At 37.6% G+C, this 72,089-nt stretch overlaps 1 long non-coding RNA gene across 1 annotated transcript; it reads right to left on the reverse strand.

Moving 5' to 3' along the window:
* Positions 1–15,202: 15,202 nt before the first annotated feature.
* Positions 15,203–57,017, reverse strand: LOC111521413. Its single transcript, XR_002724941.2, has 3 exons — positions 56,843–57,017; positions 15,736–15,895; positions 15,203–15,412 (listed from the first exon to the last, which is right to left on the reverse strand). It is a non-coding gene; the product is annotated as an uncharacterized LOC111521413 (long non-coding RNA).
* Positions 57,018–72,089: the final 15,072 nt, after the last annotated feature.

Genomic DNA, 72,089 nt, shown 5'->3' on the forward strand with positions numbered 1-72,089 from the left:
TAATAAACATTTTGGCCCATTGTCTGTAGATTGCCAGCTTCTGTTCTAGAGGATGAGATCTTAGCCACTGTGTTCCTACTTACTTGCACATATCAAAAAGTGAAAAACGCAAAGTGTGTCTAATACTAATGGTGTCACCTAGTAAGGAAAACTCCTTCGAAGATATTACTTATTAGAACTAAATTATTTTGGTTTGGAAGTTAAGTTTATCAGTTGAATTCTTAAAGTTCTCCTGAGTGTTCTCATTTTTTTCACCCTGAATTGTGAGCATAACCCTCTTCAGGCTGAGCCCATATAGTAAAAGTAAGGCCAATTCATAATTACTAGATTGGCTTCACTAAAGTGCAAACAATGGAGTAAATCAGAGGGAGAAAACATAATGTTAGGTTCTAAGTCATCCTGTTTTACTGTCTACATTTATAAATTAACCTGGTTCATCTTCAGAACAGCATTTTGCTCTGTTTTGTGTGGATAGATTCTAATTCACAGCACCAGCATCCGGCATGGTTTCTTCATTATGGAAAATAAATTCCCAATAAGCCTCCCAGCAGCATGATGAAATTTTAAAATAGCATTGGCATTGTGGCCACATCATTTTAATTGTCCTCCTTGCCAGCCTAGTTTATCTTCATGACAACCACCTCATTCATTATCACCTATTACCAGTCCAGAAGGCTCTCAGTACACCATCTCCAAGGCAGTTCCAAACAATAAAGCCAGTTACACATCTAGAAATGTCATGTTGACACATAATTTGACCAGGGCTCCCAAGCTGTTGCATAGGCACCAAGAACTTTCATTCGTCAGTGACTGACTCCAAGATTCTACTTGAGAAGGGGAAGGCTAGGGTCTGGAGAGCTTGTGGAACAAGAAGGGAAGTAGTCAACATTGCTGTGGAGACAAGTTTCTCAACCTTATAAAACTCTACACTGTCTCCACACCAGCTGATGTTAGAACGGCATTGACTAACATTATCAAGAAGGATGGAGAGATTATCCTGAGAAAATGAAGAAATATAAGAGATTTCAAATAAAAAGGTTTTAGATTATTGCATGGTGATAGGTTAGTCAGACAACCTGAACAGATCTTTGCCATAATAAATATTGTGGTTGCAAATTCTAGATTCACTTTGTATTATAACCCTTAATCACAGTCATAATCATGCATGTTTTTTCACATATGATCATTTTTGGCCTTTAATGTGTAACTCACTCAAGCAGAATAGATATTACTCTCTTTCTTCACAGCTGGGGGAAGCAAGGCACAGACAGGCTTCACTGATCACCTCAAGTGATCAGGAGAGCAGGTTAGTGCTGTGACTGGAGTGTTGCTCCAAACTCCTAGCTATTACTCCTTCTGCTATGGTATACCGTATATAATTCCTAGGAATGGCGAAATACTGCTGAAGCAACCAGCTATTTATACAGGGGAAGGAAACAAAATACAAATTTTTTAACGCATTAATAAAAACAAATTTTTAAAAGTCTGCCGAAGGCCTTGATTTAGGAGACATGGATTCAAATCACCAAGTTCATAGATTACTAGAAACATAAACCCGAGCTTGTCAGTTAAAATCTTGAAGTCTTACTTTCCTCTTTTGTGAAATGCGAATAATAATATGCTACAAAGTTCTTGTGAGAATAGAATGAGACAAAGCCATCAGGAAGCATCTAGTACCTGGCTTAGCACTTGATTAACACCAGTTCTTTTCCTCCTTGAAGTTGTGCATTATCTGAAGCCAGATATACATGGGTAAAAACATTAGAGATATTTTCAATTGTCTGTGCAATCTCTAAAGAACTTTAATTTGAAAAAACTTTTGCAGATGTCACTATAATTTAAACTTTCTCTTTTATTTACTTATTTACTGAGACCTGTTGTCCAGGCTGAAGTGCAGTGCTATGATCATAGCTCACTACAGCACTTTTTTATTTTTAATATTTCCTCTTACCCCTAGTGATTTGAAATTAGCAAATAAACAATAACAACAACAGCAAAAACTCCCAACCCCAGGATTATTTAGAAGTGGGAGATCATTAAAAGCTGATTTGTCCATACCCATGTCCTGAGTGGTATTGCCTAGCTTTTTTCTAGGGTTTTTATGGTTTTAGGTTTTACATTTAAGTCTTTAATCCATCTTGAGTTAATTTTTGTATAAAGTGTAAGGAAGGGATTCAGTTTCTGTTTTCTGCATATGGCTAAAAAGTTTTCCCAGCATGGTCAAAGTCTTCATGACTAAAACCCTAAAAGCAATTGCAACAAAAACCAAAATTGACAAATGGGATCTAATTAAACTGAAGAGCTTTGGCACAGCAAGACAAACTATCATCAGAGTGAACAGGTAACCTACAGAATGAGAGAAAATTTTTGCAATCTATCCATCAGACCAAGGTCTAATATCCAGAATCTACAAGGAACTTAAACAAATTTACAAGAAGAAAAAAAAAAAAATCAGAAAGTGGGTGAGGGATATGAACAGACATTTCTCAAAAGAAGACATTTATGTGGCCAAATAAACATATGCAAAAAAAGCTTATCATCACTGGTCATTAGAGAAATGTAAATAAAAACCACAATGAGATACCATCTCATGTCAGTTAGAATGGCAATCATTAAAAAGTCAGGAAACAACAGATGCTGGTGAGGATGTGGAGAAATAGGAGCTCTTTTATACTTTTGGTGGGAGTGTACATTAGCGCATCCATTGTGGAAGAATGTGGCAATTCCTCAAGGATCTAGAACCAGAAATACTGTTTGACCCAGCAATCTTATTATTGGGTATATACACAAAAGATTATAAGTCATTCTACTATAAAGATGGATGCACATGTATGTTTATTGCAGCACTATTTTCAATAGCAAAGATGGAACAAACCTAAATGCCCATTAGTGATAGGTTGGATAAAGAAAACGTGGCAGATGTACACCATGGAATACTATGCAGTCATAAAAAAGAATGAGTTCATGTCCTTTGCAGGGACATGGATGAAGCTGGAAACCATCATTGTCAGCAAACTGACACAGGAACAGAAGACCAAACACTGCATGTTCTCACTCATAAGTGGGAGTTGAACAATAGGAACACATGGACACAGGGAGGGGAACATTACATACAGGGGCGTGTCAGGGAGTCGGGGGAAAGGAGAGGGAGAGCATTAGGACAAATACCTAATGCATGTAGGCCTTAAAATCTAGATGATGGGTTGATAGGTGCAGCAAACCACCGTTGCACATGTACGCTTATGTTAACAAACAGGCATGTTCTGCACATGTATCCCAGAACTTAAAGTAAAAAATTAGTAATAAAAATAAAAGAAATCTAGGTGGGTGGATCGTAGAGTCAAGAAATCGAGACCATCCTGGTCAACATGGTGAAACCCCGTCTCTACTAAAAATACAAAAATTAGCTGGTGGTGGCATGTGCCTGTAGTTCCAGCTGCTTGGGAGGCTGAGGCAGGAGAATCGCTTGAACCTGGGAGGCGGAGGTTGCAGTGAGCGAGATCACGCCACTGCACTCTAGCCTGGTGACAGAGCAAGACTCAGTCAAAAAAAAAAAAAAAAAAGCTGATTTGCAAATTTTTAAGTTACATTTTTTAACTGTGGTAATATATGCATAACATAAAATTTACCGTCTTGTTACTAAGTTTACAGTTCCACGGCATTAAGTACATTCATTTTGATGTGCCACAATCACCACTATTTGTCTCCATTTCATCATTCGAAACTGAAATTATGTGCCCATTAAACAATTATTCCTCATTCCCCCCTCCCCCAGTCCCTGACAATCACCATTCTGTTTTTTGTCTCTATGAATTTGACGGTTCTGGGTACTTCATATGAATTACTTTGCATATTTAACTCTCCACTCTCGGAGGGATCTGGAAACTTCTATTTTTGCTGCAGTATTGTGTAAATTCAGTCTAATGTTATTTGATTAACTTTAATCTCAGAGGAGACTCCAACACTTAAAGTTACATCTTTATTTAATCAAAAACTAATCTTGCAATAGAAAGTGACATTTGAACTGAAAAGATTTACAAAGTAGTTAAAAATTATCCATGAGCAAACACCTCATCAATAATAATTATTCCCAGGACAGAATATGTACATACATGAGCACATTAGCTGGGTGTGTAAAAGAAAAAAGTTAATGCTGCATTAATCATCCAAATGAAGTAATACTATATCACTTTTATGTCATCCAACAGCTTGTATTTGAACTTGTTAAAACCAGACTATAAAGTTTAAATTATTAAACAGAATTACTTTGCCATTTTACACTTAAATCTCTTCTTTACATTTTGCTGTAAACAAACACATTTTAAATGTTTGTTTATTTAGCATGCATCAAAGTTTCTAGAGGCCTTTTAAAACTGCTCTCAAAATTAAAACCGGTAATAATTACTAAACGATGCTTTACATGGCCAATAAATTCCACCTTAGAAACTCATCTATCTGCATTTCAAGTAATACTGGGTTGACATACATTATCTAAATTTTAAGCAACCTGGTGAAGAGAGGTTACTTTCACTTTACAGAGGAGGACATGAAGATCCAGACATGTTGAATGACTTGCCCAAGTCATACATGTCCAGTTTGGGACTCAAATTCAAGTCTGACTCAAAGTCCTGGACCTGCTACTCTCAAGGCTCCTGCGCTGCACAATTCCAGGGTCATCACTTTCTCTACACACCTGCCCCCTTTCTCTTTTCCATGTCATCATTTCTTTATGGCACCACTTCTTTCAGGTTACAGTATAGTGGTTTACCAATGTGTCTAGCATATTCTACCAGTCTTTCATCTCTCTGGAGTCTGAGGTATTCTCAGTTATGTCAGTGTTTTCCACAGGACCTCACATGTCACTCACATAGCGCTTTTGGAAGTGAGGCAGGGATGTTGCAGTTGCAGAGTGTGTCACGTGAGGCCAAAATGTTAAGCAAAAAATGGTGCCAAAATGTTAAGCAAAAAATGGGAAAATTTTAGTCAATTATCTGGATGCTTTTCTCATAAACTTCTATTTCGCAGTAGACGCATGGATGCATCTTTCATGTTTGAACAGTAAGATTAATGATGTGTGGCAGCATCTTTACTGTTATCAAAGTTGTCTTCATTGCTATGTAGACTAGGATGTCTTCATGATGTCCAATTAAATTATTTAAGGATACCTATTGAACACTTTCAGGGAGATGACTTGAAGTTGACTTGGGACAATTCCATTGTCTTCTTAGTAATGGAGTTGATGCCCCTTTATGGACCCATCCTGATGTAATTGCTGATTTCTATAATTTAGCAATAAGAGATAGCCTATGAAACAGGTTATCAATAGTGTGCCCAAGTGGCAAAGTCATTATGAATTTAAGTTATAAATTAATTAAATCCTGGACATTTCAAGGTACTTAGGTGTAAAAATTGTTTTATATTTAGGACTCTCTTGAATATATATATATCTCATATATATATGAAACTCTGAGAGTCTACATATTCTTAGAAGCCAAGAGCAAACTAAACCTACTGAAGAGCTCCTCCATATATATATATATATTCAAGAGAGTCCTAAATATAAATATATATATTTCATATATATGATATATATATCATATGTAATATGATATAACTGAATACTATATATACATAGCATATATAACTGAATACTATATATAGTATATATATACTATATATGTACTAACTGAATATTATATCTAGTATTCAGTTATATCATACAACTGAAGTTTCAGATTCATCTTTCCTGCAGAATGCAAAGCAATGTGAGGGCATCAGCATAATGTGTTGCATAGATGGCTCATCTGCCAAGTATTTCTCGTTTTGGCACCTCAAGAACAGAAAATTCACTGGAGATTAATTGAAAATCTATATGTCTTGCATCTACTATATATTATTTGAGCCTATATGTTCATTTAATTAAAATCTCATAAAACCTAAGATTATTCTCTCTCTATGAAAAGAGACTATGAAAAACATACTATCTGCTGAATTCTATGTCACTATAATTGTATCTCTTCTGCCAATAATAATGCTTTATATTCTTTGGGTTTTAGACAAGCATTAATGTGAACTTTCTCCCCAGATATTTTTGCAGCACCATATAACACAATTAACAAGCTAAATTTTATAGCAGTCTTAAAGAAAAGAAGGTAGGAACTGCTGGCCACAAGGGAAAGTGATGTTTCTGGATGAGATCAGATGGAAGACCAGGAGTCAATGTAATGTCTGTGCCTCCAATATCTGCACATCTCAGTACCAGCTCCAATTAGTATTAACCTGGTGAGAGTACAACCTCCTAAAATTCTAAATGACCTTTGGAGAAGAGAAAGTTGTTAGCAATTCTCTAATCTGCAGAAATGGAATTCTAATTGCTTGAAACCAATTGGGACTGAGGAACTGAGCATTTCTCTGGAGGTCTTTGATCGAAACTGGATAACTGAGAAGCTACATTCGTTTGGTTCTTTGTATATAACCCTACAAGATGGGTACCTCGAATGAGCACTGCCCATTAAAATGTCCTGGTTGTGGTGTGCTGAACATGAGGTCTGCAGGTGAGGAGGAGCTCTTGAGTAGGTTCAGTTCACTCTTGGCTTCTGAGAATATGTAGACTCTCAGAGTTTCATCATACATTTTATTCCTGGTTTCATTTACTTTTCTTCTCTTCTCCTCTTTGTACCTCTGTCAAACTTTCATTCTATATGGTCCCTTGAGGTACAGAGTAACATACAGGAGGGAAATGTGCTTATCATGACAAAGGTCAGGTTGAGTATAGAAGGGTAAAAGGGAACTATTTTGTTTTAGTTTTGTACTCCAGCCTGAGTCATGCAAATGTCTAACAGAGCCTTCTGAACACAGGCTTCTGAACACGCTTCCTTCAGGCAGAAAACTCTCCCAGATAATAGAGGCAGAGCATGAGCATCTGAAAGGAATAAGCCATATGAAGAAATGTCCACTTGACAATCTTAGGACTGTCTCAAGAAGGAGAACATATATCAATGCTTACTAAGTATTAGGTACTATATTAAGCCCCTCACGGGCATTACATCATGCATGTCTCACACCAGCGTTCTCAAAGGAGGTGTTATTTTTATCCTCATTATACAGATGAAGAAACATAATTAGAAAGGTTAAGCTATGCAGCCATGTTTCTCTGAATTTGCTGCCTAAGTTCTTAACCCCTCTGCTATACCAGCTGGTTGTGGGCCCCTTTGACTTTGGTTTTTGTGACCTGGCACTCATCCCCAGCTTCTCCCACTTAGTGATCTCCCAACACTACTGAAATTCTAGCACAATGTTTTATTCACCATGCTCTGCCTACTGCTCAGATCCAGCTTCATGGCAACCAGCTCCTTCAGGGCTGCAGTGGATCTCTGGGGGCTTGCAGACCAAGCAGCTCTTCCCCTTCACTTTCCAATGAAAGTGAAGGGAATCTCTTCTTCTCCAATGAGTATAGGCTAGTGGGATGATTAATCAAGCAGCTCTTTTTTTCCTTTAGCTGAAAAGTAGGAAAAAGACCCAACTAGGCACACTAGCCCTCTCTCCTTGGAATTAGCACATAAAGTAGAAAACCTAACACCCAAAAATGATGGAGTCCCAATGACAGTGATTTATCCCTACCATGTAGATTTCAAGAGATCTTTGGGTTTTGCCTGTTTCAAAGACTGGTTCTTCAGTTTTCCACTCAGTGCTGTGAGTTACCCCATATCATACTTGTATAATTTTTTAAAGGTAGTTGACTCAATATTCATTGTTTAAAGGAAAAGAACCTCAAATGAAATAGGTTCAGCAGTAAAAACCCTGGAAACTTCAGTCATACTATTAGAGTACTTTTTAAGTTTCAACAAGGTAAGCCAAGCCATTCATGTGCATCTTCTTCTCCTGCAGTGTTCATATTGAGACTGAGCAAGGTAAGCTAGAAAAATGCTTTTTCACTAATCAGTTCTCTCTGGAGAATGGGCAAACTGAAGGTCAAACACAAAGGAAAGGCATTCAAGAGGCCAAGATATAAGATATGAGAAAAATCACAATGGAGAGAAAATGAAGTTCTAGAGAAAGAATCAAAGATGAGAAATCCATATTGAGATGCATGTGTCTTCCATAAAACAGCTTCTCTGGTACAGTCATCACTGATATGTATGCCCTGTTCAGTGACATTACTAATGCTGTGCTGTGTGACACTTATAATCTTGTGCAAGTTGACTGGCCTAATCCATCAGAAATGACACATCAAAAATGGACCCGCCAGCTTGAGTAATTGAAAAAGAAGCAGCTCTTTAAAATTTCATTTTTAAATGAGTTTTGAGAATGTTAATAAACTTGATTACCAACATTGAAATAAAATTTCTTTTTAAACTATTGCTCTTTTCTGTCTGCATTGAAAGCCTGGTACTCAGCAAACCAAACATTCAGAGTCAGTAATAAAGTCCCAGACAGACTGGTTGCTTCTGTGTTCGGTCTCATTGAATTCATATGCCTTAGATCACACTCTTCCAAGAAATTATCTTAATTTCATATTTTGAAATTTTGATATTTAACACATTCATCTAGCTCTTTTCTTCTCCCAACCACTCCCTTTTTGGAGAAGAGAGTTACCAGGATAGACATGAAGCTGTTCTTCCCAAACATTTTTTCCTTCTTTTAAGTCCATTGTGCAACACCTGTAACAGTTACACTCCTTTCAATGTCCTCCTTGACTTTTTGCTAAAATGCAGTTGACTGTTGTCTATCCTCTGTTTGAGCTGCAAAGTCAACAGGGGTATAATGGTTTGCCTGCATTTTGTCTCCTCAAGCCTAGCTCAACTGAGATCGCTGCAGGTATAGTTTTGTACAACTCTGGGACCATTCTAGGGTAAGGCAGACAGTACATGGAAGTAGAAGGAAGCTGGCTTTAATTTTGGCTGCATAGCCACTGATGGGAGCTCTGGACATGTGCAAGCATATCGTGCCATGGTGTTTTCTTGACCCAGCCACGTGAGCTCATCATGACTAGCTGCTCCTCTGCCTCAGTGCTGTATATATTTTTAAGTTGGATATCTAAGTTTCTGCTGTAACCACAAAGCTGTCCTCACAGCCTCAGCCCACTTGGCTGAGATCTAGCCTTCTGTCTAGTCTCCCTTTTCAGGGATGACTTTTTAAAATCCCTAGTCACCAGATTTGGAACAGGACTGGCTTTTCTCTGAATAGCTCAGTCTACTCACAGTCTTTGCACCCTCTGGTGCCTGATTTCAAGGCTCATGCATTGTCTGCACCTATCAGGTTGTTCCCTGCCAACTGAACTGGACCTTTTAATGCTGATAGCAGACCCCTCAGATTGACCAGAACTGGATGCTGACCCTCAGAGGGCAGTTCCATGTTCTAGTCCAATATATTAGATCCAGACTCATCAATGTGCAGTTTCTCCCCACATTTTCCCACAACACAAATATTTTAAACAATTTTAGCACACCTGTATTAGTCCATTTTCATGTTGCTGATAAAGACATTCCCAAGACTGGGAAGAAAAAGAGGTTTGATTGAACTTACAGTTCCACGTGGTTGGGGAGGCCTCAGAATCATAGCTGGAAGTGAAAGACACTGCTTTCATGGGAGTGGCAAGAGAAAATGAGAGAGAAACAAAAATAGAAACCCCTTATAAACCCATCAGATCTTTTGAGACTTACTCACTATCACAAGAATGGCACGGGAAAGACTGGCCCCCATGATTCAGTTACCTCCCCTAGGTCCCTCCCACAACACCTGGGAATTCTGGGGATACAATTCAAGTTGAGATTTGGGTGGGGACACAGCCAAACCATACCATTCCGCTCCGGCCCCTCCAAATCTCATATTGTCACATTTCAAAACCAAGCATGCCTTCCCAACAGTCCCCCAAGTCTTAACTCATTTCAGCATTAATCCCAAAAGTCCATAGTTCAAAGTCTCATCTGAGAAAAGGCAAGTCCCTTCCACCTATGAGCCTGTAAAATCAAAATCAAGCTCGTTATTTCCTAGATACAATGGGGGTGCAGGTATTGGGTAAATACATCTGTTCCCAATGGGAGAAATTGGCCAAAACAAAAGAGCTACAGGGCCCACACCAGTCCAAAACCCAGTGGGGCAGTCAAATTTTAAACTCCAAAATTATCTCCTTTGACTCCAGGTCTCACATCCAGGTCACACTGATGCACGAGGTGGGTTCCCATGGTCTTCGGCAGCTCCGTCCCTGTGGCTTTGCAGGGTACAGCTTCCCTCCTGGCTGCTTTCACAGGTTGGCATTGTCTGTGGCTTTTCCAGGTACACACTGTGAGCTGACAGTGGATCTACCATTCTGGGGTCTGGAGGATGGTGGCCCTCTTCTCACAGCTCCACTAGGCAGTGCCCCAATAGGGATTCTGTGTGGGGGCTCTGACCCCACATTTCCCTTCTGCACTGCCCTAGCAGATGTTCTCCATGAGGGCCCCGCTCCTGCAGCAAAGTTTTGCCTGGGCATCCAGGCATTTCCATACATCTTCTGAAATCTAAGTGGAGGTTCCCAAACCTCAATTCTTGACTTCTGTGCTCTCTCAGGCTCAACATCCCATGGAAACTGCCAAGGTTTGGGGTGTCCACCCTCTAAAGTCACAGCCTGAGCTGTACGTTGGCCCCTTTCAGCCATAGCTGGAGCTGCTGGGACACAGGGCATCAAGTCCCTAGGCTGCACACAGCACAGAGACTCAGGGCCCAGCCCATGAAACCACTTTTTCCTCCTGGGTCTTTGGACCTTTGATGGGAGGGGCTGCTGTGAAGGTCTCTGACATGACCTGGAGACATTTTTCCCACGGTTTTGGAAATTAACATTAGGCTCCTTGCTACTTATGCAAATTTCTGCAACTGGCTTGAATTTCTCCCCAGAAAATGAATTTTCCTTTTCTATCACACAGGCTGCAAATTTTCCAAACTTTTATGTTCTGCTTCCCTTATAAAACTGAATGCTGTTAACAGCGCCCAAGTCACCTCTTGAATGCTTTGTTGCTTAGACATTTTTTTCCACCAGATACCCTAAATCATCTCTTTCAAGTTCAAAGTTCCACAAATCTCTAGGGCAGGCACAAAATGCTACCAATCTCTTTGCTAAACACAAGAGTCACCTTTGCTCCAGTTCCCAACATGTTCCTCATCTCCATCTGAGACCACCTCAGCATGGACCTTATTGTTCATATCACTATCAGCATTTTTGTCAAAGCCATTCAACAAGTCTCTAGGAAGTTCCAAACTTTCCCACATTTTCCTGTCTTCTTCTGAGACCTCCAAACTGTTCCAACCACCGCCTGTTACCCAGTTCCAAAGTCACTTCCACATTTTCAGATATTTTTTCAGCAATGCCCCACTCCACTGGTACCAATTTACTGCATTGGTCCGTTTTCATGCTGCTGATAGAGACATACCACGGACTGGTAAGAAAAAGAGGTTTAGTTGGATTTACAGGTCCACATGGTTGGGGAGGCCTCAGAATCATGATTGGCAGTGGCAAGAGAAAATGAAGGAGAAACAAAAGCAGGAACCCCTTATAAACCCATCAGATCTAGTGAGACTTATTCACTAACATGAGAATAGCATGGGAAAGACCAGCCCCCATGATTCAATTACTTCCCCCTGGATCCATCCCACAACACGTGGAAATTTTGGGAGATACATTTCAAGTTGAGATTTGGGTGGGGACACAGTCAAACCCTATCAATACCGTATAGCCAAGTCCCACCCTGAGTTATGTTGGGCTCTTGTGCATCAGATCATGGAGAGAGAATCATGCATTTCAGAAAAAAGGTGTGGCAGAAAAGTTGTTCAGAGTATCTGTACAGAAAATTACAAATTACAATGATCAAAAGCACCCTAAAAACAGAAAAGCACAAATCTTAAAAAATAAGCGTTATAAATTACATTTTACAGGTGAGAAAAATGAGGCTCTCTGGAGTTACACAGCTGTTACTCAAATATACTTATGTGTTGAGGATTTGAACAAAGGGTCTCTGATTCCAAATCTCCAAATTCTTGTGCACTATGTTGTCTCTTTGTGAAGTGGTATTGGTATAGGAGTTAAGAAGCAATCACTTAGGCAGATAGCAAGAGTATGGGAGTTCTCAGTGAGGTTTTCTTTTTAATGAAAAGCAGCCCCAAATAATTTTCTAACAAAGAACAGCCTGTAGAGTCGACCTGCAGACATACATAAGCAAGCCAGGAGCTTGCACGAATGAATGCCACCAGGAACTAGAGACTAGACATCTTCAAGATGGTGGCTCCATCTTCCTTTCTGTGTCAGCCACTTGTACAGTAAGGAGCAGACAAGATGGTGCAGGCCAAAGAGAGAGTTCATTTGCATAGAGAGAGTTGACCAACCTTCCCCACACACTATGTAAACGTCACACTTGATCAATCGGTGGACCCTATGTAAATCAGACACCACCATCTCAAGCTGGACTATAAAATCCGGCGCATCCATGGCCAGCCAGTCTTTGCACTCCGACGACCCCTCTATAGACAGAGAGTTGTTTTTCTTTCTCTTTTCTTCTGCCTATTAAACCTCTGCTCCTAAATTCCTCGCGTGTGTCTGTGTTCTAAGTTTTCCTAGTGCCAGACTATGAACCCCAGTTATATACTCCAGACAGCGTAGCCGCTTCAGCATCTTAGGCTGCAGCATTCTGTGTTACTTCCATCTTTCAGACATGCCACATGATCCAGAATTATCCTGCTACCAGTCTCAACATTTTCATTCAAATAACCATCACTTTATAAAATAAGGAAGAAACATTAGTGCTCCTGCAGTTAAACCCTCTCATTTTACTGATGAAAACAACAACAACAACAAACTGAATCTCTAAGAGGTAGAGTGATTTGTCCATGAAAATGATCTAATTCATAGCAGTATCAGAACTGGAGCCTATTTCCTGATTTCTAGTTCAGGGCTTTTTCTATTGGTCCCAATATTTCTCTGTCCAATTATAAGGATTACTTAGGAAAATTTTGTCACATAAGTTAATGTGATATATAAACCAAAAGCGAACTGCTGATGATTTCTGTTTGACAGATACTCACAGGAATATCTGCAGTTGAGACAAGATTTAGGAAAGACTGACAGGAACCACTGGACTCAGAACTTTATCTTTTTCTCATCCTTCATTCCACTTAAACAATAGTAAAAAATTTTTTTGAATGCATAAATCCATGAGGGCAAATAAAACAAAAGAGGAAACAATAGTGGACTTGAGATTTTAATAAGAGTTTAGAAGATGGAAAGCAGACAGCTGGAAGAACTGCAAAAATTTAGTACTTTGAGAATGGGATCCCCACGACAAGCACACTCTTTCATCAGAAAGCATCATATGATTCCGGAATAGAGGCACCAGGGACCATAGAGCAATAGAGTAAGGGGTGAACTGAATCGAGACATTCGGTTAAAAGGCTCTAGGGGTAGTCAGGCCCCCACCTCCCCACCTCTAATCTATGAAACCAGGTGAATGCCATCTCCCCAGCAGGGGATTGATGGGCTTATTTATACTCTGGGGAAATTTGACTAGAGATCTTTTTAACTCAGAGAACAGGCGGATGTAAGGACCCAGGCTGAAAACAGAGGAATTAGTTAAAAGTCTGAATGTTGAAAAGTGAAATCCCAAGCTCACTTCCCTTGACAGCCTTCCAGAATATCTGTGAAAAGCTTCCACCTCACCAATTCTCTCAGGCAGAGGCAGATTGTTTTCTGGAAAAGCTGGGGAGTTTCAGGGACAAGACTTACAGATACTAACATGTTGGGGTCCCTCAAGGAAGAATCAGCTTTCCATCAGACCTCTCAATGAAGTCTGCTGTTTGGCAAGTCCCATTTCTGCACCCAGAGTTTTAAATCTGTATTTAAATGCTTCACTTTTAAATAAGAACAGTCAAGTGGGAACAGGTTTTACTGGAAGTATGCCACATGGCAGACAGAAGAAAACAAATAGAAAAACAAATAACCTGACTCGCAAAATATATATGGAAGACTAAGGACAGATATCTCTATGAAAAGCTTCAACAAGCAAATATGCAAAGATAAAGCATTGTGTTTTGGAGCTCAGCCTCGTGGGAGAGTCAAGTACATGATATGGATTGGCAATCTGTAGAACACACATGTGAAAATGGCCTGCAAATGAAGGAATGTTCAATTTTAATAGTGATTGGGAAATGTTATTGAAGACACTAAAAATGCTTCTTAAGGCTGAGATGGGAGGATTGTTGGAGTGCAGGAGTTCAAGATTGCAGTGAGCACTTAAACCCCTGCCACTGCCCTCCATCCAGGGCAACAGAGTGAGACCCCATCTCTTACATCAAAAACAAAATAAACTTCTTAACTGATGCATTTAAAAAAGATTTAGACTGGCAAAAATGTAATGAGATTGATAATCTCCAGTATTGACAGGGGTGTGAGGAATTGCGATCCAAAATACACAAGGATATAAATATAAGGGTGCTCATGGATAATTAGCTTATTGTCATGGGGAAAATTTGGCAAAAAACTTAATATTCATTGATAGGGGAAATAAGGTAAATTAATTTTGTATAACATTATATAGCTGTTAAAAGAATAAAAACGATATGTATGATTCATGGAGGAATGTCCACAATACATTACTGAATTAAAAAATTATGTCAAAAAACTCTATGTATAGCATTATGACTTTTTTTTTCAAAAGCAAAAGCACTATTAAACAGTTTATATTTAAACACACACACACACATTGCACACAGAGAGAAAAATGACTGCAGAATTAAGCAACAGATTATTGATAGTAGGATGGGAATGGTGCTCATGGGGAAGGCATTTGCTTTTCATTTTGTCCTCAAGCATTTTTTAACTTATTTTTTTACAAGCATGTATTAATCATTTACTTTTAAACAATTCTTTTAAGTTTAATCCATATGAACAACTATCAAATAGTGTTAGTGTAGAGGTTAGAACAGTGCCTAGCTCAAAATAGCAATCAATAGTTACTATCTGAACAAATGATTTCTAAAAATCATTACTGTTTGTGAATAATTCAAACTTCTGCTCAAAAAGCCACTGTTTTTGAACCTTTTACTAAGACATTTTCTTATGAAAATTGCAAGCTTAATCTGGTTTTCTTGTGGCTTGTAAAAGCAATTTAATTCAGAGTTTGGTCATACACACTTATCTGTGTTAACAGTATCTTTAAAACCAAGAGACTAATAGGAGTGTGATAGCAAAAAAGCTTTAATTACTGCAGAACCAGTGGCAGGAGAAGGAAACTGTCAGTTTTCACACCTCAGTGAAGGCTGTGAAAGGGTCTTGCAGGTTCAGATGTACGTGGTCAAGTGATAAATGGCAGGCTCTGGTTTCAATTGTGGTCTGAGCTCAGCATGGGGGCAGGAAACAAACAGTGCCTTTAGCACTTGTCTGACACCATCCCTGGCAGGAAACAACCCCAGAAGGAGCTATGCACAGTCAATGATTTTCCTTTTCATCCCTGTCTATCCTACAGCAGCTGGAATAGCTGCTCTAGGAGGTTGTAATTGATAGCTTTGATTTACCGAAGAAAAATAACTCTGGGCAGTTATCTAGTCCAGGGACAAGCCCTTCTGAATGTGAAAACGGTGCCCTCTCAGTAACAAGAGACTGTTACATAGATCTTTAAATTGTCATTTCTGCTGTGAACCAACCTCGACCAAGTATGGGCTTCCCTCTGTGTATTCCTGTCCCTGACTTAGTCCCAGAACACTTTGGAAACTTACCAGGTCTGCATATCAGCTTAATATTGCCCACCACATGCACTCTCTTTCTTTGCCACCCTTATGGACTGTGATTCCATTTGTGTTGTATGATTTCGCAATTGTGATTTGTTGTTTTGTATTGTTTTCAAGTTGTGTCAGGCATGCACATGTAGTTTCCCACCTTAGAGACAATTTGTCAGAGGAAAGAAAGAAACTATTAATGACAAGCAAAATATTTCCTTTCCAAAACTCTTTTCACTGAATAACTCTGCCACTTCTCAGGAGTGTGAGTTTTGTTTTCGTTTGTGTTTGTGAAGTAGAGAAAATATATTTGAAGGCATAGGCAAAGGAACTTGCTACAACCTTCAACTTTTTGAAAATCATGTAATGTACATTAAATTTGTTAACATTTTGCATTCTTTCCTATTATCTGTGTCTTTGTTTGAATAAAAAATTAATAATTAAAATTATTTAATGTAGAACTAAATAACTCCTCCAGGAAGAGGGAGATTTCTCTTTTGTGGCTTCTGATTTTATGCCCAGGCAGTATTGAGATGGCCAGGTGGGAGGGGGTCCTCAGAGAAACTCCAGGCAGCCTGTCCACTGAGGTGGAGCCTTGGGAAGTTTATGATGTTTGTAGCAGGGAGAAGTCTGGCTCTTTCTCCTCCTGTGTGGAAACTGGGATTCTAACAATGGGCATGAAGTGCTCTAGAAGGGACTCTGACCTAGCAAGAGTCCCTGTTTCCCCCCTTTTCTTCCTCTTCACCCAATAAAACCCTGTCTCACTCACCATTCAAATTGTCTGCGAGCCTGAATTTTCATGGCCGTGGGACAAAGATCCCCATTTTTAGTTGAATTAAGGAAAAGTCCTGCAGTAGTGTGGTGTAGGATGTGCACAATCCTGGAGATCTGGAGAAGCCAACAACATCCCTAATAGGAAAGCATTAACATGTTCATTTTAGTGACAAACAGAACCCCAGGAGTATTTCTCAAGTTCATGGACTAACACCTAACTCCAGATACAGTCATTTCCATAAGACCATGCTATAGAAATTCTCTTCTATTAATTTTATTTCTTCTCTTTCATCTCACTTAGCTTTACACTAAATAGTGTTTTTTAACATTAAGTATAACATGCATTTAAAAATTATTAAATGATAAGTTCTCTGATAACTTGTTTAATTTTTAGGAGCAGAAATAGGGTTGGGGTAAAGCAAAGGCTTCATCAAAATACCTATACAAAATTTTAAGAAGTGTGTAGTTACAGACACCATAGAGGCTGCATTCCTTCTCATTGACATTTTTGGCAGAGTGACTGAGTGGCAAATCACCAGATCCAAGTTCTAACTTGTGATGCCACCAAATAATTTCCTGTGCATGGGGGAGTCATAAACTCTCTTATACCTTTCTATCACGCATATTATCGATGAAATGAGGGCTGAAATCGGTGATCTTTGAGATCTCCACACTGTTGTTTTACTCCAGTGGAAGATTCAACTGAGGATGGAGAAAATTCGCACCCCCTAGTCTGGCCTTTTCATAATGTTGCTTGGGCTGATTCAAGGGACAGTGCACTTTTTTTCAGCTAATGTTTTTACTTCACAGTAACACCATGATATATGTTCCATATTTTATTTTCTTCTTTCAGTTTGTCTTGATGTCTACTGCTCTACTATAACTGTTTAAATAGAGAACAAGATTAGTTCATCTTTCATGAAGCTTCCAAATGCTGGCAGGCCTATGTCCAGTCTTTGGCTCCAGCTTCCTTTGACTGTCAGCTGCTCTGGCCATGCAGCAATCTTCATTCCCAGCTGCAGCAAGAGATGCAGTAGAGTGCTGGCCTGGCTCAGATGCAACCTACAGTGTTATTTTTATAACCTGAAAGTTCTAGGCAAAGAAAGCAACTCTTCTTCCATCAGCTACTAGCTACCCCCTACTGTCCAAGAACCTATGGTTCTTCAATGACTCAGAAGGCAGCAAAGTCTAATCTCTTGACCTTGCTATTCAGCTTCCTTCACTGTAGGGAAGGTGATTACAAAGGATCAACCATTTAATTAGCTTCTGGGGCCTACAGTTTGCAGTTTTACCTTTCTCTTTCTCCTCATTGAATATTTTATTTAGTACTCTTTGGAAGAGCAAACACCGAGCCACTGCCAGCATTTCCTGGTGAATGATACGGAATTGGCTTTCAAGACTTGCTTATTTATTTTACAAGAAGGAAGTAAAAACTAATTGAAGTTTATCTGTTTTTACAAATGCAGAAAATTTCTAGGAAGCATTATTAAGCTATCCAATTCTATGTATTTTAGATTTGGGTGCAAACTATTGAATTGTAATAATTAATTAGGCTCAGGAACAGTGATCTTTGGTCACGCTTTCTAAATCCTTTAGCTAAACTCTGTTAATCAATATTCACTTAAAAGTGTGGTGTGCGCCTCAACCCCATCCTTTCCCTTTCCCTAGCAATGTCCAATTATTTCAGGTGGAGGCAACTTTGTTTTTCTAAATATCTTTAATACAAGTTTACTTATAAATTCATCAAATACTTATTTTGATGGCAAGATATTTTAACATGTTATCAAAAAAGATCAATCATATATAAATAAGAATATGAAAAGATGTTTAACATGACTAGTCTTTAGGGAAATGCAAACTAAAACCATAATAAGGTACTACTGTATACCTATTAGAATAACTTTAAAAAATGACAATCTCAAGTACACGAAAGGATGCAGAGTAACTTAAACTCTAATACATTGCTTTTGGAAAACAGTTTCCAGTATGTTATTAACTTAATCATTTCTTATAATATGACCCAGTGCCAAATACAGTTAGGTGTTTGCCCAAATGAAATAAAAATTATGTTGGCACAAACATATGGATGATTTATTTTCCATCAAACGAGAAACAAGTCTGATATCTTTCAACTGGGGCCTCGATAAATGCTGGCATATTTGTACCACGGAATACTACTAAGGAAAAAACAGAAATGTACCACAGTACTGATACAACCACAATAAGGATGAACTTCAAACATACTATGATAAATGAAAGAAGTCAGACTCGAAAGGTTACATACTGTGTGTATGAGGTTACCAGGGGCTGGAGTTGTGAGACTGACTACTAAAGGGCAACATGAAGAAATTTAGGGAGTGATGGAATTGTTCTATATCTTGATTGTGGTAGTGATTACATTATGATACACAATGTTCAAAATTCACATACAAGGTGAAATTTATTGTATGTAAATGACTCCTTAACAATAAAAACAAAAATAATTGAATAACTGCTATGTGCTGTTGTTCCAGAAGTGAAAAGACAGTCCAGGTTCTTGCTTCCTATGATCTTATATTCTTGTTCTGTGTTCACTCTTATGCGTCCAACGTCAGCACTAAAGTCCATGTTCTTTTCGTCTCTTGCCTGCTCTAACCTTCTATATTTATCACCTTGTCTCCCAACTCTCCTCTTCTCCAATCCATTTTCAATAATCCTACCAAATGAATCTTTTTATGATGTCAATTTGATTATGCATCTTCCATGTGGCAGTGGATAGTTTCTATGATTTGTAGCCTTTTAGCTTCTTTAGAATACCTTTTCTATGCTTGAAATTTCTCACATCATGGGTTCCTACATAGAAGCTAGAAATTCACTTTCCAGTCTCCCTTGTAGCTATGGTGCTGGCATATGACCTGGGCCAATCAGAAGAATATGAGCATAACTTTGATTTGGAGAAAAGCAGTGGGAGGAAGGAGGTGCTGTGTGAAATTCATTTCTGTTGAGGGTGACAGGAATGGCTTTCTTAGAGCACTGGTGGAGGTTTTGCTGACTAGTGCCCAGGGTCTTGATGTGACTGCTAGAGTATGTGCTCAGTGGTCTTTGCTGGAGCTTCTAAGTCTGGACTCACAGTCTCTCCCAGAGTGTCTCTGAACTACTTAATATTCTTTAATAAATTCTTCTTTTTCTCCTTAAGCTAGAGTGGTTACTGTTTTTCACTTACTTTGCCTCTGAATCTCAATGGATACACCTGTGTATAAGCCTTCACAGACTTCCCATCACCTTAGGAAAAAAATCAGTACTTTTAACTATGGCATCTAAGGCCTTCAACATAGGGTTCATACATACTTTCCAGTTTAAACTGTTCTCAATGTGCTCTATGTTTTAGTCACTCTAAACTTGCTGTTTGTCCAACAATTCATTCTCATGTATACCTTCATGACTTCGCAGATTATGTTCCCTTTGTTTAGTATAATTTTTCCTCTTTTCTCATCACTTTGTAACCCTCTCTTCATGTTGTCCTTATTTATTCTTCAATTCCGTTCAAAATATATCTCAAATACCACGAGCTCAAATGCCCTTTGTGAAGCCTTCCTTGATAGCCTTACCGTGGTCCCATTGCCCAAGGGCTGTTTGCTTCCTCCTGTATCTGAGAACTTCTCGTATTGTATTATGATGTTTTGTTTATTTAGTCATTCATTCAATAATAATTATCGAGCAAATACCATGTGACAGGCACAGAGCTAAAATCTGAATAAGTAGGAGTTAATTAGGTAAAAATGGAGTAGAGTGTGTTCCCACAGAGATCAGCATGGAAAGCAGGCAGGCAGCTCATGAAGAATGTGAACCTCCAAGTGAGGGCAGGTGTAGTGGCTAGGGCTGGGGAGCAGGTATGCCCCTTCAGTCTTCTGCAAGACTGGCCTTTGAGGCATGAGCCCAGTTTTACTCATTTTTGTGCCTCTAGTGAAGCCAAATCAGGCATGGAGTTGACATTCAGTGAAGGGTTGTTGAATTAATAAATACATCACCAGATCATGTCTCTCCCTAAAACTTTTATCACACAGCTTGAACGAGAGGAGATAATTTAGGCTTAATTTCCTGTGCATCAAATCATTGTCAGGACATAAGAAATACCTTTAATTAGGAAGCAAAGTCTCCCACTTCCTCATACTAATAATCCAGTGTCGCACTGATGTAATAGAGGTAGATCAACTTCAAAGGTGTTTTCTTGGATAATTGTTTGGGTGTCATCGGTTTACTTGTCTTTAAAAGCCGATTAACACAGCTAATATCTCCAATCTGCTTTTTCATGTGATTCTGTCATCATAGCAACCTCACAAATCAACTCTCTGATGTGTCTTAACATTATACCTTGGGCAAAAAGAGGCAAAACAATTTTCTGATCATTACACAGAAAATCAGTGTCATAATATGAGCCATTGCTTCCCAGACCTTTCTTTCATGGCCAAGGGTCATCTTTTAATAAAAGTGGTATTAAATGAGGCAAGAGCTGCATGTTTATATCAATCTGTGTGCAGTAGTGTCAATACCTTCTTTAGCCCTATATCCACAGGATACAGAACATCAGCTTCCTGGCGAGTGTGAAACTGGAGGCACCAAGCTTCAATGACATCCACAGGGCTTGGAATTTAAATGCATGTCATTGCTGCTTTGGATAGTTTTGAAACCCTCTCCTACCATCAGACAGCAATATCTTTCCTTTGATTTGGTACCAAAGTTAAGCTGAATTTTAATCACCTCCTTAACGCTTAACTTCACAGAGAAACAGACTAAGTATTAGGGATATCTTTCTGATGTTTTCAATGAACCAGAGGCACAGACTTTGCTGTCATCTTCAGCCAAGGACAAATTGTAATTGGCAAGGCTGGCAAATTGCTTCTTCTTATTGGAAACTGCCATTGGCACATTAGATTGAAAATAAGATCCTTACTGTATGGATGTGATGTGGTTCTTCACCATGCAGTTGTAAGTGAAAAGTTGTTTTTCTAAACTAATGTTTATAGAGGTAATTCAGTTTGTGATACTAAGGGATATAAATTTGGAATATTACTGAGAATGATTCAGCTTTCAGTTTTTACTTGAACTCCTGCAGTTGCCCTTTTTTCTTCCTCCTTAAAGGCGTGATGGTACATCCGTCTTGTTAGGAACATCCTAACAAGGGGATAAAAATGAGCAGTCTTCCTTAAGAGGAAAGTAAGAATTGAAAGGAGGAATATGCCATCATCACAAACATTGCCCCCAGATGACAGACATGGGACTTCATATTGACACCATTAATAATGATGGGGCCCTGTGGCTGGCTGCTACACAGCTCTCAACTAGACTTACTTTGATGTGTCCATGAGGCTCATTTTTGAATGTTAAAAGTGGTTGACTCTGTGCTCTGTTTTAGTGGAGACTCAGGGCAATGGGAGTCTCTTGCTTAGCTCGAATACAAGGCACCCGGACTAATTTTTAATTAATAAGCAAGGTATCAACAAGTTTCTGAAACAGAATATAAAATGTTCTTCAGATGCAACCAGTATTGTACTCACTCCTAGCTAAATAAATAAATAAATAAATAAATAAATGGCTAACTTTAATAAGACAGATGGTAAAACTTGAAAATCTATTTTTTATAGTCCTATTGATCCTTTCATAACTTCTTACTGTCTTTTACATCTGTACCAGAGATAAGTTTTATAAACAGCCATTGTGATACAGCAGAAACAGTAAAATTTGGAAGCAGATGGCTGTGCAAATCAGGCTCTACTGAGATGAGACAAAATTGTGTGGTTAATGGACTTTTGTCATGGCACTTGGTGTTCATCAAAATCTAAGGATAATTTTGTCCTCAAAGGAAATATGAAGAGTTAAAGTCAGCGTTCAGATATCTTAATAGTGCCACCCTAAGATCTTGGGTTCCAGTTTCTTTAACTATGTCCTCCTAATCAGTGGGCTTTGAAGTCTGCATGCTGGACTTTCCATCAGGGCCTCACCACTTACTGCTATGTAGCTTTTGGCAAGTTATTTGACCTCAATTGCTTTATCTCTAAAATGGGGATAATAGCAGTATGGTATGGTTTGGCTTTCTGTCCCCATCCAAATGTCATCTTGTAGCTCCCATAATTCCCATGTGTTGTGTGGGGGACCCAGTGAGGGATGACTGAATTATGTGGGCGGGTCTTTCCTATACTGTTCTTGTGATAGTGAATGGGTCTCACGAGATCTGATAGTTTTAAAAAACAGGAGTTGCCCTGCACAAGCTCTCTCTTTGCCTGCAGCCATCCATGTAAGACGTGACTTGCTCCTCCTTGCCCTCCACCATGATTGTGAGGCCTCCCCAGCCATGTGGAACTGTAAGTCCGATTAAACCTCTTTCTTTTGTAAATTGCCCAGTTTTGAGTATGTCTTTATTAGCAGCACGAAAATGGGCTAATAGAGAGTATCTACCTCATTTTTGTGAGGATTAAATAATACCCGCTAAACACTTAACACACACTGCCTAGCTTATGATAAGGACGGAATAATAGTGACTATTTTCTTGATCTTGTAACATCTGTACAAGTAGAAAATTCATGTCTCTAAACTCCAGTCCTATAACTAGGATTTGGTTTAACTGTCAGTCTTCCTGATGTCAAGAGCTACCTACCTGATGTTCCTGAAGTGTTTTGGGGTATCGGGTGGTAAGTGGACTCACTGCCTGTCACTGTAATTGAACAGTATCTATAGGCCAAGGGAGGCTGGAAAAGCACTCAGGAATTAACTCACTGTGAGGCAAATGCTTTGTGTGTGTATGTGTATGGGGAGGAAGGGAGTGGGGAATTAAATTCCTGAAAGATGCAAAATTGCATGGTTAATAACTTTGGGCATCTTTGTGGTCAGGTATTGATTATTTTAGTCAAAGGCAAGGCATTATTGAAAGAATCATCTAAAGTATGAAATTGTTAGTCTTTGAGGGGATATGCAGAGATACTAATACCAATTCAATAAGTACAGAAAGGGTTGAAGCTTGATCTGTGCGATCTGCTCATGAATTACACAAGAATTTACTTTAGATATCAGCCTGAATGGAGCACTGTAATTATTTGCTAACATGGCTGATTAATGATGAGCTCCCTGAGAGAAGGAGCATAGCTTATTTGATTTTGAATTTCTGGTGTTGGCCTAGTACCCGGCATATAGTTGGTGCTCAGCAAATGTTGGCAAATTAATGAATGAATAAATGAGACCTGAGAGAAAATATTCTTTATAAATCAGATGGGGGCTGCATGGTGTCAAGTTTTGTTTTATTCTTGGGTGAACTCATCCTCCCATCCCTACCCTTGAGGAATCAAGATCAAAGTAAGGCTTTCTGTCTTTGATGTTTCTATTCTCTTGGGAAACTATCAACTTTCATTTTCTGAGCAGAGATAATCTTCTGATTTGGAAGTAAGTCATATGACAAACCTGGAAATGGAATAAATTTACACAAAAGTCTGGAATATCATTATATCATTGTTAGTTATACCCTATCCAGTATTGTGGGTGAGATTGTGTTTCATCTGCTGGTGATTAATCCACTGAATCAAAGATTGGAATACTTGCCACAAATGGTGTGACTGGATCCCTCTGTCATTCTTTAGAGTCATCAACTCATTTTTAAGTAAATAATTATTCTTAGCATGGATGTGTAAGATTAAGTGAGTATATGGAAGTGTCTGAATTTCAGAATTAATGGGACAGAATTTCTTCAGGAAAGAAATTACAGGCAGGATGCCAACACTTGCGAGCAACGGTTAAAGAAGTGGAAGCTCTTTTTGCTATTGATGAGGTGATTCTGGACACTGAATCAGTGGTTCTTCCATGTTGCATTGTCGAGGAGACAGTTATAGACATATTTTTCTACATAAACATCTTAAATTGCCTGAATCTTTCTTATTAATGTTGAAACAATTATGCTAATGAACCAATCTGAAATTGCACAGACCTTTCTCACTCGCAGAAACTTTCCATGTCTTCTAGAAATGTATGTACTTTAGGAACTCTGTGCTAGGTCTGAGATCATAATGAGAGCCACTTCCAATAGAGTGTGCTGACATAGATCGCAGAGGTATAATTAGGATTTACAAATGCATAATTGTACAAAAATTCATGGACAATGAGCTGGAAAATTTTCCATGTATTTCTCCTTGTGAGATCATGTGGCTTTCTTTGTTATTTTCGAGATTAAGTTAAAAATTAATGACAACCTTAACTTATTGGAACTGGTCCAATAATTCAGAGATCAAGAGCAAGGGGTATTTTAAAAGAATTATCATCACATTTAAAACCTGTAATTTTCTACATCTCTTTTTTGTGGTAATGAAAAGTTATAATCCTGAAACCCTGTTGGAGAGGTGAAGTCCTGTCTGGATAAACCTGTGCTTCACAATTTGAACTGTTCTCTCATCTGCAAAATGAGAGAGCTGGACTAGATGATTCGCTAATATCCTTAGGTCTAACATCGTAAGGATGCAGGATTTTATATCCCATGAAGTTTCATTTCTGGGAATATCCAAAGAACAGATACTCACAACAAGAAAAACATGCATTGGCGTGATGGTGATATATTCACCTTCATGGGACCAAGAAGTCTTTAATTAAAGGATCGATTGATTTATAATAAGACAATATTCTTTCATTAGGTAAGTCCTTTTTGTTGCCTATGGTATTCCTGATAGTATATTGGCAATTGTGCTGGGCAAGTAATGCTGACACAGTCAATGTTTCCTTCGTACATGTCAAAGGAAAGTGCCTTGAAGTTCTTCTCTCTTTTTCCACCCTCAAGCTCCTGCCATCTCTATCCCCACTATGTGGTTTCCTGATTGACTTTTCCAGAAACCAGAGCCTCCCATTCCAGCATTATAGATCTATTCTTCACCATGAGTATATTGTAATTTATATAGTTCAAGTCCATTCATTTTAAATCACAAAGTCATAAAACCCAAAGGTTGGAGGCTAATAGATCATCTATAGTAATACCTTAATTATTAGAGTGTTCCTGTTTAATCATGGCATGTGGATCAGGGATCCAGATGCAGATGCCTCCCCAGCTGAACTAGCAAATACTCTATCTCCAGCTCTCTCTTTGGACTGGGCCTATGCAGCCAACCAGAGAATAGGCCTAGATATTGTGTAGATAGGTGAATCTCTCTCACAGAGTAAGAGGGGACTACAGCTCCTGGGGATCCATCTTGTATCCCTCTTTCCGAGAAGGATTTGAAAATGGGCTGGAACAGGAAGAAGGAAGTCTACTGAGTAATAACCTGAGAACTTCAGCTAAGCTTTGGGAAGAAGGTAGACTTTAGCTACACAGAAATCTGCATGAAAAATTATCCAAAATGGCTCTCCTGCACAAATAAGTCATTCAGTTGTTTAATAAGACATTTTAGATAAGAAGATAATGGACAAAATATAGATATTACTGCCCCATGGTATTGATTTTACTTAAAATGACAAAGTCTAAAAATTTAGTGACAGTATCCTATGAGAAGGAAATATAAACCCCGAGTATCTCTTTAGAAGATAGAAATAAAGCACACTATTTTCAGTTGTAGAATCTTGGTTATGATTTCCTGAGTAGTAGATAACATATAGCCAGAAAATGTTGGCAAGCTTTCCTAAGTGAGGCAATATGTACATATAGTTTTAATGTGTTTGAACATAAACACAAGTGTACAGAAGATGGAAAAAGAAAATAGAGCAGGCACCACTTCTAGCCATGTTTTCCTTTCCTTGCTGCAAAGAAAAATCATGTTATTTTATAAAATAAAACAGAATCTAATTATATATATGATTTTTTATAAAGTGGTAAAATGCAATATTTATAATGATGAAGATATACATGTCAAAGTGTAGTCAAACATAACAGCCATTAAATGCCTGGCTGGAGAAAGATCATTAATTACACAGGACATTAGATGCAGTTGAATTGAGGAGGATTATTGGCCAAGTAAACAAAATTATTTTTGAGGCTAGATTCATGTCATTATACCTGTGAATAGAATCAGGGTGTACATTTTCAGCCACATTCAGATTTTAGGCACCACCAGGCTCAGGCTTTCCCTCCTGGGCCCGTGATCACTGGCTTTGCCTTTTTAGAGGGACATTCTCATGGTCACTGAGGCTTTTGGGAGTGTGAACTGTCAAAATGGTTACTGATGCTTAAAAACAAAGAGCTCCCAGAGGCTTGTTAAGTAGGAGAGTTGATAGCGTAGGAACAAGAAAAATGAAAAAACAAGGGTAGATAGAGGGCAGGAAGGGCCCCAATTTTTTATCTTGGGCTCTAGGGCAAGACTTCCCTTTCTTGGAAATGATTGGCAAGAACAAAGCAGTCTTCCAGTCCTAGGAGCTCTAGAAGAATGATAGGCTGAGTGAGTACTAGTGGGCTAAGAGTAATAATATTATTAACTAAAATGTATTGCATGCTTATTCTATGCTAAGCCCTGTATGCATATCTCATCTAATCTTCACAAGGATGTGATAAAGTAAATATTAGTATTTTGCCTATTTTACATATCAGGCCTTGAGAGTTTAGGTGACTTGCTCAAGGTTGAGCAGTTAGGAAGTGAACTTTGGGTGACTCACCATCTCCATTTGCCTGTGACTGAGGAATTTCATGGGATCCTGGACTTTTTGGTGCTGAAACCAGGACAATCCTAGGCAAACCAGGATGGTTGGTCACCCTAAAAGTGATGGTACTGGGACTCAAACTCAGAGCCAGAGATATTAATCCTCATACTAGTTGTTGCCTTCCCAAGGCAGGGATTCAAGTTCAGCACAACAAAGCAATGGGTCCAAATGACAAGAGCCTGGGACAGAGAGGGGATTGTCTAAGGTTCAACTACCATGTTGCCCAGAACAACCAGCAGTAAGCTTAATATTAAATCACCTTCTAAATAAGAGAAGAATGGCCCCAGAGCTTCAGAAGGCAAAGGGCCGAATTTGTAGGTCTAGTCAAGAAACTATGGTTATAGAGGAGGCTCCTGAGAGCAGAAATTCCTGCCGTTGTGATTTCCCAGTCAGAAACATCTGAAGCAACAGTAATATTAACGCTTATGATTTACACCAAACATTACTTTGAAACTTATACAATACTAGATAACAACAATAATAGATGACAATAAAAACCAATGGATATTGAAATGCCCTTTTGCAGAGTTCTATATCCTGGCAGTTGCTCTGGCAGGTGGCCCTACTGTGCTCAAAAACCCAGGAGACAGGAGCTGCTGGGTTGATGCTTATTAGGTCCAGTGTGACGGTCCAGCACCCTTAGCTGCTGTAGAATAGAGCCTGGACAGGAGACAGTCCCAGAGTTTGTTTTATACCCATTCTTGAACTCTTTTTATTGTTTTGTTTATTTGAGGCCTTGAGGCAGTATGGCAGAAATTGCACAGGATTTGGGTTCAGGTAGTTTTGTCTTTGAATATTTATTCTGGCTGTATGCCTTGGGAAATTGACTTAACACTCATTAACCTTATTTTTTCATTTGTAAAATGGGGATTCAAATCAATAGAGATATCTCAGTCCATTTGGGCACCTGTAACAGAATACTATAGACTGGGTGGTTTATAAACAAGAAAAGTTTATTTCTCACAGTTCTGGAGTCTGGGAAGTCCAAGATCGAGGTGCATGAAGATTCGGTGTCTGGAGAGGGCATGCTTCCCCATAAATGGTGCCTTCTAGCTGTGTCCTCACAAGGTGGAAGGGACAAACAAGCTCCCCTGTGCCTTTTTTGTTAGGGATGCTAATTCCATTCATAAGGGCTCTGCCCCATGACTTAATCTCCTCCCAAAGGCCCCACCTCTTGAAAACATCACGATGGGCTTAGGATTTCAATATACGAATTTTGGGGGAACATAAACATTCATACCATAGCACAGAGTTATTTTAAAGACTAGAAATAATGTATGATAAGTGCCTAGCATATACGAGGCACCCAAAAAATAGGGGCTGCTACATTACTATAGGCCCCAGAGACAGAATTCAAAATGGAGACTTCAAATCTTCATTTCTTAAAATTAAAACTATTTCCCAGCATTGAATTTATCATTTTAGCTTGAGGCTGACACCTTGTGGAATTCTCTGATAATTATGAACTTATTTCATGGTCTGTGTACAATAATAAATCCTTTCTGGAAGTTGAAACAACAATGTAGATTTAAGTAAATATACTGGCTATTTAAATCAGTAAAAAGGCAAAGCCTAAGCAGAGTAACTTATTTTTTTGAAACCATTTTGGGAGATTAATTTTAGGCTTTAATTTAATTTTATTATTATTACTTTTTTTTTTTTTTTGCTCTTTTCCCAGGAAGAATATTATTTCAGAATTTTAAGTCTCCCTCTCCCCTTGCCTAAATTATCTACCTCCTAAATTTTATTCAAAGCCTGGATTAAGTCTTTCTTTTCCATTTGCTCCTTGACCAGCTGTGCATTCAATGCCTGCCCATCTGAGGACTCCCATATCACAGGCAAGAGTAGAGACATACTTTGTGGAGTACAATACAAAATGAAAACATGGGACCCTTTGCTTAAAAATCATTAAGAATTTCAAGATGGCAGCAGCAGAGCATTAAACCAAAGGGGCTTGTCTAACTGTCTCTTATTAATTGCTTTTTAAAATAATTATCTATTTAGTTATAATATAACTTGTTGGCTAGCAGAAACATAATGTCTTTTTATTCATTCCTACCTTTGTTCTAATTTCTGAGATAACTTTTCTCTTTCTCAAAACTCCTCCCTTAAAAATATTATGCAGAAATTCTACTTAGGTCACATTTCTATATAAAGAAGTCTAGGGAAGACACTGGTTTTTGAGGAGGTGCTAAGTGATGGGCAACCCTCCTGGACATTGTATCAAAATAAAAAGCATTCTGTTTTTACTTATATTTGTGTGGCTATTTAGGTGAGGCTTTAGGAGTTACTGATGTAGATTGTGGAAAGGGTAATTATCCACAAACAACTCCTTGTGCAAACTCACATTCATCCATGTAGAGCTTAGCCTTATCTTGAACTGCATTGATCTAGATGCTTTTTGGATTTAGACTTCATGGGAGAGAATAAAAAACCAACTCTTGGGAGAGACACTGGTGATGGAAACTGCTCAATAGATGTATTGACCTTGGTTCATAATGACCACTTAATTAGAATCAAATTACTTAGGATTTTGATAGAATCACTTGTCATGGTGCTTAGACACACAGCAAGTGCTAAAGAACTATTAATGGAAATAGGGCTCTCAAATAGTTAATCATGATTGTTTGGTCAATTGAGAATCTGAGTGTTTTTGATCTTGGCTATTCTCCAGCCCAGTGCTGGCAGGCATTTATCGTGAGAAAACCTGGCTGTGTGGCTAGAAACACATAATTTTAAATGGTGGCATTCACCTTTCTCCCCTCTGTTTTCCCTCAATTCTAGCTTATGCTCCTATAACTCTGACCTGCTTATAGCTCCCTGGATACATCAATTTCTTTCTCCCTTCCAGGCCTTTGCCTAGGTTGCCTGCTCTGCTTGAGCTGACCTTGCACAGTTTCATCCTCCTGGCCCACACCTGCTCACCCTTTGAGACCTAGCATGAGCATCACAGTCTCATCGTCGTAATTATTGCCAACAAAAGGTTTCTGTTCAGATGTACTACTGGGATAATATACTTTTCTATTATTTTTGAATTTTAGAACTGTTCTTGTAATTTCTTCTGGTGCGTCATAGGAGTAATACTTAAAAAAGGGAAAATGTGATGATTTTGACAGGGACTAAAATGAATTCATGCAATTTCGGTTTTCCAAGAATCAAATGAACTGTACAATGATAGAGTTTTATTAAAAGTCTTTAAAGACCTCTTTCAACTACAAACTGTGGTTGTGAGTTCACTTGAAGTTTCCTCAAATGATCTAAGTTTATGTAGGAAGTTTTTATGCTGTGGTCCTTATTTAATTTTATATACATTTATTTAACTATACCAAGACTTAAACTGTATTATTTGCACACTGGGAACCATAACTATCTGCAAGAAGAGGTGCAGTGAGATGCATACTGACGAAGAGGGCATCTTTGTTTTTTCTTGTTTTTTTTTTTTTTTTTTGAGACAGAGTCTCGCTGTGTCACCCAGGCTGGAGTTCAGTAGCACGATTTTGGCTGACTGCAAGCTCTGTCTCCCAGGTTCATGCCATTCTCCTGCCTTAGCCTCTCAAGTAGCTGGGACTACAGGTGCCCACCACCACGCCCTGTTAATTTTTTGCATTTTTAGTAGAGACAGGGTTTCACCGTGTTAGGCAGGATAGTCTCGATCTCCTGACCTCGTGATCCACCCGCCTCGGCTTCCCAAAGTGCTGGGATTACAGGCATGAGCCATTACGCCAGCCCAAAGAAGGCATTTTTAACATGTCCACTAACATGCCCACCCACAGGACTTCTATAGGCATCAAAACAAATGGCCAGGAGCAGGTGAAAATGCATTTGTAACATGGTCCAGTCAGACACTTCCCTAGAGTACCGTAAATTAAGACAAGTATCTCTGCCTTATGGAGGTCCAAGGTAGCTGCAATGACTCAGTACAATGAGGACGAGAGGTAATTTATGGTTTTAAAAGCAGTCTTGTATGTGTGTATAACCTGTTTCAGACATGTAAGAGACTGCCTTAACTTATTTTTAAAAACAAGGTGGCACATCCAAAATAGTTTACTGTAGATAGCTTTGTGAAAACTATTTATAGAGATTTATAAAGCTGTTTATAGAGTGAAAGTTTTTATTTTTTTTAATTTTTTTTAATTTTTTTTTGAGATGGAGTCTCGCTCTGTCACCCAGGCTGGAGTGTAGTGGCGTGATCTTGGCTGACTGCAAGCTCTGCCTCCCAAGTTTATGCCATTCTCTTGTCTCAGCCTCCCAAGTAGCTGGGACTACAGGTGACCGCCACCACACCTGGCTAATTTTTTGTATTTTTAGTAGAGACAAAGTTTCACTGTGTTAGCCAAGATGGTCTCAATCTCCTGACCTCGTGATCCTCCCACCTCGGCCTCCCAAAGTGCTGGAATTGCAGGCATGAGCCACCGCGCCCAGCTGGTGAAAGTTTTTAACAAGCGATAGTGATGTACCCAAGGTCTAGCAAGAGTGACATAATATTTTTACCAGAGCGTGGCTGTGAAAGAGAGACTACGAGCAGGAGCTGTAGCCACAGGGGCAGAGAAGGAACAAGAAGAATAAATATCCTGACCTCTCAATCTTCCTATTTTCCCATCTTCCCAAACACCTCCCATTATGCCAATCCTAACCAGGAAGCCAGAGGCAAGGAAGCCCAGGCTCAGAACAAGACAGAGAAGTGTGGAGAAGGGATGGGGATGCAGGAGCTGATGATGATGTCAAGCAGTCCTTAAACAGCATCAGGAAGGGTTTAGGTCAGCTCTGCAGAAGACCATAGGTTTGACTGGTAAGGAGACAATGAACACAAATTGATTTGCTCAGTTGATTGTTTTGCTCGTGGGACAACAGGCAAATGAGCTTCATGTTGGCTTCAGCTCCCCTTACCCTCCAGTTTCCATGGCACCCATGCGAAGTCAGGTCCTGGTGGATACTGTACTCACTATGAGTTGTGTCACAGCTGAGGAGCACTGAACTTAGGAAGCCACTCAAGAGGGATGCTAGAAAACATGCCGAATCTTTGTCCCCTGGGGAAGAAGTTATCTATATTATCCTTGTCAGGAAACAAATCTTCCCTATCTCTATCCTAGAGAGGTACGCTACAGACTATATCTACTTTCCAAGGCTGTTTGCTATGCATACATCCTTGAAAAGATCATCCTAAACAAAAGCTGTCACGAGACTCACAGAAATGCTGTGGAGAGTTACCTCCCATCAGGTGTAAATGGAGATTAATGAACACTCGTATAAACACTTTTAATATTTACATAATCAGTAGGCCTGGCTGACTGACTTTGCTCTGAGCTCCACCCTGCTCCATGCTTGAACCTAATATTGCCCATTTGCCACAGTCATCGCCTTTTCCTTCCAAGTCTGCTTTTTTTCATTTGCTTTTTATCACATTTTATGTGGAGTAAGGAAGTAGTACATCTTAGTGAACACAAAACTGACTTTGGCTTTTGACAGATCTGTTAGGTTCCCCTTTCCATTGGTTTCCTGATTGACCTTGTGTTTTCTTTTCCTCTGTCAAATTGAGATAATCACACATATCTTTATGTAAATTTGTAAGGACGAAAACCCAAAATGTTAAGTATCAGCCCAGAATGGGGTACTTGCTACTGTGGTTAATAGCCTGTGTAGGAAGGATAGGCAGACGGGGGATTTGTTCTTAGGTTTCTTAGGACAGTCGTGGATTTTTCCATACAGTGGGTGAAACACAAAAGGTTCCACTGATGTTGAAAAACGTGGACAGCACAGCACAAAATGACTGCAAAATTCCCCAATGACTTGGCATAAACCAGGGCTACTGCCTACTCCTGCTATATGGACACACATACTGACTCATCCCTGCCTTGTAGTTGCTTTCCACAGAGCAAATGAAAGAGGAAAGGCTTGAGATATTCTTATTCAAGTGCTTGAGCTTGGATTCTTGTTTGGGGGATAAGTATACATTTTAATAACCCTGTGGATTCAGTGAAAAAATGCAACATGCATTGACTTGTTCACTGTCCAAAATGGAGACTGTTTATAAGGGATTTATGAAAAATAGAACCTTGGGGCTCAAGACCAAATAAATCACTAAAACTCTTTTCATAATGTGAACTTCTGTGGGCCAAATATTAAGAGAGGTGGATTTATATATTTTTATTACGATTAATGATTTGGAAGGCCCCAAATTCTTAAGTACCATGGTTAATAGTTAGTGAAGTACCTTTTTCTAAGCCATGTGCAAATTAATGTCAGAGAGAAAAAAATATGGAAAATATATATGTATTAAAGCAGAAAGACTTTCCAGTTACTTAAAACCAGACAGATGGAAATGAGTTACTTTTCTTTAATTGTGGCTAGAGGCAAGGCAGTGGCTAGATAGTAAGTCTAAGAATAGAGAATGCAGAGATTTTCTAATCAGATCCTCCAGCCTGGCTTCCTGATGTTGTATCCAGCCTCTCTTCACCAATGCCATACATACACACGCGCGCGCGTGCGCGCACACACACACACACACACACACACGTCTCTCTCTCTCTCCATTTCAAGGTTCTGTCCTGGATAGTACCATCATTCCTAGTCCTCTGGATCATGGCACATGATGGCATTTCCTTGTCCCTTTTTTCTTACATATACACCCATTCTTTAAAGCCTGGAACACACTAGGAAATGAACACATGTCTGCTAAACGAGCTGCCCATATGTTTATTTGAGCTGTAATGATTTTTGTAGGCATGGCAGGAGGAACTGTTGGATGTCACTCTTTTTTTTGTTGTTGTTGTTGTTGTTGTTGTTGTTGTTGTTGTTGTTGTTGTTGAGACGGAGTCTCACTGTCGACCAGGCTGGAGTGCAATGGTGAGATCTCGGTTCACTGCAACCTCTGCCTCCCGGGTTCAAGTGATTTTTCTGCTTCAGCCTCTTGAGTAGCTGGGACTACAGGCATGTGCCACCATGCCTTGCTGTATTTTTAGTAGAGACGGGGGTTGCACCATATTGGCCAGGCTGGTCTCAAATTCCTGATCTCATAGTCTGCCTGCCTTGACCTCTCAAAATGCTGGGATTACAGGCATGAGCCACCGTGCGTAGCCTGGATGTCATTCTTGTCTTAGCAACTTGAAGCAGGTTCCCGGAACAGACTATTTATTTAAAATTTTGCATAAAGGGGTGACATAACATCCCCATGAATTGCACATGTTTATCATAACACACGTTCACATTTCACCTCCCCCAGGGCTTCAATAAACATGGAATCAACAAGCACATGGACCATTTGGGAAACTATTTTACTCTCTCTGCATCTCATACTTGATGTGATGGATTTAAGCAAAAGTATTCTTACTTATAAAATGAGTAGCATTATTTCTGCTGTAACTATTCTATTTGTGACTTGAAGAAGTGAGTTGAAATCCAATATTAAAGATATTTTTTGTGATGCTTTACAAAAGAATTGTAAAATTCTGCTTAATTTTATTCCTATCCTCAAAAACCTATTCAAGTATTGTAATTCTATACATAAAATATTTACTGATTTTTAAATGTTTTTATTGCCTCATATGGAGTTGTATCAGAATTATAAGTAAGTGCAAAAAATGGTAAATTGTTATTCTGTCTCACATTCACTTCCTTCATAGATTCATAGGCTCTCAGGTCTGGAGGGGTCTTTAAATTTGGTCCCTAGCTCTAGACCACAGTCATTCTGGATTGTACTCATTCTAAGGGCATTGCTCCTTGAACAGTAATGTGCATACAAATCACCTGGGACTGTTGTTAAACTGCAGCTTCTAGAGTAAGGCCCAAGCTCAGATTTATTCCTAAGAACACTTAAGAAAGATTATTTTCTAGCTCCTTTTTCTGCAACTGATTGGAATGCAAACAGATAGAGACAATGGGATAGGGTTGCCAGATAAAATTACTCTTAATCAAATCACATTTCAGATAAATAGCAAATACATTTTCAGTAGAAGTATGTTTCAAATATTGCATGGGATATATACTTAAAAAAGTGTTGTTTATCTAAAATTCAAATTTAACTGTAAGTTCTGTATTTTTATTCATTAAAATACAGCCCTACATGGGCATAAAGGAAAAAAGCAAGGGCTTTGGTGTCAAGACCTTGCCGATATTGAGTACTGTCTACTCATTTACTTGTTGCATAATAGGAGTCAGTCTTGTGACATCAAAGCCTCTGTTTCTTCATCTGTAAAAAGAGAGATAAGAGCACTGGCCATGCTGGGTTGTTATAAAGAGTAAATGAGTTGATACTGGTGAAATACTAGGCCCATAGTAAGTAATTAATAAGGCCAACAGAAATGATATTGATGATTGAGGTTTGTCCATGCTGACTCTGAAAAAAGAACATTGCATTCATTAGGAAATAACGTTTGCAATGTATATTATCATGTTGCCTCAGCGTGAAAAACTATTGTCTGATTTTCATGCAAACTTGATTTTCTATCTCAGTGGTTCTCACCTTTTAGCATGCAACATAATCACTTATTAAAATACGATTGTTGGGACCCACCCCTAGAGATTATGATTCAATAGGTCTGAGGTAGCGTCTAAGAATCTGCATTTTGAGCAAGTTCCAAAGTGATGGTGATACTGCTAGTCTGAAGACCAACATTTGAGAGCTTCTGATCTGTGTCAGAATTTTTCTGGCTTTTTCATGGTTTTCTTGCTTTGTGTGGTTAAAGTAATGCCACCTACTGGACATAATTGAGAAGAACTCTCAATAGAAATAAAACATTGTTTTTAAATGATTAAATTCTGAGGGTCCTGTCAAGAGCTTGAAAATTCTTGTGCTTTTGACAAATTGGGAATAGACAAAGGATTTTTACTGTGACACAAGAATATCAACTTGTTTGTAGTATTTCTTTTTTAAGTAAAGAAACTATTAAAAATATCTCCCTTCTGTTTAAAGCTAAATGCATAAGAGCAATACTGACACGAAGTGCTGCCAATTACTTGTTGATTTCTAGCTCTCTCAATTTCATGAAAGAAAGAACCATATCTTGGTACAATAAGCACAAAAAGTCTTTCTTGGTCCTATGTATTCATCTAGACAATGAGAAGAGGTGAGATAATCTCAACAAGTAGTCTCTAACATTCTGTGATTCTGCCCACAAGACATTTTACCTAGCTTAATCTCAGAAGGAGAAAGAATCTCATTTAGAATGAAAGCCTGTTCCCTGGCATTATACGATCCTTTCATTTCATAAAAACTAACCCAGATGTGACTCTTACCCCAAATGCAGTCATATTCTGAGGTACTAGGGAATAGAGGTTCAATCTATGAATTTTGGAGAGGCATAATTCAGTCCATAACAGTATTGGGCAAATATTGTTTTAAAATAGAATCTTATCCCCTTGGGGTTCATTTTCCACATTTGTAAAACAAGAAAGTTTTCCTGAGGGAGTTCTGAGTAACTTGAAACTCATTATTCTGTTGTGCTCTCATTTCTTTAGCCCCTCAGAGCTAAGGAGAAGCTTCTCCAGGAGCCACTGTATGCCAGGTTTCAGGAGAGGAGACCATTTGCATTCATGTAGTGTTGTGAAAAGAGCATGGCATCAGCTGGCTGACTTTCATTTCAACTCAGTAACTTTCTTATTAAGAAAGCTTGGATATAATACTCAATCTTTCTGGGTCTCAGTTTCCTTCTGGGCAAAGTGGAGCTTGTAAAACCTGTCTAGAGTTGCTCTGAAGGTAAGGCGTATAACATTCATAAAGCACCTGACATGAAGATTGCTTAACAATGGAGGCTCAGTAAATGGTAATTACACAGTGCACACTCAGCCTTGTCTTGCCTCCCCTAAGGTGGAATGAATCTTGCAGCGGTGATGCCTCAGTGGTGTTTAAAGACTGTGCCTCATACTTCCTTGGGGTGACTGCGGCTATGGTGCTTCCTTCTGAGCCATACTGCTGACACGGAAAGCAAAGAGCAACCTGTCTTTCTCCCCATTGCAGAACCACAGATCCCTTTCTTGGGGCCAGTGAGAACAATGGTAATTCCAACAACTATCCATCATTACAACCTCATGTACTTTTTGGATGCGAGCTCTGGAATTGTAACACCAGAGCCTCACTTTTGAGTAGCCAGTTCTTAACAGCGTCCTCAAGGAAGGTAAGAAATGCTGCATCAGGTCCAATAGCAACTCTAGAGAAAGCTAGCTCTAGACACTATGCTAAGTCAATTTTCCCATTGCCTGACCACTTGGTAGAGCTTTGGTGAGTCTTTGACTACTTTAACTTTCTTTCCCTATTTCAAAATTACCTAAAGCACAGATTACCCTGGTGCTTCCTGGGTAAGTCTCTCTTAGGAGGGGAAGCTATGCTGTCATATTTAGGCAATTACTTAGATACTACTTGAAATGTAAAAAATGAGGGCATTAATAATACCAGCACCCTTAAACAACTACGTTTATTTTTGTATCAAAGATTTCAGTCTAATATTCATGTGTGTATATATGTACATGTATAATACATATCATTTTTATGTATTTACAGATCAAAGATTGTTTTATATAAATACCATTTTTACTGTATCTAGCCAAGAAGCATTTTTCAACTGCTATCATTTTTATGGTTATATTATATTATATTGTAATATTATATTGTATTATATTATATTAACTACATGGACAAAAACTTCCCCATATCCTATCTATGAGTATTTATATTGCTTTTAATTTTACAAACGGTGCTGCAATGCCCATTATTGAGTGGGCATTGCATGTTTTCCATGCCCTCCTTCTCTCAAATCATTTCCTTAGAATAAATTTCTAGAACTTGGCATGAACATTTCTGTGTAGATTAGACTTCAGAACCAAGCATCCCTCACTTTCCTGAAAAGTGCTGCAGTCTTTTAAGTTTTTGATTCTCTATAGCAGACAGAGCTTCTTTCATTGAAACTTTTAGTACTGAAGCATAGAAAAGAGTGCCATCTGCTGCCTTGAAAATATTACTTCCTTCAGTTTTCTGCTTGTTCCTGGAGAGTATGACCAGTTGTCTGCCAAGATAAGGTCTATTCCCAAGTTGAGTATTAAACGATAGGACGAGTGTTCATTAAGTAAAGTCACATTGCCAAGTTACGAGGCCCAGTGTAACCTGCAGTTACACTGTCTAAAGTGCAGCCAGGCACTATTTCCTGCTTCCGTTGGGAAATACAAAGTCCTAATAATTGGATGATGAGGATGATGAGAACTTGTGATGCAAGCCACCGTAAAACCATGTGTGCTATGCTCTGGGCTGTGATCACTCCATCCAACTAATCTTCCTCTTCTCATCATGCAGATCTACCCACGTAAGTGGTGATTACCTTTGTGCTCTTGCCTCAATCCTCTCCTTTTTGCCTTCCTAGGAGTTTTGCAAGATTTTCCTACCCTGCAATGTCCCTATCACACTACCTCCCGTGACTGCTCTTTGATTATTACACGAGATTTTCCTGGAGAGCAAGTGGAGACTATCTTTCACGTCACAAAAGGCTCTTCAGAGGGAGTTTCCCTCTGTTGCCCAGGCTGGAGTGCAGTGGCATGATTTTGGCTCACTGCAAGCTCCGCCTCCCGGGTTCACACCATTCTCCTGCCTCAGCCTCCCGAGTAGCTGGGACGACAGGCGCCGCCATCACGCCCGGCTACTTTGTATTTTTAGTAGAGACGGGGTTTCACCGTGTTAGCCAGGATGGCCTTGATCTCCTGACCTCGTGATCCACCCACCTTGGCCTCCCAAAGTGCTGGGATTACAGGCGTGAGCCACCACGCTCAGCCAGTTCTTCCTTTTCTACACTCTGGGATAGCATTATTCAATAAAAATATAATTAAAGTTACATATGTAATTTAAAATTATCTAGTAGCCACATTATGAGAGGAAAAACCAACTAACCAAATAAAAGAAATACATCCAAACAACAACAGGTTACCCAGAATATTATCATGTTAATTAACTTTTGATACTACACACATTTCAAGTGTTCAATAGACACGTGTATTCTCGGCTCCAGGAATCTCAAGCTAAATGTAAGTTCCCCAAATACACTAGTTATGTTTCAAACCATGGACCTTTGCACAGTCTTTTTTCTGCCTGGAATGAGCTTTCTCTTATCTGGTAAACTCCTACTCATCTTTACATGCTTAGAAGAAATATTACCATTTCCGATGATTCTTTCTTGAGTCTCTGCAAATGTTATTAATCTCTTTCTTCTCTGTTCTGTGACTCTCCATTTGTATAGGCTTCTACTTTATATTTATCACTTTCTTTGTTAATATATTGATTCCAATTTATAAATAATTTATTCATAGCTTTATACCTGATTTTGAGCTTCTTTAGGGCAGAGAATTCTCTGTATCCCAAGCATTAAGAACAGACCTCATTCTCACTATCAATGTGCAATAAATAGGTGAAATGAATGAATGTCTATTAATTCAGCTACCACCCACTGTCACTGTTGATGCTGACTCTGTAATCCTGTGTAATATTACAGGGCTTCAATACAAGCCTGATGGAAAGATGTATCCCGACGAGTCATAATTTCTGTTATTGCTCCATTTCTTGGTCAGAGTCAGAAATGAAAAAGAAATAACTGAGAATTTCAGTCATTAAAAGAAATAACTGAGAATAGGAGAAACATTGGTAGCTTAATTTCGACGCCTGTCTTCACTCCGATTTCCTAGGTGTTTTCTGGGATAATTGACTTTTCAGATTAAACTTAGAACATGATTTTAAAGCACTCAAGCTGGAATGTCTTCATACTTTGAATAGGGTGTTTCCCCCACAAAAACCACAAAAACTCTTTCTTCACAAAATCTGCTTAGATGTGTGGATGAAGGGGGACTTAATCTCATTTATAGTTAAATCAAATTCCCTTCTTGTTAAAGTCTCCTAGTATATGCTTCTGATAGAAAGCTTTTGAGGAAGGCCGGATGGCAAGATTATTGACATCGAGTATTAGGTTCTTCTTGAGTTGCTATGAAGAAATATCTGAGACTGGGTAATTTATAAATAAAAGAGGTTTAATTGCTCAAGACTCTGCAAGCTCTACAAGCATGACTCCAGCATCCTGCTTCTGTTGAGGGCCTCAGGAAGCTTACAATCATGGCAAAAGGGGAGCAGGCATGTCACATGGCAGGAGAGGGAGCAAGAAAAAGAGAGAAGGGGGAAGTCCCAGCTCTTTTTTTGTTTTTTTTTTCTTTTTCTTTTTGAGATGGAGTCTGGCTCTATCACCCAGGCTGGAGTGCAGTGGTGCCATCTCTGCTCACTGCAACCTCTGCCTCCTGGGTTCAAGTATCTACAAGACACAGAGGAAGGAATGAATCAAGTGATTCTCCTGCCTCAGCCTCCCAAGTAGCTGGGATTACAGGTGCCTGCCACAACATCCAGCTAATTTTTGTATTTTTAGCAGAGACGGGGTTTCACCATGTTGGCCAGGGTGGTCTCAAACTCCTGACTTCAGGTCATCTGCCTGCTCTGGCCTCCCAAAGTGCTGGGATTACAGGCGTGAGCCACTGCATCCGGCCCCAGACTCTTACATAACTACATCCCCTGTGAACTGTGTCAGAACTCGCTTGTCACTAAGGAGATATTGTTAAACTATTCATGAAGGAACCACTCCCCTCCCCCTGCATGATCCAAACCTCCCACCAGGCCCACTTCCAACACTGGGAATCACATTTCAACATGACTTTTGGAGGGGCAGACATCCAAACCACATCACATAGTTTTTGGGGAAAAAAATGGTTGCCTTTCTTGTTTTGTTTTATTTCACTTAGTTTCAACTCATTGAGCATTTTTAAAGTGTGCACTTTTAACACTGTTTAATTCCTGACAGCTTGTGCAGGAAAGCAGCACTGTGACAGGTCTCATTGTATGTATCCTACCATCTCTAAGTAGACTTGTATGTAAATGACAAAAGGTCAGCTCTGCGTTTGAAAATGTTGTAAGCCATAGGGAAAGAAACTGCAATAGTCTACCTGGATGCTATTCTTCTTGAGATTAGAAATCTGTTACCAAAATCAGGTAAAATATTAAAATAAAATATAAATATTTTAAAAATAGAAGAGTACACCTGACCCTGTAACTTAGATTCATTACTGTAAATCTGCACACATCATATGTACATATATATATTTTTAAGTAGGTCCTTTATTATGCACTAGCCAATGTGGACATACAGATACAATGCCAGGGATTTATGGCTTATTTAGTAGATGTGAAAGATACAATTCATTGGCCCCTAAATATGAAAAATCATGGTAATATTAATTTGAAAATACCTAGTAGCCTTAAAATGAAATATTATATAAGCTTGATTAATAGTTAAGATTTACATTTTATAATATTTGAAAATAATTTTTAGGTTAAGTTTCCTCACTTACAAGAATTCTGAAGCATGTACCATGAATGCTGGATACTTGATGATCACAAATTAAATAACTAGTCAGATCCAAAGCACTTAAAAAGGAAAGCTATAAAAATATTTTCAGATTTTTATAGCAAAAACAATGTTTACTGTGGGATGTGAGGACATTTTAATAGGTTTTATATAAAGATTTTTTAAAATAGTTATTAACTTAGTGTGGTTTTTAAAAAATAAAATATTTTCCTTTTAGTGGATTCATACTTGGTCTGTTTTCATGATGACTTATTTAATCTTCTCCTGGGGTGTATTCCAAAGTTGGATACTCACAGTGACTTATTTTCAGGATTACTATTGTTATTATGTTTATTCAGGGCACCTATTAGGTGTTTGATTTCCTTCAGCTGGTTGCCTCTGATGCTGTGTCCTTATTTCCTGTTGCTGTCTAGATTTATTTTCACAGATTATTACTTATCTTTGAATTTTCTTCTTTATAGATTTTACTATAGTGACCCAACAAGTTATTTCTGAGGAAGCCTGTAGCTGTTTTTTCAGTTCCTGTCTTTCAGGGTATACCAACTGATGGGCTAATACTAAACGAACTAGAAGGATAATATAATGTAGTGAAATAATGCAGGACTTAAAAATCAGAAGTAGATTCAAGTCCTACCTATCACTCACTAACTGGGTTTTAAGCCTTTAATAAATGGGAATAATGATGCCTGATCTGCCTTTGAACATGCTAGTCTTTCTATCTGGAATGTCTATCCTGCTCAGGCCCACCTAAAAGCAATCTATTTTTCCTTCAGAACTCAATTTGTAGGTCAACACTTGCAGGATGCCTTCCCAGATAGAGTCCATCATTCCTTCCTCTGTGTCTTGTAGATACTGCCACTCACTACGATGTAATGTGTTTACTTTCATGTCAGTCACAAAGCTATCACAAGAATGAACTAAAATGCTGTTCATAAAAATACATTGTGAATCATAAAGGTTCCTATAGAAATTTTTTTGTACACATTGCACTGCTTTACCAAGTTGTAGTTCTTGTCTTCAGAGAGGCTAGCATTTAAGAAGTTTTTGACAGCACAAGTATGATTACTCATTTATTCCTTCATTCAAAAATGTTTATGGAAGCACCAACTATATCCCAAGAACTATGTATGAAATGCATCACCAAGAGCATAAAATGCTTTAAAAATATGATAAAATATAACACTTAAAACACAAAAAACAAGCAAACAAGACCAATAATTAGTAAGGAGGGCTCTGAAGTCAAGCATAAGCATCTCAGTTGCTGACAATTGAAGCAAACAATAGCTTGGGAGCTATCAGAGGGTAATAGCTACTCCCCTGCTTCACCAGTTATGGATTATTATATGTGCAAAAGAATCTAGAGTTTGATAGCATAACCCACTGAATATCCTTAAGTTATCTTTTAGAGCTTATCAGGTATATGTAAATGTGATTATCTTCTCATTAAAAAAGTGTGGCTTTGATTATTTTTAACAAATTCATTTGTCATAAAACTCCTGGTCAAAAATTATTTTAAGTTACGTTTGCTTAGTTATGCAAAACTGGATTGGATGGTTCCTACATGACTATTAGGATCAGGATTTTGGGACTACAGATATGTGCCACAATGCCTGACACACAGTTAATTTTTTTGTAGAGATGTGGAATTGCTTTATTGCCCAAGATGCTCTCAAAATCATCCCACCTCAGTCTTCAAAAATGCTGAGATTATAAGTGTGAGCCATCATGCCTTGCCCCATCCAATTTTTACTGAGTGTCACCCCTATGCTAAACTCTGGGAATACAGATGAGTGGGTCCCAGCACTGCCCTCCTGGAGTTCACAGTCTTATATGGATCAGGTAAATACTTGTGATTCTATCTGGAGTTTTTTTAACTTAGTGCAAATAACTGGGATGAGTGTGTTTCCCTTCCTTTTCTCTTTGATCGTTGGTTTGTCTCATGGCTTTTTATGGTTCCTTAACTAACATATATAAGGGATCTGAAGTATATACTAGGCTGAGTGGTGATGTCTGAGGTGACACCAGCTCCTTCTAACTGTGTGTGGGTGTATAGTCTTAGAGAGATACATAGGACTGGAGGTTGGAGACAGCATTAGAGAGACTGAGGGTAGTTGATGCTTGGTGGAAATATTTTATTGACTACTTACAATGTAATTTCTCATTTGTGGTATATGGTTCACAAGTGGCTTCAGTATTACCTTTATTGATTGTTTTGTAGACACAATCTCAAAGTGTCTATGGCCATACCACCCTGAGCACACCCAATCTCATCTGATCTCAGAAGCTAAGCAGGATCTGTCATGGTTAGTACTTGGAGGGGAGACATAATTTCAAAGTAACAATATGTGAGTTAAATGACATAAATAATTTTCAATGCACTTTGTAAAGCCAAACAAATATTTTTTGTGTTGTTTGCATTCTCAGTGTTTACTTTTTGAGATCATGATGAAAAAAAAACCTCATATTAGTAATGCAACAAAATATATCTTGAATCCTCATTGATTATAAGGCTTTTAATGAAGCCAACTAGACATCTGTTTGACAACTTATTTGGGTATTATGGTCTCTCTTCTTTGTAAGAGAGTTTTCAGTCATTTCTAAATCTCTCTTGGACACTTGATTCTTTCTTATCACAGAAGAATTGTTCTGGCTGTATTTCAAAAAATTCAGCAATATCAGTAGTGGTCTCATGTTTAGAATAGCTTGAGAGTCTCAGATTCTGCCATGATTCTTCTTAATGGGAAATACCATGAAATAAAATGGGGTACAGCTGGTGAAACAATATATGTCTCCTTGCTTGCTTGTTTGGCTTAAAGCTCATTGGACCATACTCCAAATCTAACTGATTGTGGTACCAAGTATTAGAGAAACAATGACACTCTTGAAACAGGGATTTATAAATCACTTTTCTTTTGGGAGGTGGTATTGTGTGCTGATTGAAAGCAAAAAAGGATTCATAGCTATCAATTATAATACTTCATCAATTAACAAGATGCATTTTTTTCCTGTACATGTAACATTTCTGAAATTGAGGCACAAATTGAAATTGATGGTATGTTGTAGTCTAATTGGCCATATTTTTGTCCCCGTGAGTGGTAAATGAAACAATAATGTTACTATCATCCTAGATTAGATGATGATATGGCATTACCTATGTGAACCATAGAAAAGTTACCTAAATGCTTACATATCACACTGACATAACAGGATAATTTCTACTTTATAGAGTTGCTATGAAGATTAAGTTAAATAATGCACATAACTCTAATTGCACAATGCTTAGCACTTACTAAACTGCAGAAACAAGATTGCTTTTCTATGTTTTATCTTATATTACTCTAGATTTCTTCTTTATCTCTGTGATACAGAGTAGAACATAAATTAGATTTATTTACATATTAAGAAGTATGTGTTTTGTGATTACTTAGTTGTTAATGTTATTACTCTAATTATCATATGATGATTTATTTTTATTATGAAAGATGATTATGCGTGGGACAGGGAAATAAATATGGAGAAGAATAACAATATATATTTGCAAAATGTCTTATGTTTCCTAGACTGCCTGCTGCTGCCAGCACCTGTGTGCACCATCCAGAAGCCTAAAGATAGGCCTGGCCCATATGCTGCTGGCTCTGCTGGCACCTGGACGCATCTTCTAGAGATCTGGAGATTCATCTCTGCCACCTGACACCACCAGTGCCTGCATGCACTATCCAGGAGCCTGAGGACAGGTCTGCCCGGCTTCCCAGAGCCTGTGTACATCTTCCAAGGAGCTGCCATGCCTGCCATTGTGGGCACCCATGCACACTGTCTGGGGCCTGAGGGTGGTCTATCCCACCTACTGCCACTGCCCATGCATGCTGTGTAGAGGGCTTACCAATTGACCAGTTCTGCCTGCCACTACTGGTACACATGCAAGCCATCCAGGGGCCTAAAGATGGGTCTAACTCAACTGGTCATTCATGCTTGCACGTACCTCCTGAGAGCCCAAAGAGCAGCCTGCTAAGCTTACTGTCAATACCACTGGTACCCACTCATGCATGCCACCCAGGGACCTGGGGACTGACTTACCCAGCTGGCTGTTACCACTGCTGGCCCCCATGTATGCCACTCAGAACCCAAAGGTTAATCTTCCTTCACTATTGCCACTCCAATGTCATGCACACCACCTAACGGTCTGAGGACCTACCCACCTGACCCACTGCTGCCACCGCTGGCACCTGAGCATGCTTCCTGGAGGCTTGAGGACCAACTCACCTGAATCCTCCACTGCTGGTACTTACATATGTCACCTAGTGGCCCAAATTCTCAATTCTTGCAAGAGACATAGACAGTCTGAGACAGAAAGCTCAAAATTCCCAAATAGACTCAATTCAAAAAGGTCTTCTCCAAAGCACATTATAGGCAAACTGTCAGAATTCAAAGACAGAGACAATTCTAAAAACAACAAGAGAAAAGAGTCCAGTCATATATATGGCGATTCCCATCAGACTAACAGCTGCTTTCTCAATGGAAAACTTACAGGTCAGGAGAGAATAGGATGATATATTCAAATTGCTGAGAAAAAAATGCTACCAACCAAGAAAACTTTCACCCAGGAAAGCCATCCTTAAAAAATGCAATGAAATATTTTCCATATAAACAAAGACTGAGAGAATTCATCATCACTAGACTGGCCCTGCATGAAATGCTTACAGAGGTACTATATTTGGAAGTGAAAGGATGATATTTGCCGTAATGAAAACACACAAAGATGAAACTCGCTGATATAGGGGTCAAACATTATCAAGTGGGGTTTATCCCAGGGATGCCAGAATGGTTCAAAACACACAAACCAATAAAGGTAATACATCACATCAACAAAATGAAGGACAAAATTATGATTATTTTAACAGATACAGAAAAGCATTTGGTAAAATTCAACATCCTTTCATGATAAAAATTCTCAACAAATTATGCCTAGAAGGAACACATTTCAATATAATAAAGTCCATTTTGGATAAGTCCACACCTAACATCATACTGAATGGGGAAAAGATAAAAGCTGTTCATCTAAAAATTGGAACGAGACAAAGATCCCCACTTTCGTCACTCTAAAACTTAATACTGGAAGCCCTCACCAGAGCAATCAGGCAAGAGAAGAAAAATGAAAGACATACGCATTGAAAAAAGAGGAAGCCAAATTGTCCTTCTTTGTAGAGAACACAATTTTATATGTAGAAAAAACTAAAAACCCCAGCAAAAAACTCTTAGAACTGACAAATTTGGTCAAGTTGCAGGATGCAAAACCAACGTACACAATTCAGTAGCAGTTCTATACACCAATAACAAATTAGCTGGAAAAAAAAATCAAGAAAGTTGAACCTGGGAGGCAGAAGTTGCAATGAGCTGAGATCGCACCACTGCACTCCAGCCTGTCCACAGAGTAAGACTCCATCTCAAAAAAAATAAAAAAATAAAAAAAAAAAAAAAAAAGAAAAATCAAGAAAGTGATTTCACCTAAAATAGCTACAAAAAACTCTAGGAACAAATTGAACCAAGGAGGTGAAAGAATTCTACTATGAAAACTATGAAACACTGATTAAAGAAATTGAAGAGGCCACACACAAAGAATATAAATATATCCCATGATCATGAATTGGAAGAATTAATTTAATGAAAATGGCTAAACCACCCAAGTCAGTCTAGAGATTTAATGTAATCCTTATCCAAATACTAATGCCACTGTTTAAAGAGATAGAAAATACAATCCTAAAATTTTTGTGAAACCACAGAAAACCACTAACAGTCAAAGCAATTCTGAGCAAAAAGAATAAAGGTGGAAGTATCAAATTATCTGGCATCAAAATATAATATAAAGCTATCATAATCAAAAGTATGGTATTGATACCAAACAGACACACTGACCAATGGAACAGAATAGAAAATCCAGAAATAAATTTCTACATTTACAGTCAACTGATTTTTAACAAAGATACCAAGAACATACATTGTGGAAAGGACACTCTTTTTAATAAATGGTCCTGGGAAAAGTGGATATCCATATGCAGAAGAATAAAACTAGATCTCTGTCTCTCGTCATATACAAAAATCAATTCAAAATGAATTAGAGACTAAAATGTAAGACCAAAACGTATAAAACCACTAGAAGAAATCATAAAACACTTCAGGACATTGGTCTAGGCAAAGATTTTATGGCTAAGACTTCACAAGCACAAGCAACAAAAACAAAACTGGACACATGGGATTATATTACAGTAAAAAACTTCTGCATAGCAGAGGAAACAATCAACAGAGTGAAAAGACAACCTGTGGAATGGAAGATAATATTTGTTAACTATGTATCCAACAAGCTGCTAATATTCAGAATATACACGGAAGTCCAACAACTCAACAGTAAAAAAAAAAATCTCATCAGAAAGTGGGCAAAGGATCTGAATAGACTTTTCTCCAAAGACACGCAAATGACTAACAAGAATATGTAAAAATGCTCAATATCACAGTATCAGAGAAATGCAAATAGAAACTACAATGAGATATCACCTTACCTCAGTTAGAATGGCTATTATCAAAAACATGACAAATGCCAGTGAGGATACAGAGAAAAAACAGTTCCTGTCAGCTTTGTCAAAGATGACAAGATATCAGATGGTTGTAGATGTGCAGCCTTAATTTTGAGCTTATATCAGAATACAGTGTCTTCTCCTTAATTTTTTAGAATACTTTCTGTAGGAATAGTACCAGCTCCTCTTTGTATATCTAGTGCCTGTTTTTGTACCAGTACCATGCTGTTTTGGTTACTGCAGCCCTGTAGTATAGTTTGAAGTTGGGTAACATTAGGCCTCCAGCTTTGTTCTTTTTGCTTAGGATAGGCTTGGTTATTTGGACTCTTTTTTGGTTCCATACAAATTTTAAAATAGTTTTTTCTAGTTCTGGAGGAATGTCGCTGGTAGTTTCATAGAATAGCATTGAATCTGTAAATTGTTTTGGGCAGCGTACCCATTTTAATGATGTTAATTCTTCCTATCTATGGGCATGGAATATTTTTCCATTTGTTTGTGTCTTCTCTATTTAAGCAGTGTTTTGTAGTTCTCACTGTAGAGATTTTTCACCTCCCTGGTTAGCTGTATTCCTAGGTATTATTTTTTTGGGTGGTGATTGTGACTGGGATTGCCTTTCTGATTTGACGCTCAGTCTTGCTGCTGTTGGTGTATAGGAATGCTAGTAATTTTTGTACATTGATTTTGTATCCTGAAACTTTGCTGAAGTTATTTATCAACTGGAGGAGCTTTCAGGATGAGACTAGGGGTTTTCTGGGTATAGATTTAGGTTATCTGCAAATAGACATAATTTGACTTCCTGTCTCCCTATTTGGATGCCTTTTATTTCTTTCTCTTGCCTGATTGCTCTGGCCAGGACTTTCAATACTATGTTGAATAGGAGTGGTGATAGAGGGCATCCTTGTCTTTTGCAGGTTTTCAAGGGGAATGCTTCCAGCTTTTGCCCATTCAGTTGATGTTGGTTGTGGGGCTTATGGGTTTGTCATCGATGGCTCTTGTTATTTTGAGGTATGTTCCTTCAACAATCAGTTTATTGAAAGTTTTTAACATAAAGCAGTGTTGAATTTTATTGAAAGATGTTTCTGTGTCTGTTGAGATAATCAGTGTTTGTCTTTTGTTCTGTTTATGTGATGAATCACATTTATTGATTTGTGTATGTTGAACTAACCTTGTATCCCAGGAATGAAGTCTACTTGATTATGGTGGATTCGCTTTTCAGTGTGCTGCTGGATTTAGTTTGCCAGTAATTTGGCGATGATTTTAGCATCAATGTTCATCAAGGATATTGGCCTGAAGTTTTGTTTTTCTGTTGTGCTTATATCAGTTTTGGTATCAAGATGATGCTGGCCACATAGAATGAGTTGGGTTGGAGTGTCTTCTCCTAAATTTTTTAGAATAGTTTCTGTAGGAATAGTATCAGCTCTTCTTTGTACATCTGGTAGAATTCAGCTGTAAATCCATCAGGTCCAGGCATTTTTTGACTGGTAGGCTATTTATTACTGATTCAATTTCAGGACCTCGTTATTGTTCTATTCAGGGAATCAATTTCTTCCTGGCTCAGTCTTGGAAAGGTGTATATATCCAGGAATTTGTCCATCTTTCTTAGGTTTTTTAGTTTGTGTGCGTAGAGGTGTGTGTAGCAGTTTGGGATGGTTGCTTTTATTTCTTTGGATCAGTAGTAACATTCCCTTCATCATTTCCAATTGTGCTTATTTGGGTCTTCTGTCTTTTCTTATTTATTAGTCTAGCCAGTGGCCTACCTACTTTATTAATTTTTTCAAAAAACAACTCCTGGATTCATGGATCTTTTGAATGGTTTCGCATGTCTTGATTTCCCTTCGTTCAGCTCTGATTTGTGTTATTTCTCAACTTCCGTTAGCTTTAGGGTTGATTTGTTCTTGCTTCTTTAATTTTTTCAGTCATAAAGTTAGGTTATTAACTTGAGATCTTTCTAACTTTTTGATGTGGGTATTTAGCACTATGAATTTCGCTCTTAATACTGCCTTAACTGGGTCCCAGAGATTATGGTGCATGTATCTTTGTTCTCACTATTTTCAAAAAGTTCTTGATTTCCCCCTTAATTTTATTATTTACCCAAAAGCCATTGACAAAAACAAGTAATGAGGAAAAGACTCCCTATTCAATAAATGATGTTGGGATAACTAGCTACCCATATACAGAAAATTGAAGCTGGACCTCTTTCTTACACCGTATGCAAAAATCAACTCAAGATAGATTAAAGACTCAAACCGTAAAAGCCGAAACTATAAAAAGCCTGGAGGACAACCTAGGCAATACCATTCTGGACACAGGAACAGGCAAATATTTAATGATGAACATGCCAAAAGCAATCACAACAAAACAAAAGATTGACAAGTGAGATCTAATTAAACTTAAGAGCTGTTTCACAGCAAAAGAAACTATCGACAGAGTAAACAATGTACAGAATGACAAAAAATATTTGCAAATTATTCATCTGATAATGCATCTATCAGATGCATTATCCAGGTGCAAGATCCAGCATCTATAAATAACTTAAAGAAATTTACAAGAGAAAAACAAACAACCCCATTAAAATTGGGCAAAGGACATGAAGAGACACTTCTTAAAAGAAGACATGCATGCAGCCAACAAGCATATGAAAAAAAAAAATCATTAGAGAAATATAAATCAAAACCATGATGTGGTACCATCTCACACCAGTCAGAATGTCTATTACTAAAAAGTCAAAAACTGACAGATGCTGGCAAGGTTGTGAAAAAAAGGGAAAGTTATATATTAATACTATCGGTGGGAGTGCAAATTAGTTCAACCAAAAGGGAACACTTATATACTCTGATGGAAGTGTAAATTAGTTCAACCATTGTGGAAAGCAGTATGGTGAGTCCTCAAAGAGCTAAAAGCAGAGCCACCACTTGATCCAGCAATCCTATTGCTGGATATGTACCCAAGGGAATATAAATCATGCTACCATAAAGGCACATGCACATGACTGTTCATTGCATCACTATTCACAATACATGGAATCAACTTAAATGCCCTTCAATGATAGATTGGATAAAGAAATGTGGTACATATACACTATGGAATACTATGCAGCCATAAAAAGAATGAGATTATATCTTTTGCAGGAACATAGATGGAGTTGGAGGCTATTATCCTTAGCAAACTAATGCAGGAACAGAAAACCAAATACCATATTTTCTCACTCATGAGGTAGGAGTTAAATAATAAGAACTTATGAATGTAAAGAAGGAAACAACAGACACTGGGATCTACTTGAGTGGGGAGGTTGGGAGGAGGGAGAGGAGCAGAAAAGATAACTATCGGGTACTGGGCTTAATACGTTGGTGATAAAATAATCTGTACAATAAACCCCCATGGCACATGTTTACCGACATAACAAATCTTCACATGTACCCCAAACCTGAAATAAAAGTAGAAAACAAAAGGAACTCTTATGCATTGTTGATGAAAATGTAAATTAGTATAGCCATTATGGAAAACACTTTGGAGATTTCTAAGAGAACTAAAAATAGAACTGCCATATGACTCAACAATCCTACTACTGAGTATTTATTAAAATGAGAAGAAATCAATATATCAAAAAGATACCTGTACCCCTCACCCTATGTTTGTTGAAGCACGATTCATAATAGCCAAGATATAGAATCAACCTAAATCTATCAATGGATGAATGGATTTTAAAAATGTAGCATATGTACATTATTCATCCATTAAAAAAAATGAAGTGCTCTGATTTTCAGCAACATGGGTGGAGCTGAAGGTCACTATGTCAAGCAAAATAAGCCAGGACTAGAAAGACAAATATTGCATTTTCTCACTCATATAGGGGAGCTGACAAAGTTGATGTCTTGGAGTCAGAGAATAGAATGATGGTCACCAGAGGTTGGGAAAGACGAGGAGTTGGGGATGAAGAAGAGTTGGTTAACGAATACAAACAGCGTTAGATAGAAGAAATAAGTTCTAATGTTCAATAGCACAGTTGGGTTACTATAGTTAATAATGATCTGTAATAATTCATAATAGCTAAAAGAGGAGATTTGAAGTATTTCTAACACAGAGAGAAGATAAGTGTTTGAGGTGCTGGATATCCTAGTAACCCTGATTTAACCGTTACACCTTGTATGCATTTATCAAAACATCACATGTACCCCCATGAAATGTATAATTAGTATGTATTAATAAAAAGTTTTAAAAAATCAGCTTAGAATTTCTACTACATAACATTAAAATGTATCACTTAAAAAGGTTTGTATTTCTACTAATTTTATGTGTATTAAAAATTTATGTATTGTTAATATTTAGCTACTTGCTCAAATATTTAAAATTTTTGAAGAAATGCAAAAATTGCCTGTGTTAAGATCTCTGAGAAATTGTAGGAAAAATGTTAATGAGACATTAGAGATGAGCTCACAAAGGCTGGGAGATTGAAATGGAGCTCTAGAACAAAAGAAGTCAGAGAAGGAAGAAGAAAGGGAACTTCTGAAAATGAGAAGAGTAAAATGTCAAAGGGCTCATCAAAGAGAGGTTCCAGATATAAATACTTAACTAGCTGTAAACAATGAGGGTATGTGTAACATATAAGATGAGAGTACTATTCTGTGGACTACATTTCATGACACTGGGAACAAAAGTTAAGTGCATCAAAGAAATATATTAAATGTGGCCATGGTAGGATATTTCACTGAAACATCTACTTAGTTATGAGCACCGTTTTCACTGCATACATGAGAAGTAAAAATGAATCTAGACAATTTATATACAACAGAGCAAATGAATTACTGTCTACACTTACTAACAAACCACGTGACTTTCTTGAGTTTAGCAATTGTTCCAATTAAGTGTTGTTGCTATGATTATTGTTTCCCACAAAATATTAAATAAAAATAAAATAATAAAAAATGTCTTATGTTATTAAATAGTCTTACCCCCATTTCACTTTTACATCTTCCCCATAAGGTAAAGAGAAGAAGTATTATCCTCGATCTACAGAGAAGAGATTGAGCAACTTAAAGACACTCAGATCATTCAGATACTTTTAAAATTCCTGGTCCAGAGCTCTCTTCCATGTTTAAAATCTTACCCATATCACAGCATCAACTTTCACTATATTTAGATTGTCATTTCTATTTCCACGTGTACCTCCTCATATTTCTAAGATATTTCCACTATGTGTCATTGCATCGTCCCCAACTCCACATGTCTTACACAAACTTGCCATCTTTTCCTTGTAGCAGACCCATTAGAGTTTTCTTCCTTCATTTACATCTGTCAAAAGCACAGTTACTCTCTCACAGAAATTTGGAGTCTATTTAACTGCTCCCCTTTCTTTGATATCCTGTATTACAGTTTATCAATACCAATTTCTTTCGATTATTCCTCTCTGGTGGTTTCCTGAAAACTTTCTCCAGTATTGTCTTCTAGAAAGGTCTTTCGCAATAGCTCTTAGTTCTCTCATTCATTCTGTACTTGGCCAGATTAATCTTTATAAAATTCACTTTCTGTATGTCACAGATAGGGGGCAGAATGAAGCCTAAGGATTGATACCAAAGGAGGATCTCAGATCTCATTAGTGTTATCTTTTGGTCACAGAAGGTTGGGAGATAATGGGACTGGGTTGACCAAGAGAAATTATAATCATGAATCAAGCAAAGAGAAGATAATGCTCATCTGGACAAGAAAGGTCCTCAAAGATCTGACTTCTCCTGAGCTATTTTGACTTATCTTTTATTACCTGCAATAGAAAATTCTTTCTTCTGCACAGCTAGTTCTTTCAGTAAAATCAGAACATGCTGTGCTTATTTCTGCCCTGTGCTTTTGCTTGTATTGCTTTGTAATCATTCAAGAATGCACTCAACAAATGTTTATTGAGCACCTTCAAGACTCTGGAAATACAAAAATGAAGATCCTGCTCTGCACTTTAGTAGTTCATAAGGATGTAAGGAGAGTGTGTTGGGAGTGGGAGGGAAGGGGAGAAGGGGTAAGCAATTTAGCAACAAGTACCATTGCTTGGAAAGCATTAGATGGGAACCTAAAGAAGCTAGTAGCTCTGGAGGTGACATTTGAACTGATCCTCTTCTTCCCCTCAATTTTTTTCAGATCCTATTCGAGTGTCCACATAATGCTACTATTCCTCTCAAATGCCCATGAGCTTTATTGAGTTGTTAACCTACATTTTTCACCTTCTGAAACTCTATTGGAAATTACTGTTATTATCTCTGGTTTTGCCATTAATCATCATCTGTTTCCTGTGTAGTCTCCTGGATTCCTCCAACCATATCATCAACTACTAAGTACCAGGGATCATGTTTTACACTTTTCAGTATCCACCTCCAGACATAGAAACTAAATTCATGTTTTAAAACATTTCTTTCAATCCTTTGTGTACATACAAATTTTCACGTTTAAGAACTCTTATATTTGCAGTCACATGTTAGTGTCTACAAGCTCTAGTGATCAAAATAAAATTTTCAGAGAGAAGAATGTACTTTAGTACAGTTATAATTTATAAAGAAATGTGTCATTAAATAATTTTACTTACATATCTGCTGATCCTAAGCTGATTATTATGTTGGTAATGATTCTGTTATTTAGTGCTCGGGGAGAAATGTGCAAATGTTTGAAAGAAGTACTGCAGGCAAGAGAAAAGTGATGGTGTATGGTCAGCAATATATGCTGTGTTATTACAACCTACATGTTGGGTACAATGTTTATTGATTTTTTTAATCCTTAAGTAGGACTTCTGGTCTATAAAATATTTAATATTGTTTCCCAGGATCAACTTTCCTTGAACAAACATAGATGACTGCTCTTCCCTGACACTTTTTCATCAATGATTAGCAGACTGGCACCACGGCGTACCCTCTTTCCTTCTTCCCTGAGTAGGTAAGGAAAGCTTGAACTGTGATTATTTTTATTTCAGTCACTTAAAACAAATAAGAAAGACAGATGCAACTGGACCAAATTGAGGGATTTTATAGCAGAGGAAGTGTGTATGCCTGAAAATAAATTAACCATTCAAAATAGACTCCATTTGCTACTTAGGGACCATTCAATCCATATATCTAGATTTGAATCTTCCAGATTAAATGCCCAATTTAACAACCATCCTTAAAAAAAAAAAGGTGAAGCTAATAACATTTTAAAATTTTAACATTGAGGAATTCCCTGTTCCTTCAAGTTAAAAAAAAATCATACACTAAAATTTAAGCAGAACACTATTATTACATTCTACATAATACTTTTAAGGCATTTGAGAATATATGAATTTCCTCTCTGCAAACAGTTATATCTCAAGATCATTATGCATGAACACTAGTAAAACTTCAACTCATTAAACTAGAATGAGTTTATAATTTACTGGTTACCAATTTAGGGATTTAAATTTATAAATGATTTTCTTAATAGACTTCCTATTTGACTTAAGGAACAGATTAAAAAACAATGAAATAGTTCATGTAACACTTTTAAATTATTGGAGAAAATAACATCATGTTTTATAGAAGACATTTATAAGTTGTAAAAAAACTCATAGAGGAAAAAATGAAAATATTTATAAAAACTCAATAGATGATATTCTAGTTTTATTGTGCATCACATTATTTTAAGATTACTCAAATCATTTGTATGTCAGAATAATTTGTATGTCAGAGAAGTTGCTTTGCGTATGGGTTATAAAAGGTGTAATTTCAAACACTTTATTCTGGTAATATGCATTAAACAAAGGAGGATTCAAAATGTAACATTACAAATATTGAAGTCTAGTGTTATGACTCACTTGGCATTGTTCCATTTCATAAGAAAACTCATACAAATATAATCAGTGGTATATTACATATGACTTAGCAGATTGGAGACAACTTCTAAATATATATTTTCATTTTCAGTATGTACATACATTTCATAAATATACATATTCATCTAGCATTTGCTTCTCCACAGCAATCATTGTATTTGTTCCCCTGCTGCCTTTTTATGGTGAAGTTAGTAACAAGTGCTCTTCTCTGTTGTCTTGGATTACTTGAATAAAAGCCTTTTATACAATCAGGGCCGGGCTCTTAGTTTAAGCTAATATTGTTGTATGATTTCAGAGAAATAATTTTGGTTTGGGGGTTTATTTAACTGAATTTTTATAGTGATTTTTAACAAAATACATTTGTTTCTTTAACTTTTGAATATGGATTCAAATATTAGCTAAATATTCAAGATAAATCAGAGGGCAATAATTTTAAAGAATGGGAAAGCAAGATTGCTCAAATAAACCTATTCTGAAATGTATTTGTCATGCGTTGACACTTCTACTAGAATAGGTGATCAATTCCTTAATAACATGGGTTTATTATTGGTTCCAGCCCCTGATTGTTCCAGATAGTAAACAATGGGATGCTCAAGAAACATCTTGGAATAAAAATTTAACTTTTATTATCAAATGCATTTTTACCTAATACAACGGGAAGTAAAAGATTAAAGGACTAACATAAGTTTGAGGGTCTCAGTAATTAACACATTTGATTGCCTTTAGCTTTTCTTATGCTTTTTATTATATGTATATATATATGGCAAAAACACTTTTGGATACTTTACCAATTGCTCATATGCCACTTCTTGTTTTGATACTACAGCTAAGTCATATTTCCCTATTGAGAAGTGGGAAAAGTTAGGCCAATATGCCAATAGAAATATTTATGATAACACTATTCCTTTAAAAATCATTCTACTGATTTTTTTTTAAAAATGACTTACCTCACTATGTCTGCGTGATATTCAAAGTTAAAGCTCATTTCTTTTTCCAGGTTGTGGGGAGGCTTCTGTGCTGACTATCTTCGGGCTTATTCATGAAAATGTCCTAAGCAGAGGAACGAGAGGCAGTGAGTAAAACAAACATAGAAACCCAGGAGAAAAGATATACCCTGGAGACCTGTGCTAATGGCAACGAAGGGAAGGAACGGCTCCTCCTCTGACACTTTCCCCATGTTAGCTCACAGATCCCCTTTTCAGATACTGAAATTGTACTTTAACCCAGAAATGTTTAGTCCAGAAATGTAGTGAAACTAAATTTCCCTCTGCATAAACAAGGCATGTCATACACTTGCATATCAATATAGCATATAATATGCGAAGATAATGTAGCTTCTTGACATCTCTGATATATAGAGTTATACCAGGGCATAGAAATTTAATCTGTTGTTATTTTAGTAACTGTTTAAAATGGTTTTCAACTCAAGTAATAGAACAGAGTTGTTTTAAAAGCCCATTTTTATAACAATTTCTGGCTAAAAGGCCTGAAAAAAAAAATCATGCTAGCAATGTATAGCTGGTTCTGAGGGGAGATTAGCCAGTCAGGAAAACATGAGTAGTTTCGCTGCTTTGAAATGATTGGCATTTTTGATGTCTCCATCCATGTGCAATAAGATGAAAAATTAATATTTTCAGAATAGAATGCCCAGAAATAAATTCACATAAATATACTCAACTGATCTTTGATAAAGGAGCAAAGGCAATACAATGAAGAAAAGATAGTCTTTTCAACACATAGTGCTGGAAAAACTGCATGTCCAAAAAAAAAGGATCTAGATAAAAACCTTACATCTTCTAAAAAAATTAACTCAAAATCAATCACAGACCTAAATGTATAACATTTAATTCCAAAACTTCTAGAAGATAACATAAAAAACAATCTAGTGACCTAAGATTTGGCAATGACTCTTTAGAGACAACACCAAAGACGCAATCCATGAAAGAAAGAATTGATAATCTGGACTTTATTAAAATTAAATATTACTGCTCTATGAAAGACACTGACAAGAGAGTGGAAAGAGAAGCCACCTAGTGGGAAAAATATTTGTAAAAGAAATATCTGTAATAGAATTGTTACCCAAATTTTACAAAGAATTATTTAAATCAACAATAAAAATAATACGATTAACAAAAGAGACCAAAGACATTAACGGACACCTCACCAAAGAAGATATACTTATAACAAACATATGAAAAGATGCTCCAGATCATATATCATCAGAGAAACACAAATTAAAACATCAGTGAGCTACCACTACAAACCTATTAGAATGGCCAAAATCCAGAACGCTGACAACAACAAATATTGGCGGGAAAGTGGAGCAACAGGAACTTTCACTTACTGCTGATGGTAATGCAAAATAGCACAGCCATGTGGGAAAACAGTTGGGTAGTTTCTCACAAAACTAAACATGTTCTTACCATGTGACTCAGCAATTGTGCTTCTTGATATTTACCCCAAGGAGTTGAATCTTATGTCTACACAAAAACCTGCACATGGATGATTATAGTAGCTTCATTTATACTTGTCAAAACTTGAAAGCAACCAAGATGTCCTTTACTAGGAAAATGGATAAACTGTGGTACATCCAAACAACAGAATATTATCCAGCATTAAAAGGAAATCAGCTGTCAAGCCATGAAAACATGTGGAGGAACCTTAAATGCATATTACCAAGTTTAAAAATCCAATCGACAAAGACCACATACTGTTTGATTCCAACTATATGACATTCTGGAAAAGGCAAAACCATGCAGGCAGCCAAAAGATCAGTGGTTGCCAGGGGTCAGTGGGGAGGGTGGGATGAATAGGCAGATCCCAGAGGAATTTAAGGCAGTGAAACTACTCTGCGTGACAGCTTGATTGTGAATACATGTCATTATTAATGTGCCCAAACCCATAGAATGTACACCACCAAGAGTGAACCTTAATGTAACTACGGATTTGGGATAATAATGACTTCTCATTTAAGCCTTTTTTTTTTGTTTTTCTTTGTGGCTCACTAAAATGTCTCGGGTTCACCTTGTATCTTACCTGTTCAAGATTTGGAGTCAGTCATTATTTTTAGACACTCTTCCTTTTAGAGAGGAGTGGCAGTTTGAAATGAAGTTCTGAGTGCTAGGTATTTTCATTCCTACGAGGATAGTATTGCTTCTAGGCCACTTCAGTAGACAGAGCCAGGAAATAAATTGTTAAAAATTATAAATTTGTGTTGATATTTAGGGGTTAAAGTTAATATATGGAGCTTTTTATTACTTTTTAATTTTATATTTGTATCTCTTTTTAACATGGAAAAATCATTTTATAGTAATGATATATTTATTTTAAATTACTTCTTCTATAATATTCATAAGTGGTTTCAAATGATAATACCAGTATATTACTATTATAAATTTAAGTATAGATTTTGAAGTTTTCTCTGTAGTTTAAATTTTTTTTTAATTTTTTTGTCCGTAGAAAGTATTCTATAAAGGATAGAAATTTAGAACACTGGACTCAAAACTTATTTGAAATAATACTTCTCTCTGTGTAGCTGTATTATAAATTTGATGTATTGACTTATCTGTATCTGTATTATTAATTGGTATTGTTCTTTTCTGCTTTAGTTTTACATTAGAATATATAGTCTTGATTACAATCAAAAGTAAGTAAAAATTATACTCAAAGTAATATGGTTTTCATTCCTATCTGCTCCACCCCATTTCTACACCCATACATAGGTAACGAATTTCATTACTTTCTGGTTTATCTTTCCTTTGTTTATTTTGGAAACACTTGGTAAATATGTGTGTAGGTAGATTAATTCATATTTTATTTTCATGCCAAATTTCACATATTATATAAAATCCAGAGTCACCAAATTTTGTGTAAGGATAAATCAATGTCTTGATTTTTTCTACATATTTCCTATAAATCATTTTATCTTAATACATAGAAATTTTCCTTATTCTTTTTCATGACTCTATAACATCGACCTATTATTGCACCACTGTCTATTCAATATATCCCTTATAAACTAGAATAAAATGAAATTTTGCGCCTACAAATGAGGTCTAATGTGTATGTTGTATGTATTTGAGGAGTTAAGTTCTAGCATCCATTTATAAGAAGTTCTGTCTGCAACATTACCAACAAAGTGTTTTTTCAAACTTTTGAATTTCTGCCAATCTTAGAAATACCAATGACATAGTAATATTAATTTGAATTTCTCTCATTTTCAGTAATATTAATCCTTTCTTGTTTAGTGGCCATTTTCCTTTTTCTTTCAGTTTCTATGATTGGTTTATTAATGTCTTTAATGTCTTTTTTTTTTTTTTTTTTTTTGGGGGGTGGTTTTTTTTTTTTTCCCCCAGACTGGAATGCAGTGGCGCGATCTTGGCTTACTGCAATCTCTGCCTGCTGGGTTCAAGCAATTCTCCTGCCTCAGCCTCCCAAGCAGCTGGGACTACAGGTATCTGCCATCACGCACGGCTAATTTTTGTTTATTAGTAGAAATGGGGTTTCACCATGTTGGCCAGGCTGGTCTTCAGCTCCTGACCTAAAGTGATCGCCTGCCTTGGCCTCCAAAGTGTTCAAATTACAGGCGTGAGCCACCGTGCCTGGCCCATTAATGTCTTTTGAGTTAGGTACTGAAACGTTTTTTTCAATTTTGAAAACATTTAGGAAAATTACACTCTACTTCTTGAAGGGAGAGCATCAAGGAATTGGTGGATATATATATTGGTGGTCAAAACCAGCATATTAATTTTTTAAAATTTCATAAATACACGTTTCAGACATGAAAATATCCTCTTTCTCTTTAAAGTTTTACCTGCTTATTTTAGCATTTGCCAGTGGATCTTGCCTGTACCAATTATCATGTGATATTCTAAGGTACTTTTTCTTTTTCCCATTCCTTCTACATTTATTCTTGGGGATTCTTCTGTAAAAAAATATTTGTCCTTAAAACTCGTTTAGTTATTTATTGGGACATTTACTTTTATAAACATAGACTAACAGGTTTCTCTTTTATTATTTTACTTATAATCTGACATTATTTTTATTTATTTGGTTGCTCAAATAGTTTCAGACCATTGGGAGTTCTTTCACACTGGCTCCTGTATTTTTTCATTCACTATGTATTTTCTAGCACTACAGAATACATTGCTCTACTTGTGTTTTGCCTGCCATGTTTCATGAGCACATAGACGTGCAAAAAACCTTTTTTATTTTGAAATATTTGTATGCTTACAGAATATTTACAAAGATAGTGTGAAGTTTTGTTCTGTTTTTGTTTTGTTTTGTTTTATTTTTTGAGGCAGGGTCTCACACTGCCTCGTACAGTGTCAGGGTCTCACACTGTGGTCATAGGGTGGCACGACCACATATCGCTGCAGCCTCGGCCTCCTGGGCTCAAGTGATCCTCTCACCTCAACGTTTCAAAGGGTTAGGATTACAAGCATGAGCCACCGTGCCCAGCCTCGAGTTTTGATATATCTGTCATTCAGCTCTTCCTAATGGTAACATCTTATGTAACCATAGTATAATTGTCAAAGCAAAGCAAATAGTTCCTCCATCTTTTCTTATCATTTATGAACTTGACACTTTTGAAAAGTACTGGCAAGGTGGTTAGTTCACAGAACCACTACCCTCAATGGGGTTTATATGATGTTTTCTCTTCTTCAACTGAGGTTAAGTGTTTTGAGGAAAAATACTATAGGATTACTGAGTTGTATTTTTTAAAACCTGTTTAAGTCCCAGTTTTCTTATCTATAAAATGAAATAAGTGCCTTCCTCATAGGTGTGCTGTGATAATTAAATGAGGCAGTAAATATAGTGCTTAGCACAGGACTTGATGCAAAGTAAGGCTTTGATAACGTTAGGCATACAATCTCCATCGTCATCATCATAGTTATTGTCATTATTATTATCACTATTATCTTCATTTCCACCATTATTGTGTCAAGAGATAGGTATTGAACACCCAATAGTTTGGTCTTCTGGACTCAAGTGTCACACCTTGCCCTCCTCATATTCTTCCTACACATGCCCACTATGGTAATCCATAAACAAACCAAATATATATTTGATCCATTTGATCAAGTTATCTCACTTCTTAAAATCTTTCTCTTATATCACATAACTATCCATCACCTATAGAATTAAGTTTAAACTTCTTCGTGTAACACCAAAGTCCTTTATGACCTAGATTCTGCCTGCTTCTTTAGGCTTATCTCCAACTAGTGCTTTGAAAATCTGCTTACAGGTCTTCACATTAAAGATACTCTGTCTCCTCTTTGTGTTTTAACTCATAGTTTTCTCTGCCTGGTTATTTTTCCACAGCATTCCACATCTACCATCAACAAACTTCCATTATCATGTGAGATTCAACTCCAATTTAATCTCTCTCCAAAAGCTTTTTTTTCTTTTATAACTTGTGATAATACCTGTTTCCTTTTCTTCCCATAACACCCATTCATGCATTCATTTATAGATTAAATAGCTATTTCTTGAACATTTACTATTTTCCAGGCTGGGTGTTAACTAGCAGCCTCGATAAAAGCAATCCTATAAGAATTAGGGTTGCAGGTGTCCAACCAGAGAGCTATGGCAAGAATGGTGACCAACTGTATACATTCTAGTTTGTTCTATATTCAGATTGCTGGCAGAGGTAGCAAAAAATAAATGTTTTGAATCACTGAAGTTTTTAAAGGCAAACCCATATTAGAACTTTCTGAACACTTATACTCCCTATTAATACTTACTTGAAGAGAGTCAGAAACTTAAGGGGTAAGCTTCCTTTAGAAAACTTTATCCCTTCAAGGATTAAAAAAAGGGAAGTCTTAAATTTATGTCACAGCATTAACTGCACTCTTCCCTACAAAATGGATACTTGTAGAACAAGGACAAAAATATAACTTCAGGAGAAAAATTACTTGGAACACTTTATAGAAAGGAGAAATAAAATTTAAGGCTAAGAAAATAGGGTATGATTTATTAACCTCTCCACCTATTCTTGCTTTTCAGAAGTTGCTCACAGTGACTTTTGGCTATTTCAAAATATGCACCTCAAAAGATCGTATTTAGAAAGAATAAGATTAAAACTAGATGGTGAAATTTTAATAGATTCTTTCAATCATTCAATTTCCTTTCTTTTTAATAAAGTACAGTAAATTATTGTTCAATGATTCTGTTTTTGTCCTGTCTGAGCAAAAATAATCTAATTTTTCTTGACAATATCTGAACATTTTATTGGACCAAGTTCACTTAGATGTTAGCCACTGTTTTTGAGAAAAATGAGAAGAGCTTGAAACTCTCTCATGGATACCTATGGTGCCCTTAAATTCAGCTATAATTTAATAAATTATTAAAGAAATGTGGTCATATGTGGAGTTGAGTAGCAATGATAAATTGACAATAATTGCTTTTTAAAAATTGAACTCCTAAGTGCTAATGGCTATGCTAGGTGCTTTACATACATGATCTAATTTAACTTTTAAAATAGCCCTTTAGATTAACTATTAATATATCCCTTTTCAGCAGCATCTCAAAGAGATTTTCACTTGCCTAGGGTCAATTAGTTAACAGGGGATCTGGAATTTAAATCTATATATGCAGGATTTGAAATTCTGTACTTTTTCCCTGCATTTATTTGTTGTCATGCAGATACTGGGATGAGGGCAAAAGTATGGAATAAAATGATAGCAGAGAGACACCCTAACTTGGCCAACCATCACAATAATTATAAGTAGCTTTTTCAGAATATAGAACTCCAGGATCCATTGAGATGTAGCGATTCCTCGATGATTTTTAAAGGCATTGGGTGATTTAGATACATCCTGTCCATGGAAAAGGCTTGTGCAACCACTGAAAGGACATCATAACAAAACATCTAAATTATATTGTATAAAAAGACAAGGACATTTGTCCTTGCAGAGAGAAAAAACACAGCTTAGTGAGAGAATTACTTGGGAATCTTTACAGAAAGAAGAAATAATTTATGGCTAAGAAATTAGGTTATGATTTATTAACCTGATCTCCTAATCTTACTTTTCAGAAGTTGCTTTGAATGACTTTTGGCTATTTCAAAATGTGCACCTCAGAAAATTGTAATTTACTACTTCTGAAGTTATTCAAAAGAATTTGCTGCAGGCTCTCAAAGGCAATTCCAAAGTAGGAGTTTCAGAAATTATTGAGTAATGGAGGTTTTGTGTAGTTTCTCAAAGGAAGAGGCCAGGGCTTACTTGTATAGGTCTGACACAAGTTTCAAGAGCTTTTTCTATTTTTCAAACAACATATTTAAAACAATCACATAATTTTGTGATAAAAAGCGAGTTTCCATTATTGCTCAATTCACAATTTAAAGTGTGCCCCTATAGTGTAAAATAACAATATAAGATTAGACAGTCTATTGAAAGAAAATAAAAGAAATTTGGCATTATAACTAAGGGATAATAAACATGTTTAAAAATGAGAGTTTGGGTTTTTGTGTGTATGTGTATATATATATATATATATATATATATAATACATGTATATATATTATATATATAAAAATATAGTTTAATACATAAGGAACAATTTATAGAATCCCAGGTCTGGGAGGATCTTTACCCTCTACCCCATGGCCCATTCTTTAGCTGAAACCCTTTTTCAATATTGTTGCAGAGATGAGACAATACGTGATCAGACACATCTAGTGATAAAAATTTAATCTCTTGAGTATCCCTTTTAATTTTTTTTTTGTGTACTTTAAGTTTTAGGGTACATGTGCACAACGTGCAGGTTTGTTACATATGTATACATGTGCCATGTTGGTGTGCTGTACCCATTAACTCGTCATTTACATTAGGTATATCTCCTAATGCTATCTCTCCCCGTCTCTCCCCACAATAGGACCCGGTGTGTGATGTTCCCCTTCCTGTGTCCAAGTGATCTCATTGTTCAATTCCCACCTATGAGTAAGAACATGCGGTATATGGTTTTCTATTCTTGCTATAGTATGCTGAGAATGATGGTTTCCAATTGCATCCATGTCCCTATAAAGGACATGAACTCATCCTTTTTTATGGCTGCATAGTATTCCATGGTGTATATGTGCCACATTTTCTTTATCCAGTCTGTCACTGATGAACATTTGAGTTGATTCCAAGTCTTTGCTATTGTTAATAGTGCCACAATAAACATATGTGTGCATGTGTCTTTATAGCAGCATTACTTATAATCCTTTGGGTATATCCCCAGTAATGGGATGGCTGGGTCAAATGGTATTTCTAGTTCTAGATCCTTCAGGAATTGTCACACTGTTTTCCACAATGTTTGAACTAGTTTACAGTCCCACCAACAGTGTAAAAGTGTTTGTATTTCTCCACATCCTCTCCAGCACTTCTTCTTTCCTGATTTTTTAATGATTGCCATTCTAACTGGTGTGAGATGGTATCTCATTGTGGGTTTGATTTGCGTTTCTCTGACGGAGAGTGATTATGAGCATTTTTTCATGTGTCTGGCTGTATGAATGTCTTCTTTTGAGAAGTGTCTGTTCATATCCTTTACCCACTTTTTGATGGGTGGTTTTTTTCTTGTAAATTTGATTGAGTTCTTTAAAGGTTCTGGATATTAGCCCTTTGTCAGATAAGTAGATTGCATAAATTTTCTCCCATTTTGTAAGTTGGTAGTTTCCTTTGCTGTGCAGAAGCTCTTTAGTTTAATTAGATCCCATTTGTCAATTTTGGCTTTTGTTGCCATTGCTTTTGGTGTTTTAGACATGAAGTCCTTGTCCATGCCTGTGTCCTGAATGGTATTACCTAGGTTTTCTTCTAGTATTTTTATGGTTTTGGGTCTAACATTTAAGTCTCTAATCCATCTCGAATTAATTTTCGTATAAGGAGTAAAGAAAGGATCCAGTTTCAGCTTTCTACTTATGGCTAGCCAATTTTCCCAGCACTATTTATTAAATAGGGAATCCTTTCCCCATTTCTTGTTTTTCTCAGGTATGTCAAAGATCAGATGGCTGTAGATGTGTGGTATTATTTCTGAGGGCTCTGTTCTCCTCCACTGGTCTATTTCTCTGTTTTGGTACCAGTACCATGCTGTTTTGGTTACCGTAGCCTTGTAGTACAGTTTGAAGTCAGGTAGCGTGATGCCTCCAGCTTTGTTCTTTTGACTTAGGATTGTCTTGGCAATGCAGGGTTTTTTTCATTCCATATGAACTTTAAAGCAGTTTTTTCCAATTCTGTGAAGAAAGTCATTGGTAGCTTGATGGGGATGGCATTGAATCTATAAATTACCTTGGGCAGTATGGCCATTTTCACAATATTGATTCTACCTATCCATGAGCATGGTATGTTTTTCCATTTGTTTGTGTCCTCTTTTATTTCACTGAGCAGTGGTTTGTAGTTCTCCTTGAAGAGGTCCTTTACATCCCTTGTAAGTTGGATTCCCAGGTATTTTATTCTCTTTGAAGCTACTGTGAATGGGAGCTCATTCATGATTTGGCTCTCCGTTTGTCTGTTACTGGTGTATAAGAATGCTTGTGATTTTTGCACATTGATTTTGCATCCTGAGACTTTGCTGAAGTTGCTTATCAGCTTAAGGAGATTTTGGGTTGAGATAATGGGGTTTTCGAAATATACAATCATGTCATCTGCAAACAGAGACAATTTGACTTCTTCCTTTCCTAACTGAATACCCTTTCTTTCTTTCTCTTGCCTGATTGCCCTAGCCAGAACTTCCAACACTATGTTGAATAGGAGAGGTGAGAGAGGGCATCCCTGTCTTGTGCCAGTTTTCAAAGGGAATGCTTCCAGCTTTTGCCCATTCAGTATGCTATTGGCTGTGGGTTTGCCATAAATAGTTCTTATTATTTTGAGATACGTTCCATCAATGCCTAATTTATTGAGAGTTTTTAGCATGAAGGGCTGTAGAATTTTGTCAAAGGCCTTTTCTGCATCTACTGAGATAATTATGTGTTTTTTGTCTTTGGTTCTGTTTATATGCTGGATTACGTTTATTGATTTGCGTATGTTGAACCAACCTTACATCCCAGGGATGAAGCCCACTTGACCATAGTGGATAAGCTTTTTGATATGCTGCTGGATTCAGTTTGCTAGTATTTTATTGAGTATTTTTACATCGATGTTCATCAGGGATATTGGTCTAAAATTCTCTTTTTTGGTTGTATCTCTGTCAGGGTTTGGTATCAGGATCTTGTTGGCCTCATAAAATGAGTTAGGGAGGATTCTCTCTTTTTCTATTGATTGGAATAGTTTCAGAAGGAATGGTACCAACTCCTCCTGGTACCTCTGGTAGAATTTGGCTGTGAATCCATATGGTCCTGGACTTTTTTTAATTGGTAGGCTATTAACTATTGCCTCAATTTCAGAGCCTGCTATTGGTCTATTCAGGGATTCAACTTCTTCCTGGTTTAGTCTTGGGAGAGTGTAGGTGTCCAGGAAATTATCCATTTCTTCTAGCTTTTCTAGTTTATTTGCGTAGAGGTGTTCATAGCATTCTCTGATGGTAGTTTGTATTTCTGTGGGGTTGGTGGTGATATCCCCTTTATCATTTTTTATTGTGCCTATTTGATTCTTCTCTCTTTTCTTCTTTATTAGTCTTGCTGGTGGTCTATCAATTTTGTTGATCTTTTCAAAAAACCAGTTCCTGGATTCATTGATTTTTTGGAGGGTTTTTTGTGTCTCTATCTCCTTCAGTTCTGCTCTGATCTTAGTTATTTCTTGCCTTCTGCTAGCTTTTGAATGTATTTGCTCTTGCTCCTCTAGTTCTTTTAATTGTGATGTTAGGGTGTCAATTTTAGATCTTTCCTGCTTTCTCTTGTGGGCATTTAGTGCTATCAATTTCCCTCTACTCACTGCTTTAAATGTGTCCCAGAGATTCTGGTATGTTGTATCTTTGTTTTCATTGGTTTCAAAGAACATCTTTATTTCTGCCTTCATTTCGTTATGTACCCAGTAGTCATTCAGAAGCAGGTTGTTCAGTTTCCATGTAGTTGAGCGGTTTTGATTGATTTTCTTAGTCCTGAGTTCTAGTTTGATTGCACTGTGGTCTGAGAGATAGTTTGTTATAATTTCTGTTCTTTTACATTTGCTGAGGAGTGCTTTACTTCCAACTATGTAGTCAATTTTGGAATAAGTGCGATGTGGTGCTGAGAAGAATGTATATTCTGTCGATTTGGGGTGGAGAGTTCTGTAGATGTCTATTAGGTCCACTTGGTGCCAAGTTGAGTTCAATTCCTGGATAACCTTTTTAACTTTCTGTCTCGTTGATCTGTCTAATGTTGACAGTGGGGTGTTAAAGTCTCCCATTATTATTGTATGGGAGTCAAAGTCTCTTTCTAAGTCTCTAAGGACTTGCTTTATGAATCTGGGTGCTCCTGTATTGGGCACATATATATTTACGATAGTTAGCTCTTCATGTTGAATTGATCCCTTTACCATTATGTAATGGCCTTCTTTGTTTCTTTTGATCTTTGATGGTTTAAAGTCTGTTTTATCAGAGACTAGGAATGCAACTCCTGCTTTTTTTTGTTTTCCATTTGCTTGGTAAATCTTCCTCTGTCCCTTTATTTTGAGCCTATGGCTGTCTCTGCATGTGAGATGAGTCTCCTGAATACAGCAAATTGATGGGTCTTGACTCTTTATCCAGTTTGCCAGTCTGTTTCTTTTAATTGGACCATTTAGTCCATTTACATTTAAGGTTAATATTGTTATGTGTGAGCTTGATCCTGTCATTATGATATTAGCTGGTTATTTTGCTCGCTAGTTGATGCAGTTTCTTCCTAGCATCAATGGACTTTACATTTTGACATGTTTTTGCAATGGCTGGTTCCTGTTGTTCTTTTCCATGTTTAGTTCTTTCTTCAGGATCTCCTGTAGGGCAGGCCTGGTGATTACAAAATCTCTAAGCATTTGCTTGTCTCTAAAGGATTTTATTTCTCCTTCACTTATGAAACTTAGTTTGGCTGGATATGAAATTCTGGGTTGAAAATTCTTTTCTTTAAGAATGTTGAATATTGGCCCCCACTCTCTTCTGGTTTGGAGAGTTTCTGCTGATAGATCTGCTGTTAGTCTGATGGGTTTCCCCTTATGTGTAACCCGACCTTTCTCTCTGGCTGCCCTTAACATTTTTTCCTTCATTTCAACTTTGGTGAATCTGACAATTATGTGTCTTGGAGTTGCTCTTCTCGAGGAATATCTCTGTGGCGTTCTCTGTATTTCCTGAATTTGAATTTTGGCCTGCCTTACTAGGTTGGGGAAGTTCTCCTGAATGATATCCTGAAGAGTGTTTTCCAATTTTGTTTCATTTTCCCCGTCACTTTCAGGCACATCAATCAGACGTAGATTTGTTCTTTTCACATAAAACCATATTTCTTGGAAGCTTTCTTCTATTCTTTTTACTCTTTTTTCTCTACAGTTCTCTTCTGGCTTCATTTTATTCCTTTGATCTTCAATCACTGATACTCTTTCATCCAGTTGGTCGAGTTGGTTACTGAAGCTTTTGCATTTGTCACTTAGTTCTCATGTTATGGTTTTCATCTCTGTCAGTTCTTTTAAGGTCTTCTCTGCATTAATTATTCTAGTTTTCCATTCATCCATTCTTTTTTCAAGGTTCTTAGTTTCTTTGCGCTGATTACCTAGTTCCTCCTTTAGCTCTGAGAAGTCTGATCGACTGAAGCCTTCTTCTCTCAACTCGTCAAAGTTATTCTCCATCCAGCTTTGTTCCGTTGCTGGCGATGAGCTGCGTTCCTTTGGAGGGGGAGATTCACTCTGATTTTTTGAATTTCCAGCTCTTCCGCACTGCTTTTTCCCCATCTTTGTGGTTTTATCTGCCTTTGGTCTTTGATGATGGTGATGTACTGATGGGGTTTTGGTGTGGGTGGGTGTCCTTTCTGTTTGTTAGTTTTCCTTCTAACATTCAGGACCCTCAGCTGTAGGTCTGTTGGAGTTTGCTTGAGGTCCACTTCAGACCCTGTTTGCCTTTGTATCAGCAGCAGAGGCTGCAGAAGATAGAATATTGCTGAACAGCGAGTGCTGCTGTCTGATTCTTGCTCCAGAAGTTTCGTCTCAGGGGTGTACCCTGCCGTGTGAGGTGTGAGGTGTCAATCTGCACCTAGTGGGGAATGTCTCCCAGTTAGGCTACTCAGGGTCAGGGACCCACTTGAGCAGGCAGTCTGTCCCTTCTCAGATCTCAACCTCCGTGCTGGGAGATCCACTGCTCTCTTCAAAGCTGTCAGACAGGGGCATTTACCTCTGCTAAGGTTTCTGCTGCTTTTTGTTTAGCTATCCTCTGTTCCCAGAGGAGGAGTCTACAGAGGCAGGCTGCCCTCCTTGAGCTTTGGTGGGTTCCACCCAATTTGAGCTTCCTGGAGGTTTTGTTTACCCACTTAAGCCTCAGCAATGGCAAGCACCCCTCCCCCAGCCTCGCTGCCTCTTTGCAGTTAGATCTCAGACTGCTGTGCTAGCAATGAGGGAGGCTCCTTGGGCATGGGACCCTCTAGGCCAGGTGTTTGATATAATCTCCTGGTGTGCCATTTGCTAAGACCCTTGATAAAGTTCTGTATTAGGGTGGGAGTTACCTGATTTTCCAGGTGTTGTGTCTCAATTTCCTTTGGCTAGGAAAAGGAATTCCCTTTCCCCTTGTGCTTCCCAGGTGAGGGGATGCCTCGCCCTGCTTCAGCTCTTGCTGGTCGGGCTGCACCTGCAGATCAGTGCCAACTGTCCGACACACCCCAGTGAGATGAACCCAGTGCCTCAGTTGAAAATGCAGGAATCCCGTGTCTTCTGTGTCATTCACGCTGGGAGCTGGAGGCTGGAGCTGTTCCTATTTGGCCATCTTGGGCACGACCCCCTTTTAATCTTAATACACTCTTGATATAAAGAAATTTCTTCTTTTGAGATGAAATCTGCTTTCTTCTTGCATCTACCCATTGTTCTCTGCTCAACTCCCTAACACCCTACCAACTGGTGTATCCTCCTTTGCCACATTCTAACCTTAAGAGTTCCAGTGATTGCTAATGTCTTTATATAGCATGATTTCAAGCCACTTCATTCAGGATGTGCTCCCTTAAAACAATTTTAGTTTCTCTATATCCCTCTCAAATGTGTGTATCCACAAGTATTTTGAAATTAAAAAAGTTCACTAGATACTTTTTATTATATGATGCCATAATAATGGAATATGATGTAGTAGAAGTACTTCTCATCTGTCTAGGTTAGGATTTTTTTGGTTATTTCTCCTTGCATGTTTATCTTTCTCTGTTGGACTATTAGCTCTCTGAAGGGAACAGAATTTTTTTTTTTTTTTTTTTTTTTTTGGTCATTACTCTAGTATTCCCATGCCTAGCATAGTGCATGTGCTGTGCACAGTTAGTATTATATTTATATCCACTAGTTGAACAGATGGATGGATGGATGTTAAGGTCTGTGGCATAATTATGATTTTAATTCAATAATAAATTACTTTTACTTTCAGTTGGGCTCTGATACAAACTGGTTCATGATAATCAATCTCATAGTCTATTTTTTCCAAGAGCTATAAAATCTTTCTAGTGTGACCTTTTTTACAACGAAGAAAACATCACATATCAATAGCATATATCTCGGAGGATGAGGTGATTTTAAGTTGTGTAGTAACCAAGTTATTGATGTCTTTTTTCCCTTGAAATTTATTTTATTGGTCTGTCACTTTGGAGTGACATAAGTACTAGGAGATTATTTAGCTGATTTGAAATAGCCTTGATGTCATGGTCTCAATATTTTAATCAATACTATGGATAAGTAGAATTATGAGAGGCTGATCAATGTACAAATAGCATAGATATGGAATATGCTGCGGATACACGGGAATCTTAATCACAATTGATCTCAGCAGGTTGGAATGATGCTGTAATTTCCTCCTTTTTAATCTAATGCCTAGAAAAGATACAAGAATAAGCATAATTATATAGCCAGACTTGAAAACTCATGGCAGGCCAGAAGCTATGAAGACATCGAAGAGATAGGAAGCAGATAGGAAGTGGCATCAATCAACTGAGTTTCACAGTAAGCTTTGAAGATCATTTTAGAAATCATGCAGGGCACCTATGGAAGAACCTTGACCCATAAAATGGCACATAATGAAACAAGTGAAAGAGATTCGGGGCCTAGAAAGGTTTTGCTAATGCTGAAAAGGGAATCAAGTACTATCTTAGGCTGCATT

Source organism: Piliocolobus tephrosceles, chromosome 2 (assembly GCF_002776525.5).
Source record: "Piliocolobus tephrosceles isolate RC106 chromosome 2, ASM277652v3, whole genome shotgun sequence".
NCBI lineage: Eukaryota > Metazoa > Chordata > Mammalia > Primates > Cercopithecidae > Piliocolobus > Piliocolobus tephrosceles.